The following is a 72089-nucleotide window of genomic DNA, read 5'->3' on the forward strand; positions in this document are numbered from 1 at the left end:
GTATTTCACATAGTCATCACCTCAGTGCTAAACCCCTTCATCTGCACAATTAAGAATATGGAGGTAAAAATCACCAGGAGGAGGTTATGGGGCAAGAAAGTGAATTCAGGGGTGAAAAACAAATGAAAACATGAAAAAAATGAGCAAGAACAGCATGACCAAATGTGCGTTCTAATTTTGGTCAACTAGAAGGAATAGTGCAAAAGTTAACCTATTCATATTATTTGTTGTATTTTAGATGAGTCCTTCTATAGGTGTCTGTAATTTGGAGAATGTTGAAAATTGAGCTACTTTCCCTCTTTTCTTCAGTGCCTCCTAGTGCAAAATGCAGACTGCAGGGTGGGATCACCTGGACTGGAAACTCACCCAGTCATCTTCTACCTGTGGCACCTTGGGTTCACTCATTTCACCTCTTGGTGCTGGCAGGCTGTGGTACGTGGAAAGATGGTGGCACTCAGAGATTCAAGTTGATGTGTTGCTTTTTCCCTCCCTCTCAATGTCAGCATGTGGGAGTCCCAGGAAAGCTTTTCCACCTAATTTGCTACCTGGGCATCTCTGGTAGGAAGGCAATTGCTCCATCTCAGCCTGAGGGAGATAGCTTATGCAGCAAATCAATTTTAATAGTACCAATTGGAGTACATTATGTGTTACTGAACTAGATAGGGATACACAATGAATGTATTTAGAAGTTTTGAAAAGGTATAACACTGTAGGTGTGTGTGTTTTATAATGGACAAGAAACCAACTGTTCAGAAACATACCACTTTACTATGAACTCTCATTTTCACCTGAGCACAGAGAGCTTGATTTAGTCAAATCTAGATTTTTTCCAACCCAGTAACTTCCATTTTAAAACAGTTCAATCCATGGTGGAAACACATTCTCTTGTGTCACCCAGCCTTTTTTTCTAAAGGGTCATTTTATATTCATGGAAGCTTAAGCATCCTGCCTTCTGTGGTTGATGAGAAGGGTGCACCTGCTCCTTGCTTTCCTTTGGTTACAGTCTAGCTCTTTGCTCTAGATGCCACTCATTGCACCCACTCCTCAGCACAAACCACGTACAGTGTTCCACTGAGAAGTGTGAGAGACAGGAGGTGTCAGCACAGCTTCCACTATGTTCTGTGGTGTCTGTGAGTTGAGGAGATGTAGTTATATGCCTATTCCTTGCCTAGCACGGATTCTCCAGTGCAGTTCTCCATTCACTTTTCTTTTGGCTCAGCCCCAAAACTTGACTCTATTCCCCTCCTCATATAATACCCGATCTATGAGCAAATCTTAGCTCAACTTCAAAATAGACCCCATCTAGAAGAGTCCTCATTCCAGAGAAGGTGGGATAAGTATAAGCCACACCTTCTCTCCCACAGAGATGCAGCTATAAGCCCTAGATAGAGTGCATGGAGAAACCAGCCAAGGACTTTGAAAAGTAAACAATAGTGGGCATATTGGGGGAGGAGATCATATCTGAAGTTTCTCACTTTTCCCCTCTGTGTCACTTGGTCTGGACTCAGACACTGTGCCAGAGTGGAAGTGCACACCAGGTATGTGCAGAAGAGATGCCCTGTCTTGCTGGTCAGACAAGTGGGTCAGAGAGTGGCTCCCTTACTTTTTATTTCCCCTCTCTGTTCTAACCTGTCCCAGACAATCCCATCACAGTGATGACGATGGTGGCTGGGCAGGTGCCCCACACTCTCAGGCAGGGGCGCCTTTCTATTTGACCAGAGGACCTGTGACCTCAAGAGCATGGGACAAATCCCAGTTACTTTTATTCTCTCTGTGTCCCCCTGAATCTTGGCTGCTGACACGGACTCAGCTGTGGGAAGTGTGCAGCACAGTGAGACAACCAAAGCCAAGCTTCTACAGGCAGAAAGCCTCAGGGAAGTAAAGAAGAGGAGGGCACTCAAGAGAGTTACCCCATAAAGTTGTGTGTGAATTCCAGGGCTTGCCTCTGAGCTGCACAGGTGTGGATCTGAACTTAAACAGCATCTCCAAGTCTTTGAGAATGGCATTACAGGTTAAGCTATCACTCAAGTCTACTGGCTGCTGGGTGGTGCACATGTGGGACAGATCTGAGTAGCACTGGATTTGACCTTTGAACTCACATTGGAATCACAGCCCACAGAAGGTGGGTTGGAAATTGCAACCTGAAACCAATAAGATCAATTGCCTGCTAAAATTAAAAATTCAGAATTCTCCTTAATTAAAAAAAAGCTCAGAGTATCACAATATAATATTAAAGAAAAAGCTGAAAATGTCTAAAATTGATGAAAGATATAAACTTACCAGTTTAAGAAGCTCAGCAAATCTCAAACTGAATGAACTTAAAAATACCCAACCCAGACACATTATGATATCAAGAAGCAAAGGTTTTGTAGCCTTTCCAGGGCCCTTTATATCTTTTTTAGTCAAATCTCTCTCTTCCAGCATCAACACTATAGGACTCCTGATGACACTTTGCTTTGCTTTATCCTCTTACACATTTACCATGAAAGTACACATCCCTACATTGGTCTATTTTAAAATTTTAAATAGATGCATATAGTATGGAATCTTTTGTGAGTGTGTTCTTTGGCTCAATACCATGTTTGTGAGATTTGTTCATGTTGTGTTGTACCTGTGGTTCACTTATTTTCATTGCCGTGTTAGTCTGTTGTGTGCATTTACCATAATGCTTTATTTGTTCTATTGATGATGGATATTTAGGTCATTACCAGTTTTGTGCTATTACAAATAGCTCCATTAACCCTCTCAGTGATGTGTCTTTTAGATTTATAGTGAGGAGAAGAGTTTCAGGGTCACTGGTTACATGAGTATTTGACATTAGTGATAACCTCCAGTAGTTTTTTAATATATACTTAGAAAATTATTACATGTTTCCACTGGCAGCACATGAAAAATAGTGTTCCTGCAGACTGACAACAAAGGCATACGCGGTACAGGCAGTCCTTTCAATCAGCCATGCAGGGGGAGCACCACACTAGTATTTTATTGTGGTTCTAATTACATTTCCCAGATTATTAAAAAGGTGAGTCTGTCCACCCTGGCCACTGGATAGCTTCTTCGCTGAAGTGCTGGTCAAATCTCATGTGGAAGTCTGTCCTTGTCTTAGTGATTTGTAGGAGACTTTTAAACATTCTATCTCAGTCCTAGTTTCCCGAGAAGCAGAAGCTAAGGTAGAGTAGATGTGTAAGAGAATTATCAGGGAGTCGGGGTGAGGGAAGGTGGGAAGAACCACTGGAAATGACGCAGATGTGACTCCTGTGAGTGAGAGAGGGAGAGAAGGAAGGTTGTAGAGTACAATGTAGTTCTAAGACAGTTTGTTCAAGACTCAGAAGTTTTGAGTTAAAATCAAAATCCATCAATAGACGAGTGGATATAAAAGTGGTGGAACATACCATATTTTTCCATGTATAACGTGCACCCACATTTTGGACCCAAACTTTCAGGAAAAAATCTTTTGTTTTAATTTTTATTTCAATTATTTATTTCCTTAATTTAGAAACAAAACTGAATATAGTATTCCAAGGTATTATTCTGCATACAGATATTGTCATTGCTTTCTAGAGTTACACTTCTGACTCATAAGCCTAAACAAAATTAAAAACATTGATATGCATATGGAATTAGTACTGCCCATGTATAATGCATATCCTCATTTCCCCACCCAAAATTTGGGCAAAAAAGTGCACATTATACATGGCAAAATATGGCATATACAATGGTATATTAGTTGGCCATAAAAAAGAATGAAATCTTACTATTTGTGACAGCATGGATGGGTGTAGAGGGTATTATGCTAAGTAAAATAAGTCAGATAGATAAAGACAAATACCGTATGATTTCACTTATATATGGAGTCTAAAGAGTAAAATAAACAAACAACACAGAAGCAGACTCAGAGATACAGAGGACAGACTGATGGTTGCCAGAGAGAAGAGGTGTTGGCGGACTGGGTGAAAAAGGTGAGGGGATTGAGAGTTACAGAATAGTTATGGGGATGCAAAGTACAGCACAGGGAGCACAGTCAATCATATTACAGTAACTGTGTGTAGTGCCAGGGGGATACTTGACATACTGGGAGAACCACTTTGTGAAGTATATGGTTGTCTAACCAGTATGCTCTACATCTGCTACAAAATAATATTGTATACAAACTATGATTGAAACAAAATAAAAACAAATAAAGGGTAGAGATGGGAGGTTGGGGAATAGAGTTTTGAGGAAAGTAAAGAACATTTTAAATGGTCCTTGAGGAGAATTGGAAAAACTTGTTAATCAAAGAAATACAGTAAGATTGCTGGACAATGTTGATGGGCCTTTTGAAGTTGGTGAAACAAATTGATAGCAGACTGAGTCCTCCCTCTTTTGTGGCCTTTCCTTGGAAGTTTCAGGGAACAGGTTTGGAGAAGGCTTAGAATAGGAGGCATCGGTACTGGAGAATTACTGTGCGCATGTGCTGTACACAGGCAAGAACAGTGAAAATGCAAATGGTTACCAGTATTACGGAGAAAAATTTGCTCATTTGTCGAGAACTATTAAACACATATATCTCTGTCAGTACTTAGCATGCAGATATATTAATATATTCCATATTTTTACCTTCATAATTATTTTTCTTATGCCCCTGCTTTGTTTTGGAGGCAGTTCTGCCCCTTTTGGAATGTCGGCTGCATGCTGCCCGGGACCCTGTCTGTCTTAGTCACTGTGCTACTCCTGGCATTTAGCAAAGTGCCTGAAAAAGTACTCACTGAATGATTGAAGTGGTGGAATTACAACTGCAGTTCTGGTCTTTCTGACTTAGCCTCCCTGATCTCTCAGCACATCGCACACAGAGGTGTGGATAAAGGGGAGCGATTCTTATCTCACAGCTCTATGGGGGAGATGAAAGAGATGATGTACGTGAAAAGGCCTAGGAGCCGTGCTTAGAACACTGAAGATGCTCAATAAATGCTGCTGACTTTTGTTTTTGTCCAGTGAGCAATTTGCCTAACGATGTTGACCCTCTCATATCAGTTCCTGAAATATCACAATTCCCTTTTTCTTCTGCCAGTGGACTATCTCTCTAGACACTAGAAGGACAATGGGCACTTCTAGGAGGCAGAATACAGAGGTCACTCCTTGTGAGACCAAAATTGTATTCAAAGGGACTAATTAAATAGTGGCATCCACATGGTTCCAGCCTTTGAAGGAAGCGAAAGCTAGTTCTAACGCCACCTCAGCCAGCGATCCTGGGAGGGGAGCGTTGGTCTCCCTTGGAGAGACAAGAAGCGTGTACACCTGAGATCCCAATGTTATCCCTCTCACCTTATAAATAACCTCTTTCAGGGGAAGGAGAAAGATTTCTCTGAGACCGTGCTGGTCAGTCTTAGGCGAAAGCAGAGCTAAGAAGCCAGCTACTTCCTCTGAGAGACCTTCCTCCCTGATGGCAGCAGCAGCGTGGTTTTGAGTCATCAAAGACAAAGTAGAGAAGGGAAGGTGGGGGCTATATATGTCTCCACGTGTCTTTGGACCGGCTGCATCTAAACTCTGCAAGTCGTCAATCCACCATCTTTCAAATGGAGACAATCAGAAGAGATGATTTTAAATGTCACAGGGTTCTTCAGCAAATAAGGGGGAAATGGCTGATGAAACGAATTCCCAGCTGCTTGTAAATGAATGACTCTCTTTTGAGTTTTCACTTACTACCGTCCTAAGAAACTTTCAGCTCAGATGAGTTTGTGTAATTGGTAGCAATTGCCTAAGCTCTGCTTTGTCTCATGTAAAACACAATTTGAATTTCATTCAGGACTTTAGTCATGTGAAACAGTAAAATTTATTCATTATGCTTGGAGCTGGCCTAGATAATCAGTTAAGAAGTTTTTCAGCCTTACTATTTTATGATGTTAGGATGTAGAAAAAAACCCCCAAAACAACAAAACTCCAAATTGGGATACCTGTTGATGTCCTCAGATCCAGTCAATGTAAGTTTTCTATAATCTATTTTAAGAATTAAATGAAAGAAAAATGCAACTCAAATAAAAAGGCAGTGGGATAATTTTACCAATATTCTCATTACTTTTCGTGAAATAATTTTGTTTCTCATGGATAACTCACACAGGAGACTTTATTCTTTTCTAGTTTTTAACACATAATTTATTTTGTACTCTTACAAATTTAAATCACAGCAATGAACCAGCTTAATGTTTTTCTTTTTGGGCATATAAATTTATTATTTGTCTAAACTGTATACTATGATTTCTACTCTTGTATACTGCATGGGGATCAACATGAGGGTATTTTTCATATTTGTAATAAAATTATACCCATATCAATACCTGCTTAGTCTTGAGTGCATACACTTAGGTCCTTGGTTCCATAAGCCACGTGAAGAATTTGCTGCCCACGGTGTTGCCGATGATAATATCAGAGATGCCATTGGTGAAAAGTTTCTCCCATCCAGGCTGGGCACTAACACTTGACATGCACTGGTTTCATTTACTTTTCTCTGCAGCCTCAGGGTACAGCAGTGTTCTCAGCTTCATTTTATAGGTAATAAGGTTGAGTCTTTGCATAGTTATCCATGATTATACAGTCAATCAACGACAGGGAACAGAGTCAAACCCAGGTGAGTTTAAGCAACAGGATAGTACAGCAAAGCCCACAGACTCTGGCTAGCATGCCTGCTAGCCCTGTCCCTTATTAGCTGAATAGGCTTCTGTAAGTTGCTAAATGTGTGCCTGACTTTCTTCCTCTGTTCCATGAAGATAGAGACAGTAGTCTACCTTGTGAAGGTGAGGTGCGGGTTAAACTAACTGATGTGTGCAAGGCAGTTACGACAGTGCTTGGCAAAGATGAAGTTCTACACAGACATTTGCTCTTTTTACTGCTGTCTGCGCTGTCGGCCATGAAGTTCTGTTCTGAAAAGGTTCCCATCAGACTTGTCACTCACAGAAGCTGTATTTGCCTTCTTGCAACAAAACATGATGAGAGAAAAAGCGGTGAGCTTTCTGATTCATACAGAAATCTTCCTGCTGTGTTTCTTATACCTGGGTGTCTCTTTCTTCCTCTGACACTTAATGCTTTTCCTTTAGTTCTCATCAGACTGAACATCAGATCTTAGAAAGTTGAGAGATTTAGCTACCTTAAGAAGGTCTGTGTTTTCAGGACAATAATAGGTTGGTGTGAGTGAGATGACAGTTTTTTGTTTAATCCACACAAAGATAGCCACAGGCATTTCCTTAATGTTATTAGGAGAAGAAAGGATGAATAGGAATATTCTGCCATCTGAGATTCTAACATACGGCAGGTTAAGACAGGACATCTGTTCTTCCTGCCCCTGTAGCTTCCTTTATGCAGTGAATACACAGATAATCATTGGATAGAATCTTTCACTGATGCTCACCAAACTTTCTGTTTTTAATCTTTGCCTCTTCTCTCTAGAGTGCCGAGGGATGACCAGTAGCTTTCACCAGAAGAATTTTATCAAGTCCAAGGAAAGTAAACACAAAATAGCAAAATATATAAAAACAAGGGGCAGGAATAATTCAAGCTGACTTCCAAGACATGAGCGTGCCCAGGCCTGGGCACGGAGTGGGAGTAAATGGGTAGGGAGAAATGGAGAAGTTGGGAAGTCTCCAGCTGCAGCTTAGCCAGTTTCTTCCCATCCTGCTTTCCTTGGTTTAACATCAGTTTGTGTTATTATCAGAAACATCTGCAACAGAAAGTGTAGCAAGCCTCACTGCACAGTCTGAGAAAGATTTCATGTATAGACTGTACACATAGAGGTTTCAGGAGACCTGAAATATTCATGATTTTCTCAAGGACCATTGTGTCTATGTGGAACCATGCTGAAAATTGTCAGAGAGGGACTCCAGTTGAATTAGAAAACCAATATCTGCCAAGTGTTCAATTTCAGTAGTAACAAAATAAATTAAACTTTAGATAATTCAGGTATTATTCTCATGCAGGACTTAACTTTGAGATCTAGTGCCCAGTGATGCTCAAGTGAGCAGATAGACATGTGCGGACCTCTCGTGATTAACACACTAAATTCGTACAAGAATTTTGGAACAGAAGGAGTGAAGTGGCACAAAGGAAAGTGGGTGTAGATAAAAGAAACCTTGCGCCATTTTCTTTTGGGAATTCTGCTATGATTATGTTTCACTCTTGACTTCATAGGCAATGCTGCACCTGCCGTCTCAGTGTCCTTGGACTATGGAAACATCACACAACATTACAGAATTTTTCATGCTGGGACTGTCACAGAACCCAGAAATACAGAGAGTTCTTTTTGTGGTCTTTTTGATCATCTATGTGGTCACCATTTGTGGCAATGTGCTCATTGTGGTCACCATCACCTCCAGTCCCACCCTGGTTTCCCCCATGTATTTTTTCCTGGCCAACCTGTCCTTTATTGACACCTGTTATTCTTCCTCTATGGCCCCTAAGCTCATTGCCGACTCCTTGTATGAGGGGAGAACAATCTCTTATGAGGGTTGCATGGCTCAGCTCTTTGGAGCCCATTTTCTGGGAGGCGTTGAGATCATCCTGCTCACGGTGATGGCCTATGACCGCTACGTGGCCATCTGCAAGCCCTTGCACTACACAATTGTCATGACCAGGGATCTCTGTGTCCTGCTGGTGGGGGTGACTTGGCTGGGGGGCTTCCTGCATTCATTGGTTCAGCTCCTCCTGGTTCTCCAGTTGCCCTTCTGTGGGCCCAACATAATTAATCACTTTGTCTGTGACTTGTACCCCTTGCTGGAACTTGCTTGCACCAATACATATGTCACCGGCCTGCTGGTGGCTGCCAACAGTGGTGTGATCTGCCTGTTGAACTTCCTCATTCTGGCTGCCTCGTACATTGTCATCCTGTGCTCCTTGAGGTCCCACAGTAAAGAGGGGAGACGCAAAGCCCTCTCCACCTGTGGGGCCCACTTTACGGTTGTTGCCCTGTTCTTTGTGCCTTGTGTGTATACTTACATGCGTCCTTCATCTACTTTACCTATGGACAAAAACATGGCAGTATTTTATGGTATTCTGACACCTATGCTGAATCCACTCATTTATACCCTGAGAAATGAAGAGGTAAAAAATGCCATGAAAAAGCTGTTCACACAGTAAGATGTTGCAGGTGGATAATGACTGGTAAAGCAGAGACTAAAAATGACTGTATTGCTGTTAAGTGGAACGAATGAAAACTTCCTTTTTGTTACCAAATATCATTTTATTTCATCTTTTCTATCCGTCATTAAAGACGTTTATGGTTTACTTAGTCTTTTCACTTGAATTGCATAATTTGATTATAAAAACAACTATATGAAATGTATATGGCATGGATAAATATTATCCCTGTTTTATTTTTACTTTTTTTTAAGATTTTATTTATTTATTTTTAGAGAGGGAAGGGAGGGAGAAAGAGAGAGAGAGAAACATCAATGTGCGGTTGCTGGGGGCTGGGGCCTGCAACCCAGGCATGTGCCCTGACTGGGAATCGAACCTGCGACACTTTGGTTCACAGCTCGCACTCAATCTACTGAGCTATGCCAGCCAGAGCTTTACTTTTACTTTTTTAAAATTATTTTATTGTTGTTCAAGTACAGTTGTCTGCATTTACTCCCAACTAGTCCTCGTTCACCCCATCCATCCCCACCTCCCTCCCCTAATTCCACCCCCCTTGGTTTTGTCCATGTGTCTTTTATGGTTGTTCCTGAAACCCTTCTCCCTTCCCCCCATTATTCCCTCCCACCTCCCTCTGATTTCTGTCAGATTGTTTTTAATTTTAATGTCTCTGGTTATATTTTGCTTGCTTGTTTGTTTTGTTGATTAGGTTCCACTTAAAGGTTTTAGAAATGATAAAAATATCCCCTGATGTGGTTAACTAATTAACCAAGGTTCTAGCTTTGATGTGCCTAAACAAAAACTCAAAATCAGTTATTTGTGATTCATCATCCAAATCTTTAAATAGCAATCCATGTTAATATCATTTGAGTCTGCGGGATAATTGAATTGTATAAATGTGAGGCAAAATACAACGTAAGGCAAAGTACTTCATGCTTAGCTGTATATAGGAGTCTGTGTGCATCTAAGCCTGGCCTCTTTCTTTTTGTCACCCTTTGTGACATCAGCAGTATGGCTGCTACCCTGGAGCAGAGAGGGTACAATCTTGACTCTGGAGCAAGATCAACTTACGTTTGGTTCTTACTTCATGTGCTGACTCATGGCATGACCTTGAGTAAGTGACCAAACCTCTAAAAGCCTCTGATGCTCATCTTTAAAATAAACGAAGATAACAACACCTAAAGTGTTACTGTGAGAATTAAGTTAGATAATCTATGCAAAGTTCTTAATCAGATTTCTGGCACATATATCCCCAACACATTTTATCTTAAAATATATGTACCTCAACCTTTTCCTAACCTTTTATAAGGAAATTGCTTTTGTTTGCTTTCCTATCTCTACTAAGTTTGAAACATGCTTTGCTTAGAACAGAGTGGTTTATTTTTGGGCCAATGATGCGAAGGGGACTTTCATTCTCCCTCTTTCTATTTCAAACTCCAAAGGATTCTAGTGTCCTGGAATCTGAAACATCCACCCATGTTCATCCTGTTCCTCTTCTGCTTTTACCAACTCTTATCACATCCCTCCTGGGGCTTCACCCTTAAGATTGCAGGTTCCCATAATTTGTAATAAACTTATCCTTTGTTTGACAGATGATCTGTAAATCACCATCATATCCACTTTTTACACGATGAAAAAAGCAAATGACATTAATATGAAAAGCAATTTCTCTACTGTAAGTACTCAAAATGAGTCGTCAATAACCAATAAATTTGGATCTTTGGGAAATAATGGTTTTACCCCCAAATTCTGTATCTAACAAAAACAACAGTTGCAGAATTCCTGGGCAAAATAAACATTGTCTTATTTCACTTCGCCACATTTTGAAGTCTAATTAATGGTAGCTACATGTACCTGAGGCCTTGAGTCCTATACCTATTGATATCCGCTGTTAGATAATAACTGAGCCAATTTTCCAATCAACTAAGAAATGTGAAATTGTGGTGAGACTTACTTAAAAACAGTTCATCTGTTTGTCAGCTTGCTATGGTTTTATCATGAGATTTTCCAGAAATGCATGCTGACTTCAGTTGAGATTTGAAAAACACCTGTATTTTCAGTACAGTTAAAACATCAGCTGGCCTAAAGGACTGATCCCTTGGTTTTGTTGTCAGAATCATGATTAACAGTAGCCCAACCAACTTATAAATGAATCAAGGACAGAAAGAAATTAGGCTAAAAAATTTGCTGCCTCAAAACATGCAAAATATAAGTGCTTAGGTCGTGACTTGATTCACAGAAGATGCTCAGCGAACTTTACAATCACCATCATCTTAGTTTCACATTACCCTGCTTCATTCCATCTTTCTTGGGAATTACAATAGATCTTAAAAAAGAAAATTTTTTTAAAGATTTTATTTATTTATTTTTAGAGAAGGAAGGGAGGGAGACAGAGAGAGAGAGAAACGTCAATGTGCGGTTGCTGGGGGTCATGGCCTGCAACCCAGGAATGTACCCTGGCTGGGAATCGAACGTGGGACACTTTGGTTCCCAGCCCGAGCTCAATCCACTGAGCTACGCCAGCCAGGGCGAAAAATTTGATTTTTAAACATACCACTGCTCATATACATTTATAAGATGTTCACTCATAGGAAACTTTGGCAAAACATGTATTTTTCAAAGGCCTTCACATAGAGTGAAATCTGACTTGATATAGAGTCCTGAGAATGTGAGGCATGGCAGCATTACATAATATTTGATCTCTGTGTGAGGACTCTCCTGAAAACAAGTTTCTGGGCTCTTCCCCAGGAATCACAAACTCTGTCCAGAGATAGTTCTTTTGGCCTCTGGCGCTGGGCTCTCCCTTACCAGCACTGGACAGGATTCGCCATTCGTGAGAGCTTTTGAAACAAGTTCTGCTCAGATCTCAAATCACTCTAAGCAGCTCCCCATATATAACTGCAGAGATATTTAAGGGAATTTTTATCTCATAATAGGGAGTTGATGATAGGCTAGCTCTTAATGTCCAGGTGCCTGCTCATTGTCCACATTATGAATCCTTGCTGAGAGAGTAACTCATTGTTTTGCTGGCCCTACTTGTAAATGGATGGCATTTAGGACATGTTTTAAAGTGAAGTGAGGCTGAGGCAGATGTTTGACCCTCCTGTAATCACAGTTAGTGAATGACAGTAGCAGTGACCTTAGACTTCTCTGTCAGGAACTACAGTTCCCAGCATACCCTGTGCTCTGGTGGTATCTCTGCAGGCTGTAGGAGTATCTGCACAATTTTCATTATGCTTCAGCTGACTCTTTTAATTTAAATTATTACTCTACTGAATGCATAAATTCAGTGATTGTCTATACATGTGACATTTTTATGTTGATTGGCAGTTCCCTTTTGATGGATAATTTGTAAATGCAAGAAGTTTCTAATTGTAAGAAATCTTAGCCATCATTTAACCAAATAACAATGTTTCATGAAAGAGAAACTATTGAAGGTTTTAGAAAGCAAGGGGGGAAATCCACTTAAACTCAAAACATTATTTGGACTTTAAGACCATGATCTTTTCTATTAGTCACACTTGTTCTTAAAATATGAATGGATTTTGTTGTTACTTCTCTATTCATGTGAATTGTCACCGAAGCTTACATTTTGGCTTCAGAGCTTCCTCATGGCATTTTTTGCCTCTGAGTGTCTGAGGGTGTAGATTAAAGGGTTCAACATGGGTGTTACCGTAGTATAAAACACAGCCAGAACTTTATCAATAGGAAAAATGATTATTGGCCGAAGGTACACAAATATACAGGGTACAAAGAATAAGACAACTACAGTAACATGGGAGGTGCAGGTGGAGAGAGCCTTCTGTTGTCCTTCCATTGTTCTTTCATGCTGTGCATTCTTAGGGAGCAAAGGATGAGGACATAAGAGATGAGAACAGAAAAAATGAACATACACCTCAGTCCACTGTTGGCAGTAACAAAAAGTCCCAAAGATGCGAGTGTCAGAGCAGGAGAGTTTTAGCAGAGGGAGAAGATCACAGACGAAATAGTCAGTGACATTGGGGCCACAGAAAGGCAGCCAGATGATAAAAAGAATTTGAATCAGAGCATGCAGAAATCCCTGGGCCCAGGCCATGGCCACCAGGAGGACACACACGTGCCTGTTCATTGTGGTTGGTAGTGCAGGGGCTTGCAGATGGTCACGTAGCGCTCACAGGCCATCACCCGGAGGGGGATGATCTCAACTCCTCCACAGAAATGTTCAGCAAAGAGCTGAGTCATGCACCCACTGAAGGAGATAGTTTTCTTTTCAGTGAGTAAGTCAAATACCATTTTGGGGGCCACGGTAGAAGAGTAGCAGCCATCTATGAAAGACAAGAAAGAAAGAACAAAATACACGGGGGAGTTCAAGGCTTGGCTGGCGGTGACTGTCACTACAATGGGTAGGTTGCTGGACGCAGAGAGAAAGTAGATGATTGTAAACACAGCCAACAAGAGTTTTTTCATGTGTGGGTTCTGTGTCTGGCCAAGCAGGGCGAATTCTCTCACGTTGTTCCTTCGCTCCACGAATCCACTTTAGCATTTGAATACTTGATTTATCTGTGAATAGCACAGGGGTTGCAATTGTGGCAGATAAATTTTGATCAAGCACATAATTTCTGTTAGGGCTGTTTTCTATAAGACTGATGGAAACCTCAGGCAGATAAACCCAAGTTAAATTTGGGTCATATTATTAGTTACATAATGAACACATAACACTCTCTATCAGCCCACCCCTCTGCTACCTCCTTTCCCGTACTCATTCATACAAGAGTATACATAACACAGCTTTATGATTCGACATTCCAGATATCTTTCCTGTAATTGTATATGAATGAATATTCTGCCAGCAATTGCCACAGTGTTTTACCCCAAAGAAAAGCAGGGATAAAGAGAGGACCCATAGTGAGCAGAGGCTTGAATTCAAGCCTATTCTCACAGGCCTCTCACCTAGTCACTTGTGCTGATGAGGCTAAACCTCAGAGTTCATTATTCCTATTATTTTTAATTTGTTTCAGGGTGAATATAAAACATCAAGTGAATTCAATTTGAAATTAGGAATGATGTAGTCACATTCCAGAAAAACTGAAGTGAGTGGATGTTTGAGGGTCCAGCAAGGTATACCAGGCAGTTAGACTGTGAGCTTATACTACATTTAAACACTGTTGTCTAAGGGCAGCATCACACCGGAAGGAAGAAGAGCTTCCTGCAGGGGATGAAGCAGGCAGCATGAGGCAGTGCGGAATCCCCAGATTTATTTGAAACGTTAGAATTCACTACTTGGAGAATTTGTGTCACGTTTAGGTCTCAGGGTCATTTTGCGAATCAAAACTCTGTCTAAGGAAGGTTAGAAAAATGCTTGGGATCTCTTTACCAAACAGGTACATTGAAAGCAAGGAGGAGGCAATTTGTTGGACAGAGTGTCTTCTTTATAGTCAGAAAGACTAGTTTTTTTTTTCATTTTTTTTCACTGAGTAGTAGCCATATGATGTTGTGTACTGATCTTAGTCTACTGTGCCTAAACTTTCTCATATTTGAGATAGGAAAAATAACAAATGGCATAGAAGATCTAAAGAACATAATTATCACACAGGCCAAAGTTTTACCCTAAAGGCAAAACATATAGCTTTCCACACACTCCAAATTCTTGCTAAAAGAATAGAAATAAAAAACTCACATATTATTATTCTTGAAATATTTGATTGTTATAATACCAAGAAAGAGTTAAGAAAGAGGAGAAACAAAGGGGGAATAAATCAACTAATTATTCAACTTAAAAAATTAGAAAAACAACCAATTATACTAAGAAAAAAGGTTGAATACAGATGTCAGTACATCAGGCAATAGAAAAATATAGAACTTGATAAATAAATTCAAAAGTTTTTTAGTACTTAAAAAGTACAAATAAAATTGAGCACAGATATCTCAAGAAGAAGCAAATATAATCAAATTGCAGAAGGTCATTATTTAAAAATGATATTCAAAAGAACATTATGCATAGTTCATAAGATATTTTTCAATAATTGGATAGGAAGTTTTCAAATAAAGTGTCTCCTCCTAATGCCATCACCAAAAAAGAAAAAAAAAGCAAAGAGAAAGAGAGAAAAGAAAAAAATTACCCAAGCAGTACGTATTAAAGTCTTCAAATAAAACATAGATCTATTCAAAAACAGAAAAACATAGAAGTAAATATACATCTAAACTCTGGATGGGGAAAGAGCACTTTAAGTGAAGTACAGTGGTATAAACACAGGACAAAATTAATGGGTTCAGCCAAAGAAAAATATGGGATACACTGGAAAAATACTTGCAACAACTATAAGAGATTGCCATTGTCATAAAAATAGTTTTTACGAAAAGGTCTACTCACACCATGATTAAAATAGGGGAAAATAATAAAAAGATAATTGTCAGACAAAACATGAGACATCTAGAAGACATTAGATGGGAGCAAGGGGACAAGGGAGAGCCAGCTAAGCTGGGTTAGCAGCTCTCTCTATTTAGGAAGTGATTCTAGAGTCTGGCACCTAAAGCACAAAGTGTTTTAATTGTGGGAGTGTGGGTGCATGAGCCAGACAGAGTCTATCAAACAGTCTCAATAATACCTGCCTCACAGTTATAGGGAAGATTGTGCACATAACACGTGAAAACCCCTAAGTCCGTGCAGAACTCCTATTCTACTGTTAATGCCCTGAGGATAGACACATGGAGGCTAGAGAAACTGTTCTTTCATAATAAAAATCTGAATCAAGCTGAAGAGTAAGAGTTTTGCTGGCTCTTCTTTGTCTATATTATGTTGGGCAAATTCCTCAGCCTCTTTGCACCTGAATTCCCACATCCACAAAAAGGGGGTGATACTGGTACCTATCACAGGACTGCTGTGGGGGTTCTATGAGATAAAGCATGTAAGGCGCTAAGATTAGTTCCTGGCATAGAGTAAAGGGCTCACTGTATGTTGTCATTTTCTGTTCTAGGAAATCAGAACTCATGGTGTGAACAGTTCAGGATTTTGGCAAGAATTGTCTCAATTCATCTATCTAATTATCTATTAATCATCTAATCTATCACCTATCTATCCACCCATTTATCTTATCTTCTTTACTTTTATAGTTGGTAAAATCTGGGCAAATACAGAAATTAGGAAAGAAGAAAGACCAAGTTTTAAAGTACTAAATACTGATTCATAAGTCATTATAATTCTGAAATGTTTCTCCGGGTGTTTGATCTTCTTTTTACTAAAAAAACCTGACAGTGAAGTTGAAAATCCATGAGAAGTTGTAAGAGATAAAGGAAATGTGAATGCAATGAGAACAAATAAATAATGTCACTCTGCCAAGTGTGGTGTTTTATCTAATTCTCACATAATCCACATGAGGGAGGAATTAATAATTCTGTTTTATGTTTAAGGAGATTGATGCTCACAGTGAGCATCATTTGGTCAAGGTCAAAAAAGCTAATATTTGGGAGAGTTCTGATTTAAATGCCAACTGATCTACTTTCTAAGCCAGAGTTCTGACAATTACATTATTGTAGAGCCTTAGACCAGGGGTGTCAAATGCATTTTCACCAGGGGCCGCATCGGCCTTGTGGTTACCTTCAAAGGGCTGAATGCAATTTTAGGACTGTGTAAATATAACTACTCCTTAAGAGTTAAGTGAGAGCTTGGTGCTGCTGCAGTGTAGAAACAAGGTGCTGGGCCTGGATAAAATGAGGTAGAGGGCTGGATTTGTACCGAGGCCCTTGTGTTTGCCACCTGTGCCTTAGACACTGATTCCGTGATGTGCCACATGCACTGTGGGTGGTGAGGGAGGAGATGCTGTTTCAGACTGGCTGCGTATAGTTTAGAGACTCTGGTTCTTCCACCAGCAACAGGCAGGGCACACCCCTCAGACAGATGCCATGTGCAGCAGTGACCATGTAGGAGGGCCATTTCAATAGTCAAAAAGGAAATCCTGAGGAAAATTAGAAAATACTTTGAAATGAATAAAAGTGAAGACACAACATACCATAGCCTATGGGGTACATATGAATCAGTGCTTTGTATGGTTTTTATAGCTATAAATGCCTATGTCAATAAGAGAAGAAAGATCTCAAACCAATAATCTAACCTTTCTTATGAAGATACTGGGGGGAAAAAAGCAAAATAAAACCACAGCAAATAGAAGTAAGTAAATAACAATGATTCAGACAGAAATATAAGAATTAAAGAATAAAGAATAGAAAACTGAAAAACCCAAAAATGGGTTTTTTGAAAAGATCACCAAAATGATAAAACTTTAGCTAGATTGACTAAAAAAAGAGATGGAAGATTCCAACTATTAATATCAGGAATGAAAGTGGGGACATTACTAGAACCTTACAGAAATAAAAAGGATTACAAAGGCATTCAGGAACAATTTACATAACATAGATGAAATAGACAAATTCATAGTAATACACAAACTACTGAAACTGATACAATAAAATAGATAGTCTGAATATACTTATAATGAGTTAAGAGATTGAATTAGTAGTGTCCATTAAAAAAAAAAAACAACTTCCCACACACACACAAAAAGAACAAAGCAAAAGGCCCAGATGGCTTCACTTGAGTGTGAATTTTACCATACTTCTAAGGAAGAATTAACACCAGTCCTTCATAAACTCTTCCAAAAAATAGACAAGAAAGGAGTACTTTCCAAATCATTGTATAAGACCAATATTGTCCTGATATCAAAATGAGACAAAGATATCACAAGAAAACTGCAACTAACTCTTATGGATATAGATACAAAAATACTTAATAAAATACTAGCAAACTGAATCCAATAGCCTATAAAAAGGATTATACATCTAGTGGGATTTACCCTAGGAATTCAAGGTTGGTTTAATATATAAAAATCAATCAATGTAATACACCATATGAGTAGGTTAAATGACATAATGCTCAGTAATGGTAGCTACTATTATTACTACTTTTCCCAGTGCTCTATCTACTGACTAACCACACACTGAAATATAACAGCTGCTTGAGCTCTTAGGATATGTTATTTAAACCACAGCCTCTCCTAAGTCTGTAGGGTACTTGCTTTACTATGTGTTTGCAAGGTGGAAGAATGTACACAGCTATTCAAATCTCCTTTGTCCTAGGACATTATGTGTGAAGAGCATCTGAGGAAATCTGTTCAGTTAGGTAAGGCTTCTTTCACTGGATGGCCAGTGGAATTCCTACACTGCCCCCCAAAATCAACAAAAGAGATAAAAATTACTTTTATATTTTCATGCCATACAAGTCGGCACTAGGATTGTAGCCTTCAGTTAGCCTTCAACTCTACATATCATTCTGCCTGAAAATATGCCCAGTTGCAACATTCCTACAGAGTATGGCCTGGAATGTGTATAGTACAGTTGAGAGACTGACTCAGTACCTGAACCTCCTCTGTCGACCTCAGCCAGTGAGGAAATTGCCTCAGGGGCATGCAACCAGAAGGAAACCAGTTGTTGTTTACACAGCATGGAGAGTCCTCCAGGTCCCAGTTCATGACACCCAAGGGCCTATAGGAAGGGTGCCTTATCACATGATCTTCTAGACCAGGAATATAGGCTGTTACTACATAAGTTTAAATGCAGAAAAAGGACCCAGTTGGGTGATGGTGTGTTGTTGATAGAGGAATCCTCCCAAATACCTGTGTCTAAGGCAAGATCTTTTTTTATTGTTGTTCAGTTACAGTTGTCCCCATTTCTCCCCTGCCTTGTTACTCTTCCCTGCCCTACCCACCCACCATCCCACATTCAATCCCTCCCTTCTGCCTCCCCCACCCCCACCATTGTCTTTGTCCTTGGGTCATTTTTACATGTTCTTTGATTTGACTCTTCCCTAAGGCAAGATATTTAAAAAAAAGAGATAATTAATTCCTGGGAGGGCCAAGCCTTAGATAAAAAGATAGGTCCTTTAATGCAGTCAGCATCCTATCTGTGTGTTAAAAAAGAAGGTGCTTTCTTCTTTTAAAAGCAGAATAAGAAGGGTTGGTTATTAGGTGATAGAAATATTTGTGTCTCTTGTCTGTGACTATAAAGCTAGGTGCTGAAGATCCGAAGTTCCCCTTAGTACCTGAGGACTTAGGGTTTCAAATTCAACATCTCATTTTTTCCTTTGACTTGAATTTTTAAGGCATTTGTGCTTTAAAAATGCTTGATGAATCCATTTGGATAAATTTGTGTCCTTTTTGTATTGTTTGCTTCCTGTAATATTGTCCAGTCAGTAGGGGCTTGAAAATATCCATTACGTAGCATTATGTTTGCATAGCTACATCTGTAGTTATTTCTTATTTCTAAATACATTGGGCATTCTCTTAGACTACCGAGGCAACCATGGTAAGTTAACCAGAATTGCTTATTTTTAATCCAGTTTTTACATTTGTTTTCTAGCAAGAGGTTTATAATTAAAATCATTGGTGCATTACTTTCTGATGTTTGATGGGGACCACTTTCAGATGTTTTAGGATATTTTGCAGAAATATTTGCTATTCTCACTGTACATGACTATATCTATATAATCAGGAACAGATTTACAGCCTATGGATCCCTGAATGAATTTCCAGGTTTGGGTGTATGAGACCCTGTAGTAGTGCAGCAGAGTAGAGCTTTTGGGTCACTGAAGGTTTCCTCCAGGGGTAGGACATTGGTGGATGACTTGGATAGTCGGAGACTGGCGAATGTACAATCACTCATTTCCTTGAAACAGTGCTCTGACTTTGATAATTTATAGGCATGAAAGGGCGGAAACCCAATTTGTGGTGATAGGAGGAAATATGGGAAACAAATGAGAATAAAGAAGAAAAATTTGAGGTGAAGCTGAAACAGGGAGTGTGACATTCACTGTGGTCAAGACATGTTAGCATGGTATTCCATCGTGTAAATGTACCATAGTTTTTTGATGCCCTCATTTACTGATGGGAACTTAGGTTGCTTCTAGCACTTGGTTTGTGTCAGTTGTGATGCTCTGAACATTGGGGGGCATAAGTTCTTCAGAATTGGTGTTTCATGATTCTTAGGGTATACTCCCAGCAGTGGAATAGCTGGGTCAAAGAAAGTTCCATATTTAGTTTTCTGAGGAAATTCCATACTGTTTTCCAAAGTGGCTGCACCAGTCTGCATGCCCACCAACAGTGCACTAGGGTTCCTTTTTATCCACACCCTCTCCAACACTTGTTGTTTGTTGCTTTGTTTATGATGGCCATTCTCACTGGTATGAAGTGGTATCTCATTGTGGTTTTAATTAGCATCTCTGTGATGGGTAGTGATGCTTTCATATATTTCTGGGTCCTTTGTATGTCCTCCCTGGAGAAGTGTCTGTTCATGGCCTTTGCTCATGTTTTAATTGGGTCTTTTGTCTTCCTGGAGTGGAGTAGTGTGAGTTCTTTCTATATTCTGGAGACCAAACCCTTGTCTGAAGTATCATTTGCAAATATGTTTTCCCAGATGGCTGGTTCTCTTTTCATTTTAATGATGTTTTCTTTAGCCATACAGAAGCTTTTTATTTTGATGAAGTTCTATTTGTTTATTCTTTCCTGCATGTCACTTGGTCTAGGGGACATGTCAGTGAAAATATTGCCACATGGAATATCTGAGATTTTCCTGCCTATGTTCTGCTCTAGAACATTTATGGTGTCATGACTGATATTTAAGTCTTTTATGCACCTTGAATTTATTTTTGTGCATGGTAGTAAGTTGGTGATTGAGTTTCAGTTTTTTGCATGTAGCTGTCCAGCTTCCCGAACACCATTTGTTGAGGAGGCTATTTTTACTCCATTTTATGTTTCTGTCCCATGACTTTATGTCTTTTATGCCCCATGTCAAATATTAATCAAGCATAGAGACTTGGATTTATCTCTGGGCTTTCTATTCTGTTCCATTGGCCTATGTGACTGTTCTTACATGATGGAATACTACACAGCAGAAAGGAAGAAGGAGCTCCTACCCTTTGTGACAGCACAGATGGATCTGGAGAGCATTATGCTGAGTGAAATAAGCCAGGAGGTGAAAGGTAAATACCGTATGATCTCACCTATAAGTGGAACCTAATCAACAAAACAAACAAGCAAGCAAAATATAATCAGACACATTGAAATTCAGAAGAAATTGACAATAACCTGAGGGGAGGTGGGAGGGGATAATGGAGAGTAAAGGGAGAAAGGTTTCCAAGAATATCTATGAAGGATACATGGACAAAACCAAAGGAGGGTAAGATCAAGGGTGGGAAGTGAGCATGGCCAGGGAGGAGGGAAACGGAGACAACTGTATTTGAATAACCATAAAACTGTGAAAAAGGAAATAAAAAGAAGAAATGATAAAAAAAGACATGTTAGCCTAGGACAGAGGAGAAGGACAACATTTGCATTCTGTTTCTCAAAGGAAATCTTTGGGCCTAGAACTGAGATCTGTAAGAAGATGCATTAAAAGACAAGATCTGTGAGGAAATGAAGTACCTTCCGCTGTGGTTGGGCATGTATATTAAACTCCAGGCTCACAGACGCGTTTTATTCTGATTCTATTCAAACTTTCTTGGATTTGTTCTAAACAGGTAAGACCTTGTTTCTGCTACATGGATTGTAGTCCCAACAATATAACAGAATTTCTGCATCCCTGAATTCAGACCCTTTTAGAGAGTCAAGGCAAGTATTGCTAAAGATAAGAGATGAAAGTCAGTATTATTTGCCACCATAGCGTGATTTTTCCTTGTATACAGCTTGTGTTAAGGCATCATAAGAAAGGCAAGATGTGGCGGTGGGAAGAAATTGGTGTGTTGGGCATTAGAAGATTTGTATTGTTGTTGTGATCTGATATAATGAATTAGCTGTGTTTCCTTGGACTTTACTTCTCTGGGCCTTGGTCTCCTTATCTTTAAAGAGTGTATTAGTTGATGAAATGCAATGTTCTGAAGGATTTCCAAGGTACCACAACTCTAGGGTCTTGCCCAGTGGATCCTCAAACTCATTAACATTTGACAGGCTAGCAAAAGTACTGCCATGGATTTCATGTGGTCACAGAGATGGTGTTAGGTATCAAGCACCTTGTCCAAGTTCTGACATTGCTGATTCCCAGAGGTAAACTGGCTCCATACTGGAGACGCCTTAATGTTAAAAAACTAGAGACAGACATCCTGGATTTGAGTATAGGTTCCTCTGTTTTCTCTTATCATTATGACTTTGGGCAAGTCATTTATCTTCTCCTACCCGCAGTTTGCTTTTCTTTAAAATACAGATAACAGTGTACCAATCACAAAGCACTGTTGTGAAGATTAAGTGAAATAATGCATGTAAAGTACTTAGTATAGTGCCTAGTACAGAGTAAGCACTCCACAAAAACTATCACTATGGGAACTACATGGTGTGAAAATAAATCTCTGCATGTTATGAAGAAGGGTGAAAGCAGAGTTATAATAAAACTTTGCATTTCAAAGCATTTGAACATGTGAAATTTAAACAATAATGGAAGTTTCTCTGGTTGGAAGTCTGTCTGCTTAGGTCTTTGCTTTTTCAATTTGTGGGCTGTTTTATGAAAGACCTAGGTCATTCAGCTAGATCAACATTTTCTGTGCTTCTCATTTTTTTTCTTTTAAAAAAATTGGTATTAGAGAAAATGAGTGGTAATAAGCACACTGATGGCCTTTGAACCAGGGCAGAAAAAGAACTGATTCTGTGCCTTGAGTCTCTCAATTAACAGAAGGCATTAAAGACATCAATTTTGACATAGAACCAAGCTGTTTCTCTGTGATGTGGGACAAAAGGAGGCAGATGAAAACTGTAGCAGGGAAGTGTTTTAAAATATGTCCTAAGTACATCAAGGTTTGCAAGAAACTGAAGTAATAAATGCAATAATGATGATGAATGAGTCAAGCTTGTGTCTGTTTTCAATAATGAAATTTAACCTTTGGCACATGTCTTCCAGAAGTAATAAAAACATATCAGTAGTCAGTTGTTGGTTTTTTCAAGGGCTCTTCCCTTCAGAGAAGAGTTGGCGATTAGAAGTGCACTCAACTTTCTTCTCTAGGGTACCAGTCCCTGGAAGGATTCTTTGAGGCAGTGGATTATCCAGAGGGGAGGCTGCTATCCCGAGGTTTAGACTCTAAGACTAGCTTCTTATTGAAGCACTTGTGGGATCATCTGAAAAAGGGTTCCTTCCCATATAATATATAGAGAATAAAGGCATCTGAGGTCCAGCAAAAAGTGAGAATAAATAATGGCAAAATTTAGTTTTAAATACTGTTTGAAAGTTTAATCAAATGATATGTGTATTCTTCATCAAGTAAATGGAAATAGACTGCATTAACCTTATCTGGTTGATTACTTAGACTTGGCATATTGAATTTCAGCATCAATGATTTAAGTTACTTTTTTCTTCTTTCTTCTTTTTAAAGGTAAAGCATTTCTTCCTGGAGTTTTTATCACACATACGATATCGATGGAGAATAAAAGGAATGTGACTGAATTCATTTTAATAGGTCTTACACAGAACCCCCAAATGCAGAAAGTAGTGTTTCTGTTATTTTTGGTTGTATACCTGGTAACACTCTCAGGCAACCTGCTCATTGTGGTTACCATTACTACCAGCCAGACTCTGAACTCTCCCATGTACTTCTTCCTGACCCACCTTTCCTGGATAGACATAATCTCTTCTTCTTCTTCAGCTCCTAAGATGATCATGGACTCCCTTCATGAGAAGAAGGTAATCTCTTTCAATGGTTGTATGGCTCAGGTCTATGCAGAACACATTTTTGGTGGTACTGAGATCATTCTGCTGACAGTGATGGCCTATGACCGCTTTGTTGCCATTTGCAAACCTCTTCACTATGCCACCATCATGAGCCACAGGCTGTGTGGTCTCCTGTTGGGAGTGTCCTGGGCTGGAGGATTTCTCCATTCGACCATTCAGATCCTCTTCACAGTATGGCTGCCCTTCTGTGGCCCCAATATAATTGATCATTTCATGTGTGACCTCTACCCTTTGTTGAAACTCGTCTGCATGGACACTCGCTCTCTTGGTCTCTTTGTTGCTGCCAACAGTGGGTTCATCAGCTTATTAAACTTCCTCCTTTTGATGGTGTCCTATGTGGTGATCTTGCATTCCCTAAAGAACTATAGCTTGCAGGGGAGGCGCAAAGCCCTCTCCACCTGTGTCTCTCACATCACTGTGGTCATCTTACTTTTTGTGCCCTGCATATTTGTGTACTTGCGTCCAGTAACCACCCTGCCTGTTGATAAACATGTTGCTGTCTTTTATACGATGGTGGGCCCTATGTTAAATCCCTTAATCTATACCCTCAGAAATGCTGAGGTAAAAAATGCTATGAGGAAGCTCTGGAGGTTAAAGGTGACTTCAGAAAAAGATTAAATATAATCATTGAATATTATAAATAGAAGTATTAGAGGGAATCCAGTCAAGCCTCTTAGATGTATGGACAAAGCCATTGACTCAAAGAGGAAGTTGGGTAGTACTTGGAGACAGCCATTTAAGCACAGAGCCAAAAATTAGATTGGAATCCAGAGTTACTGTCTCCCAACTGTCTCTCATCACCATAATGTACTGCTTCTTAACAAATAAATAATGATATATTACCTGGAACTTTGAAGTATCTTTAGAAGCTAAAAGATATGGATCTAGATTACTGGATTGGTGTTAACATAATCTTATTATATACCCTTGAGATGTTGGTTCCCACTGGGATTTCTTTTGGGAAAGGTGTAGTCACTGACCAGTGGGTAGGGAAGTACCATGGGGTGCCTTAGGCAAGAACTATCTCATGATACCTAGACAGAGACTGATAGGCAAGAAAAGGACTGGCAATCTGGGAGTGACCCACTGGGGTGCTGGTGGGATGAGGGTGGTGAACAAGGAACTGTGGTCTACATGGGCAAGCAGGAAACAACTCTGTGGGGGTACAGGTGGACCAAGGCTCTAGTCATTCATTGGCTGCTGCTGAGTCCTGGGATGGTAAGCGTGTGAGCTATTGGCAGCCCAAGCACACAGCAGCAGGTCACAAGAAAGCACTGGCCCAATGAAAGAGCCTGGATCTGGACATAGCAGTGTTCACTGAACTGTGCTTCCTTACTGGCACCATCAGAGCTCAAGTCTCCATTCTCTCCCATCCAGATCACCACAGTAACCTCCTAATGTGTGCTCCTGTTGGCTGTCTTGTCCTCTTCAATCCATTTCCCATACTGTAACTAGAGTTATTGTTCTAAAACTAAAGTGTATGTATATCACTCACTGTGGGAAACAGTATGGAGTTGCCTCAGAAAACCAAAAACAGAACTGCTGTTTGACCCAGGGATTTCATTTCTGGGAATACATACTAAGAAGTCAGAAACACCAATTAGAAAGAATATATGTACCTCATAACAGTGTTATTTACAATAGCGAAGGTCTGGAAAGAGCCTAATTGCCCATCAGTAGATGAATGGATTAAGAAAATGTGGTACATTTACACAATGGAATACTACTACTCAACCATAAAAAAGAAGGAAACATTATCCTTTGCAACAGCATGGATGGACCTGGAGATCATTATGCTAAGTGAAATAAGCCAGTCAGAGAAAGACAAATACTATATGATTTCACTCATATATGGAACCTAATGAACAAAAGAAGCTGATGAACAAAATAAAACCAGAGACATGGATTGATGGAAAGGACTACAGATTTCAGAGGGGAGGGATTGGGAGGAGCTGGAAGAAATTAGCCAAAGAACATATATGCATAGCCCATGAACACAGACAACAATGTTGTGAAAGAAGACTGGGTGGGAGCTGGGTGGTGGGGGCAAAGGGGAGAAATCGGGGACATCCGTAATAGTGTCAACAATAAAAAAGGACCTTTGGTCAAGATGGAGGCATAGGTAAACACAACTTGCCTCCTTGCACAACCACAGCTAAATTATAACTAAACTACAGAACAACTATCACTCAGAACCATCATAAAATTGAGTTTCATGGAAATCTGACAACTAAGGAATTAAAAAACGTCACAATCATCCAGAGAGGTAGGAGGAGTGGTGGGATGGAGATGTGGAGATGTGGAGACATGGAACGGGCTGGTCCCACATCCATGTGTGGTGGATAAAAATTGAGAGATATATCTAGGGAGTTAAGGATCCTACCCCTACACTGGACCACCTGACCCAGTGTTCAGGAGTCAGGAAGATAACATCCATAACTTCTGGCTGTAAAAGTCAGTAGGGGTTGGGTTGGTGGAAGAAACTGTGGGATTCTTAGCAATCTCCTTTTGAAGGGCTCCACATACAAACGGACTGAAACTCATCCCTTTGGGCTCCAGCAAGAGGGCAGCAGCTTGAGGGCACTATTGTCATACAGGGAGGAACTGAAGCATCAGGGCAAGAACTGGGGGACATCTTTCTCCCAGACAGAACTGTAGGAATAGCCATTGTTCTTTTTCTGAGGCCTTCTTCCATCCCCTACCCACAGAGCCACAGTGTGGTGGCACTATATCCAAGACTCCATCAACCTGGATCATACAGTTTGCCCCACCCTGCCTCATCCAACTTAGGGGCCCACCCAAGCTGTTATCAGTGGCTTTTCCATATGAATAGGTTGGCTTGGTGCAGGCTTCAGACCTTCCTAAATCCAGTCAAACAAGCAACAGCTGAGCCCAGCCCCTGTGCCTCTTGCTAAGTGACCCCAGGCCTGGGACTAGCAGCAGTCACCTGCAGATCACTTTATAGCTTATGCCAGGAGTCCCCAGACAAAACACAGATGGTGACTCACCGTGGCCTGTGCCACCTGAGAAACCCCAGAGCTTGTGCACCCACTGGATAATTACAGACCACATCAGAGCACCACTACTCAACCACCTCCAAAAGCCATGGAGGGAGGTGATTGGTGACCAGTGGTCACAGCCAGTCCTACCAGATGACTGGCCTGGGTAAATCCCTCCCACTGACCTGCTGACAGCAATCAGGACTCAAGTATAAGAGGAAGGAGTACATAGACCACAGAGAGGGTACACCTCAAGTACCCTGCTTGGGTGATAGGAGAGTCTGTGCCACTGGACCCTACAGGACACCTATTATGTTAGGCCACACTACCTAGACAGGGAAACAATGCAGCTCTACCTAAAACATAGAAACAAACACAGAGAAGCTGCCAAAATGAGGAGACAAAGAAATATGGCCCAAATAAAACAACAGATCAAAATTCCAGAAAAAGAATTAAATAAAGTGGACATAAGCAATGTATCAGATGTAGGGTTCAAGACACTGGTTATAAGGATGCTCAAGGAACTCATGGGTATTTCCACAGGATAAAAATGATCCAATCAGAAATGAAGGATACACTAACTGCAATAAAGAACAATTTACAGGGAATTAACAGTAGATGGAGAAGTCCAGAATTAAATGAATGATTTAGAACATAAGAAAGGAAAAGACATGTAATCAGAATAGTAAGAAAAAAAGAGAATCTAATAAAACAACGATAGTGTAGAGGAGCCCCCAGGACAACTATAAGCATTCCAACACTCATATCATTGGGGTGCTAGAAGGAGAGGAGAAAGAGCAAGAAATTTAAACCTATTTGAGAAAACATAATAAAAGAGAACTCCCCTAATTTGGTGAAGGGAATAGACATACAAGTCCAGGAAGTACAGAGAGTCCCAATTAAGACTGACACAAAGAGGACCACACCAAGATACATTATAATTAAAATACCAAAGGTTAAAGATAAAGAGACAATCTTAAATGCAGCAAGAGAAAAGCAGATAGTTACCTCCAAAGGAGTTTTCATTTGACTGTCTGCTGATTTCTCAAAGGAAACTTTGCAGGCTAGAAGGGGATTGGCAAGAAGTATTCAAAGTGATGTAAAGCAAGAACCTTCAACCAAGATTACTCCAGCCACCAAAGCTATCATTTAGAATAAAAGAGCAGATAAAGTGCTTCCCAGATAAAGCTAAAGGAGTTCATTATCACCACACCATTATTATATGCCATATTAAAGGGATTTATTTAATAAAAAGATCAAAACTATAAAATAGCAAAAATACATATCTATCAGCAATGGAATCTGAAAGGCAATCTAAGCAAACAAACAGAACAAAAACAGAAGCATAGATATGGAGAACATTCTGATGGTTTCCAGTTGGGTGGGAGGTTTGGGAAAATGGAGGAAAAGGTGAAGGGATGAAGAAGTACAAATTGGTAGTTATAGAATGGGCAGGGGGGTGTTAAGAGCAAGTATTGGAAATGGAGTTGCCAAAGAAGTATATGCAGGACCCATGGACATGAAGAAAGTGGGGGTGGGGGAATTGCCAAAAGGAGTGTTGGGTGCTGAGTGGAGGGGGGAAAGGGGTAAAAATTGGGACAACTATAACAGCTTAATGAATACCATATAATAAGAAACATTAAAATGACTTTCAATGCTTTCTCCACAGTACTTAGCATTGAGATTTAACACGATCATAAAACTCTTCTTGGTCTCTGTTATTATCTCTCCAGCTTCATGTCTTGCTCTTTTCCCTTTTACAAACTCAATATCCAGCATGGTGCCCAGCACCCAATGGGAGGCTCAATCAATAATTGTTTAATGAGAGGGTGAATTAATTACCACAGCTACACTGATTTGGTTAGGTTTCCTGCACACTCTTTTTCACCTTCTGGCCTTTGTTATGTATTCTACCTCCTAGGACACTGTCCTCCAACCTCATGTGTATTTACTCTGCTCAACAACTTCTTTGCATTTATTAAGTTCTGTTTTTGATGCTTTTTCATTAGAAACCTTTTCCTGACCCAGCAGGTCTTTGTAGGGTGTCCCTCCAGTGTAGTTTCATAGTACCCTGTGCCTCCATTATTTTATTACTGGTAACACTGTGCCATAATTTTGTGCTCCTTCCTGGGAAACTGTAAGTGTTCCTAAACTGTATGAAGACAGGAATTGGGTGTCTTTATTCATCACTGAAGCCACCACAACTATCAACATGCCTGATACATTACTTGGGCTTGAAAATATTTGTTGATTAATCAGTGAAATAAGAAATGGAAGTGATAGATTTATTCTAAAAGTGCTTGTGTGTAGATGGAGCCACCTATTTAAAACATAGCTTTTAACAATAAAATGTAACCAAAAAGCACTCTGATTTACAGAGAACTGTAACATAAGCTGCTCACATCCATAAGATAATAAAATGTGGTTGAGATCAGGGAGAATATCAAGGTAAACTAATTGATTATATGGTGAGAGCTGTAGTTTCAAACTTTTCTCATCCTCAGTGAAAGTAGGAGCAAAACCAAATTGTGGTTCCCCTAAGAGTTCTCACCAGAATTCTCCTTAGACTTACAACACATAAATGTAGGAAGGAATTCCCTGGCCTCCAATGTTACCTTTTTGCTCTTCATTTTATTGAATTTATTCATCTTCCTTTATACTTTCATTCATTTAATGTTTATCATGTACCAGACATTGAGCTACCTTATAGAGACTATTATTATATAGTAGGCAAACACTTAGCAGGATATGACTGTATATTTAATAAGTAGAAATTCCTGTATTACATCAAAATGTTCAGCAAAGAAACATGAATAGAGGACTCATGGGGATGGACAATGGGGTGTTTGGAGTGTGGATTGAGTGTGGGAGTGGCGGGGCAGGGTAGGGCTGAACAATGGGAAAAAGGTGGGACAACTGTAACTGAACAACAATAAATAAAAAATGTTCTTTTATTGGAATCATTACTCTTTCTTATGAACTATCAGCATACAATGAGTGACAGAGCAATAGAAAATTGTTTTAAAACTTCCAAGGAGATTTGGAAACATGATGTAATCTCCATTTTACCCATCAGAGTTTAAATTGCTGATGCTTTCATAGCCCTAAGGTAGTTTTATATTACAATATAACAGACAACATATTACAATCGATTGTGATGTATAAAAACAAGGGCAGTTATTAATAAAAAATATTAGATTTTTAGTTATAGGTAAAAAACTAATATATACATTGTATCTAGCACAGTCCCTGACTCAATAAAATTCCTATCATTATTGCCTGGCAGTTAATAGTAGTTAAGGGCATGATCTGGGAGACTGGTCAGTTTTACTTATTGCCTTTTTGATATATCTGTTTTGATACCTTTGGCTTTTCTGTCAATTTCCTCACCTGCAAAGTGATGATAACAGCAGTGCCTACCTTCTTGGATTGTTACAGAGATTATTGGTCAATAGCAATAAAATTTTATTATTTCTTTAATTTGTTGTTAGAAGGAAGACCTGTGACCCATACACATAGTTGAAGCTAGCAAAACTAATCCCTGATGTGGAAGTATGTTTGAATATGCAAAGAATGGTCCTAGGTTATGTTTTTCTCTCTTGCATCCATTTCTTTTATTTATTTATTTAATATATTTTATTGATTATGTTATTACAGTTGTCCCATGATTCCCCTTCATTTCCTTCCACCCTGCCCACCCTCTTCCACCCATGGAGCTGGATACAATGAGGTAGAGGGCTGGATTCAGACAGAGGACCTTGTGTTTGACACCTTGCCTTGGACACTGATTCCATGATGTGCCCCATGCATTGTGGGTGGTGGGGGAGGAGATGCTGATTCAGACTGGCTGTGTGTAATATAGAGACTCTGGTTCTTCCACCAGCAACAGGAAGGAGACACCCCTCAGACAGATGCCAAGTGCAGCAGTGACCATGTAGGAGGGCCATTTCAATAGTCAAAAAGGAAATCATGAGGAAAATTAGAAAATACTTTGAAATGAATAAAAGTGAAGACACAACATACCATAGCCTATGGGGTACATATAAATCAGTGCTTTGTGTGGTTTTTATAGCTATAAATGCCTATGTCAATAAGAGAAGAAAGATCTCAAACCAATAATCTAACCTTTCTTATGAAGATACTGGGGGAAAAAAGCAGAATAAAACCACAGCAAATAGAAGTAAGTAAATAACAATGATTCAGACAGAAATATAAGAATTAAAGAATAAAGAATAGAAAACTGAAAAACCCAAAAATGGGTTTTTTGAAGAGATCACTAAAGTGATAAAACTTTAGCTAGATTGACTAAAAAAAGAGACGGAGGATTCCAACTATTAATATCAGGAATGAAAGTGGGGACATTACTACAACCTTACAGAAATAAGTAAGTAATATAGAAACTACTGAAACTGATACAAATGAAATAGATAGTCTGAATATACTTATAATGAGTCAAGAGATTGAATTAGTAGTGTCAATTAAAAAAAAAAACAACTTCCCACACACACACACAAAGAACAAAGCAAAAGGCCCAGATGGCTTCATTGGATGTGAATTTTACCATACTTCTAAGGAAGAATTAACACCAATCCTTCATAAACTCTTCCAAAAAACAGACAAGAAAGGAGTACTTTCCAAATCCTTGTATAAGACCAATATTGTCCTGATATCAAAATGAGACAAAGACATCACAAGAAAAGAAAACTGCAACCAACTCTTATGAATATAGATACAAAAATACTTAAAATACTAGCAAACTGAATCCAATAGCCTATAAAAAGGATTATACATCAAGTGGGATTTACCCTAGGAATTCAAGGTTGGTTTAATATATAAAAATCAATCAATCAATGTAATATACCGTATGAGTAGGTTAAATGACATAATGCTCAGTAATGGTAGCTACTATTATTACTACTTTTCCCAGTGCTCTATCTACTGACTAACCACACACTGAAATACAACAGCTGCTTGAGCTCTTAGGATATGTTAGTTAAACCACAGCCTCTCCTAAGGCTGTAGAGTACTTGCTTTCCTATGTGTTTGCAAGGTGGAAGAATGTACACAGCTATTCAAATCTCCTTTGTCCTAGGACATTATGTGTGAAGAGCATCTGAGGAAATCTGTTCAGTTAGGCAAGGCTTCTTTCACTGGACAGCCAGTGGAATTCCTACACTGCCCCCAAAAGTCAACAAAAGAGATAAAAATTACTTTTATATTTTCATGCCATACAAGTCGGCACTAGGATTGTAGCCTTCAGTTAGCCTTCAACTCTACATATCATTCTGCCTAAAAATATGTCCAGTTGCAACATTCCTACAGAGTATGGCCTGGAATGTGTATAGTACTGTTGAGAGACTGACTCAGTACCTGAACCTCCTCTGTTGACCTCAGCCAGTGAGGAAATTGCCTCAGGGGCATGCAACCAGAAGGACACCAGTTGTTGTTTACACAGCCTGAAGAGTCCTCCAGGCCCCAGTTCATGACACCCAAGGGCTTATAAGAAGGGTGCTTTATCACATAATCTTCTAGACCAGGAATATAGGCTGTTACTACATAAGTTTAAATGCAGGAAAAGGATCATGCAATTGGGTGATGGTGTGTTGTTCAAAGAAGAATCCTCCCAAATACCTGTGTCTAAGGCAAGATCTTTTTTTTATTGTTGTTCAGTTACAGTTGTCCCCATTTCCCCCCTGCCTTGTTACTCTTCCCTGCCCTACCCACCCACCACCCCACATTCAATCCCTCCCCCCCTCCCTCCCATTGTCTTTGTCCTTGGGTCATTTTTACATGTTCTTTGATTTGACTCTTCCCTAAGGTAAGATCTTTAAAAAACAGAGATAATTAATTCCTGGGAGGGCCAGCCATAGATGAAAAGATAGGTCCTTTAATGCTGTCAGCATCCTATCTGTGTTCTAAGAAAGAAGGTGCTTTCTTATTTTAAAAGCAGAATAAGAAGGGTTGGTTATTAGGTGATAGAAATATTTGTGTCTCTTGTCTGTGATTATAGAGCTAGGTGCTGAAGATCCGAAGTTCCCCTTAGTACCTGAGGACTTAGAGTTTCAAATTCAACATCTCATTTTTTCCTTTGACTTGAGTTTTTAAGGCATTTGTGCTTTAAAAATGCTTGATGAATCCATTTGGATAAATTTGTGTCCTTTTTGCATTGTTTGCTTCCTGTAATATTGTCCAGTCAGTAGGGGCCTGAAAAATATCCATTACACAGCATTATGTTTGCATAGCTACATCTGTAGTTATTTCTTATTTCTAAATACATTGGGCATTCTCTTTGACTACCGAGGCAACCATGGTAAGCTAACCAGAATTGCTTATTTTTAATTCATTTTTTTACATTTCTGTTTTCTAGCAAGAGGTTTATAATTAAAATCATTGATGCATTACTTTCTGATGTTTGATGGGGATCACTTTCAGATGTTTTAGGATATTTTGCAGAAATATTTCCTATTCTCACTGTACATGACTATATCTATATAATCAGGAACAGATTTACTGTCTATGGATCCATGAATGAATTTCTAGGTTTGGGAGTATGAGACCCTGTAGTAGTACAGGAGAGTAGAGCTTTTGGGTCACTGAAGGTTTTTTCCAGGGGTAGGACATTGGTGGATGACTTGGATAGTTGGAGGCTGGCGAATGTACAGTCACTCATTTCCTTGAAACAGTGCTCTGACTTTGATAATTTATAGGCATGAAAGGGGGGAAACACAATTTGTGTTGATAGGAGGAAATATGAGAAACAAATGAGAATAAGGAAGAAAAATTTGAGGCGAAGGTGAGCAGGGAGAGTGACATTCACTGTGGTCAAGACATGTTAGCATGGTATTCCATCATGTAAATGTACCATAGTTTTTCATCCCCTCATTTAGTGATGGGCACTTAGGTTGCTTCTAGCACTTGGTTATTGTCAATTGTGGTGCTCTGAACATTGGGGTGCATAAGTTCTTCTGAATTGGTGTTTCATGATTCTTAGGGTATACTCCCAGCAGTGGAATAGCTGGGTCAAAAGAAAGTTCCATTTTTAGTTTTCTGAGGAAATTCCATACTGTTTTCCAAAGTGGCTGCACCAGTCTGCATGCCCACCAGCTGTGCCCTAGGGTTCCTTTTTATCCACACCCTCTCCAACACTTGTTGTTTGTTGCTTTGTTTATGATGGCCATTCTCACTGGTGTGAAGTGGTATCTCATTGTGGTTTTAATTAGCATCTCTGTGATGGGTAGTGATGCTGAGCATCTTTTCATATATTTCTGGGTCTTTTGTATGTCCTCCCTGGAGAAGTGTCTGTTCATGTCCTTTGCTCATGTTTTAATTGGGTCTTTTGTCTTCCTGGAGTTGAGTAGTGTGAGTTCTTTCTATATTCTGGAGACCAAACCCTTGTCTGAAGTATCATTTGCAAATATGTTTTCCCATGTGGCTGGTTCTCTTTTCATTTTAATGCTGTTTTCTTTAGCCATACAGAAGCTTTTTATTTTGATGAAGTCCTATTTGTTTATTCTTTCCTGTATGTCACTTGGTCTAGGGGACATGTCAGTGAAAATATTGCCACATGGAATATCTGAGATTTTCCTGCCTATGTTCTGCTCTAGAACATTTATGGTGTCATGACTGATATTTAAGTCTTTTATGCACCTTGAATTTATTTTTGTGCATGGCGTAAGTTGGTGATTGAGTTTCATTTTTTTGCATGTAGCTGTCCAGCTCTCCCAACACCATTTGTTGAGGAGGCTATTTTTACTCCATTTTATGTTTCTGTCCCATGACTTTATGTCTTTTATGCCCCATGTCAAATATTAATCAAGCATAGAGACTTGGATTTATCTCTGGGCTTTCTATTCTGTTCCATTGGCCTATGTGACTGTTCTTACATGATGGAATACTACACAGCAGAAAGGATGAAGGAGCTCCTACCCTTTGTGACATCACAGATGGATCTGGAGAGCATTATGCTGAGTGAAATAAGCCAGGAGGTGAAAGGTAAATACCATATGATCTCACCTATAAGTGGAACCTAATCAACAAAACAAACAAGCAAGCAAAATATAATCAGACACATTGAAATTCAGAAGAAATTGACAATAACCTGAGGGGAGGTGGGAGGGGATAATGGAGAATAAAGGGAGAAAGGTTTCCAAGAATATCTATGAAGGATACATGGACAAAACCAAAGGAGGGTAAGATCAAGGGTGGGAAGTGAGCATGGCCAGGGAGGAGGGAAATGGAGACAACTGTATTTGAATAACCATAAAACTGTGAAAAAGGAAATAAAAAAAAGAAATGATAAAAAAAGACATGTTAGCCTAGGACAGAGGAGAAGGACAACATTTGCATTCTGTTTCTCAAAGGAAATCTTTGGCCCTAGAACTGAGATCTGTAAGAAGAATGAATTAAAAGACAAGATCTGTGAGGAAATGAAGTACCTTCCACTGTGGTTGGGGATGTATATTAAACTCCAGGCTCAGGGACGCTTTTTACTCTGATTCTATTCAAACTTTCTTGGATCTGTTCTAAACAGGTAAGACCTTATTTCTGCTACATGGATTGCAGTCCCAACAATATAACAGAATTTCTGCATCCCTGAATTCAGACCCTTTTAGAGACTCAAGGCAAGTATTGCTAAAGATAAGAGATGAAAGTCAGTATTATTTGCCACCATAGCGTGATTTTTCCTTGTATACAGCTTGTGTTAAGGCATCATAAGAAAGGCAAGATGTGGCGGTGGGAAGAAATTGGTCTGTTGGGCTTTAGAAGACTTGTTGTTGTGATCTGATATAATGAATTAGCTGTGTTTCCTTGGACTTTACATCTCTGGGCCTTGGTCTCCTTATCTTTAAAGAGTGTATTAGTTGATGAAATGCAACGTTCTGTAGGATTTCCAAGGTACCGCAACTCTAGGGTCTTGCCCAGTGGATCCTCAAACTCATTAACATTTGACAGGCTAGCAAAAGTACTGCCATGGATTTCATGTGGTCACAGAGATGGTGTTAGGTATCAAGCACCTTGTCCAAGTTCTGACATTGCTGATTCCCAGAGGTAAACTGGCTCCATACTGGAGACCTCTTAATGTTAAAGAGCTAAAGACAGACATCCTGGATTTGAGTATAGGTTCCTCTGTTTTCTCTTATCATTATGACTTTGGGCAAGTCATTTATCTTCTCCTACCCACAGTTTGCTTTTCTTTAAAATACAGATAACAGTGTACCAATCACAAAGCACTGTTGTGAAGATTAAGTGAAATAATGCATGTAAAGTACTTAGTATAGTGCCTAGTACAGAGTAAACACTCCACAAAAACTATCACTATGGGAACTACATGGTGTGAAAATAAGTCTCTGCATGTTATGAAGAAGGGTGAAAGCAGAGTTATAATAAAACTTTGCATTTCAAAGTATTTGAACATCTGAAATTTAAACAATAATGGAGGTTTCTCTGGTTGGAAGTTTGTCTGCTTAGGTCTTTGCCTTTTCAATTTGTGGGCTGTTTTATGAAAGACCTAGGTCATTCAGCTAGATCAACATTTTCTGTGCTTCTCATTTTAAAAAAATTGGTATTAGAAAATATGAGTGGTAATAGGCACACGATGGCCTTTGGACCAGGGCAGAAAAAGAACTGATTCTGTGCCTTGAGTCTCTCAATTAACAGAAGGCATTAAAGACATCAATTTTGACATAGGACCAAGCTGTTTCTCTGTGATGTGGGACAAAAGGAGGCAAATGAAAACTGTAGCGGGATAGTGTTTTAAAATATGTCCTAAGCACATCAAGGTTTGCAAGAAACTGAAGTAATAAATGAAATAATGATGATGAAAGAGTCAAGCTTGTGTCTGTTTTCAATCATGAAATTTCACCTTTGGCACAGGTCTTCCAGAAGTAATAAAAGCATATTAGTAGTCAGTTGTTGGTTCTCTCAATGGCTCTTCCCTTCGGAGAAGAGTTGGTGATTAGAAGTGCACTCAACTTTTGTCTCTAGCGTACCAGTCCCTGGAAGGATTCTTTGCTGCAGTGGATTATCCAGAAGGGAGGCTGCTATCCCGAGGCTTAGACTTTAAGGCTAGCTTCTTACTGAAGAACTTGTGGGATCATCAGAAAAAGGTTTCCTTCCCATATAATATATAGAGAATAAAAGAATCTGAGGTCCAGCAAAAAGGGAGAATAAATAATGGCAAAATTTAGCTTTAAATACTATTTGGAAGTTTAACCAAATGATATGTGTATCCTTCATCAAGTAAATGGAAATAGACTTTGCATTAACCTTATCTGGTTGATTACTTAGACTTGGCATATTGAATACCAGCATCAATGATTTAAGTTCCTTTTTTCTTCTTGTTTTTTTAAAGGTAAAACATTTCTTCCTGGAGTTTTTATCACACATACGATATCAATGGAGAATAAAAGGAATGTGACTGAATTCATTTTAATAGGTCTTACACAGAACCCCCAAATGCAGAAAGTAGTGTTTCTGTTATTTTTGGTTGTATACCTGGTAACACTTTCAGGCAACCTGCTCATTGTGATTACCATTACTTCCAGCCAGGCTCTGAACTCCCCCATGTATTTTTTCCTGACCCACCTTTCCTGGATAGACATAATCTATTCTTCTTCTTCAGCTCCTAAAACGATTGTAGACTCCCTTCATGAGAAGAAGGTAATCTCTTTCAATGGTTGTATGGCTCAAGTGTATGCAGAACACATTTTTGGTGGTACTGAGATCATTCTGCTGACAGTGATGGCTTATGACCGCTATGTTGCCATTTGCAAACCTCTTCACTATGCCACCATCATGAGCCACAGGCTGTGCATTGTCCTGTTGGGAGTGTCCTGGGCTGGAGGATTTCTCCATGCGACCATTCAGATCCCCTTCACAGTATGGCTGCCCTTCTGTGGCCCCAATATACTTGATCATTTCATGTGTGACTTGTACCCTTTGTTGAAACTCGTCTGCATGGACACTCACTCCCTTGGTCTCTTTGTTGCTGCCAACAGTGGGCTCATCTGCTTATTAAACTTCCTCCTTTTGATGGTGTCCTATGTGGTGATCTTGCACTCCCTAAAGAACTATAGCTTGCAGGGGAGGCGCAAAGCCCTCTCCACCTGTGTCTCTCACATCACTATAGTCATCTTATTTTTTGTGCCCTGCATATTTGTGTACCTGCGTCCAGTAACCACACTGCCTATTGATAAAGCTGTTGCTGTCTTTTATACGATGGTGGTCCCTATGTTAAATCCCTTAATCTACACCCTCAGAAATGCTGAGGTAAAAAATGCTATGAGGAAGCTCTGGAGGTCAAAGGTGACTTCAGAAAAGGATTAAACAGAATCATTGAGTATTACAAATGAAAGTAATGAAGGGAATCCAGTTCAAGCCTCTTAAATCTATGGACAAAGCCATTGACTCACAGAAGAAGTTGGGTAGTACTTGGAGACAGCCATGTAAGCACAAAGCCAAAAGTTAGACTGGAATCCAGACTTACTGTCCCCCAACTGTCTCTCGTCACCATAATGTACTGCTTCTTAACAAATAAATAATGATATATTACCTGGAACTTTGAAGTATCTTTAGAAGCTAAAAGGTATGGATCTAGAATACTGGATTGGTGTTAACATAATCTCATTATATACCATTGAGATGTCGGTTCCCACTGGGATTCCAATCTCTTGGGAAAGGTGTAGTCACTGCCCAGTGGGTGGGGAGGTTTCATGGGGTTCCTTGGGCAAGAACTATCTCATGATACCTACATAGAGACTGATAGGCAAGAAAGGGACTGGCAAGCTGGGAGTGACCCACTGGGGTGCTGGTGGGATGAGGGTGGTGAGCAAGGAACTGTGGTCTGCATGGGCAAGCAGGAAACAACTCTGTGGGGTACAGGTGGACCAGTGTTCTAGTCATTCATTGGCTGCTGCTGATTCCTGGGATGGTAAGGCTGTGAGCTATTGGCAGCCCAAGCACACACATCAGCGAGTCACAAGGAAGCACTGGCTCAGTGAAAGAGCCTGGATCTGCACATAGCAGTGTTCACTGAACTGTGCTTCCTTACTGGCACCATCAGAGCTCAAGTCTCCATTCTGTCCAATCCAGATCACCACAGTAACCTCCTAACTGTGCTCCTGTTGGCTGTCTTGTCCTCTTCAATCCATTTCCCATACTGTAACTAGAGTTATTGTTCTAAAACTAAAATGTATGTATATCACTCTCTGTTGAAAACAGTATGGAGTTGCCTCAAAAAACTAAAAGTAGAACTGCTGTTTGACCCAGGGATTTCACTTCTGACATCCTAGGAAGTCAGAAACACCAATTACAAAGAATATATGCACCTCTATGTTCATAACAGTGTTATTTACAATAGCCAAGATCTGGAAAGAGTCTAAGTGCCCATGAGTAGATGAATGGATTAAGAAAATGTGGTACATTTACACAATGGAATACTACTACTCAACCATAAAAAAGAAGGAAACATTACCCTTTGCAACAGCATGGATGGACCTGGAGATCATTATGCCAAGTGAAAGAAGCCAATCAGAGAAAGACAAATACTATATGATTTCACTCATATGTGGAACCTAATGAACAAAATAAGCTGATGAACAAAATACAACCAGAGACATGGATAGATGGAAAGGACTACAGATTTCAGAGGGGAGGGATTGGGAGGAGCTGGAAGAAATTAGCCAAAGAACATATATGCATATATGTATAGCCCATGAACACAGACAACAATGTTCTGAACACTGGGTGGGAGTTGGGTGGTGGGAGCCAAAGGGGAGAAATAGGGGACATCTGTAGTAGTGTAAACAATAAAAAGGAACTTTTGGTCAAGATGGAGGCATATGTAAACACAACTGGCCTCCTTGCAAAACCACAGCAAAATTATAACTAAACTACAGAACAACTATCGCTCAGAACCATCATAAAATTGAGTTTCATGGAAATCTGACAACTAAGGAATTAAAAAAGTCACAATCATCCAGAGAGGTAGGAGGAGTGGTGGGGTGGAGATGTGGAGATGTGGAGACATGGAACGGGCTGGTCCCACATCCATGTGTGGTGGATAAAAATTGAGAGATATATCTAGGGAGTGAAGGATCCCACCCTTACACTGGACCACCTGACCCAGTGTTCAGGAGTCAGGAAAATAACACTGATAACTTCTGGCTGTAAAAATCAGTAGGGGTTGGGTTGGTGGAAGAAACTGTGGGATTCTTAGCAATCTCCTTTTGAAGGGCTCCACATACAAACGGACTGAGACTCATTCCCTATGGGGTCCAGCAAGAGGGCAGCAGCTTGAGGGCACTATTGGCATACAGGGAGGAACTGAAGCATCAGGGCAAGAGCTAGGGGACAGCTTTCTCCCAGATAGAACTGTAGGAGTGGCCATTGTTCTGTTTCTGAGGACTTCCACTCCCTGCCCACAGAGCCACAGTGTGGTGGCACTATATCCAAGACTCCATCAACCTGGTTCATACAGTTTGCCCCACCCTGCCTCATCCAACTTAGGGGCCCACCCAAGCTGTTAACAGTGGCTTTTCCATATGAATGGGTTGGCTTAGTGCAGGCTTCAGACCTTCCTAAATCCAATCAAACAAGCAACAGCTGGGCCCAGCCCCTGTGCCTCTTGCTAAGTGACCCCAGGCCTGGGACTAGCAGTAGTCACCTGCAGATCACTTTATAGCTTATGCCAAGAGGCCCCAGACATAACACAGATGGTGACTGACCTTGGCCTGCACCACCTGAGAAACCCCAGAGCCTGTGCACCCAGTGGACAATTACAGACCACATCAGAACACCACTACTGAACCATCTCCAAAAGCCATGGAGGGAGGTGATTGGTGGCCAGTGGTCATAGCCAGTCCTACCACATGACCTGGGTCAATCCCTCCCACTGACCTGCTGACAGAAATCAGGACTCAATTATAAGAGGAAGGAGTACATAGTCCACACAGAGGGTACACCTCAAGTACCCAGCTTGGGTGATAGGAGAGTCTGTGCCACTGGACCCTACAGGACACCTATTATGTTAGGCCACACTACCTAAACAGGGAAACAATGCAGCTCTACCTAAAACATAGAAACAAACACAGAGAAGCTGCCAAAATGAGGAGACAAAAAATATGGCCCAAATAAAAGAACAGATCAAAATTTCAGAAAAAGAATTAAATAAAGTGGACATAAGCAATGTATCAGATGTAGGGTTCAAGACACTGGTTATAAGGATTCTCAAGGAGATCAGTGAGTATTTCAATAGCTTAAAAATGGTCCAATCAGAAATGAAGGGTACACTAACTAAAATAAAGAACAATTTACAGGGAATCAACAGTAGAGTGGAGAAGCCCAGAATTAAATCAATGATTTAGAACATATGGAAGCAAAAGACATGTAATCAGAATAGTAAGAAAAAAAGAGAATCTAATAAAAGAAGGATAGTGTAAGGAGCCCTGGGACAACTACAAGCATTCCAACATTCACATAATAGGGGTCCCAGAAGGAGAAGAGAAAGAGCAAGAAATTTAAACCTATTTGAGAAAAAACAATAAAAGAGAACTCCCCTAATTTGGTGAAGGAAATAGACATACAAGTCCAGGAAGCACAGAGAGTCCCAAATAAGAGGGACACACAGAGGACCACACCAAGACACATTATAATTTAAACACCAAAGGTAAAGATAAAGAGAGAATCTTAAATGCAGCAAGAGAAAAGCAGATAGTTACCTCCAAAGGAGTTTCCATATGACTGTCAGCTGATTTCTCAAAGGAAACTTTGCAGGCTAGAAGGGGATTGGCAAGAAGTATTCAAAGTGATGTAAAGCAAGAACCTTCAACCAAGATTACTCCAGCCACCAAAGCTATGATTTAGAATAGAAGGGCAGATAAAGTGCTTCCCAGATAAAGCTAAAGGAGTTCATTATCACCAAACCATTATTATATGGAATATTAAAGGGACTTATTTAAGAAAAAGAAGATCAAAACTATAAAATGGCAAAAATACATATCTATCAGCAATGGAATCAGAAAGGCAATCTAAGCAAACAAACAAAACAGAAACAGAATCATAGATATGGAGAACATTCTGATGGTTGCCAGTTGGGCGGGAGGTTTGGGGAAATGAGGGAAAAGGTGAAGGGATTAAGAAGTACAAATTGGTGCCCATGAGTAAATAAGTGGATCAAAAAACCATCGTACATTCACACAATGGAATTCTATGCAGCAGAAAGAAAGAAGGAGCTCCTACTCTTTGCAACTGCATGGATGGAACTGGAAAGCATTATGCTGAGTGAAATAAGCCAGGCGGTGAAAGACAAATACCATATGTTGTTACCTTTAACAGGAACCTAAACAACAAGACAAACAAACAAGCAAAATGTAATCAAAGACACTGGAATAGAGAAGAGGCTGACAATCACCAAAGCAGAGCAGGGAGGGAATTTCAGTGGAAAAGGGGACTGGTTTACAGGAACAAGTATAAAGGACACATGGACAAAAATTACGTGGGGGTGGAAATGGGAGGGAGGTGGGGAGCACTGGGGAGTGGGCTGGAAAGGGAGTAAAAGACAGAAAACTGTACTGGAACAACAATTAAAATAAAAAATGTAAGAAAAAAGAAATACATAACGAAAACCAGAAGAAAACAAAAAGAAAAAAAAATAGAAGTACAAATTGGTAGTTGTAGAATAGGCAAGGAAATATTAAGAGCAAGTGTTGGAAATGGCGTTGCCAAAGCATTATATGCAGGACCCATGGGCATGAACAAAGTGGGGGGAATTGCCAAAAGGAGTGTTAGGGGCTGAGTGGAGGGGGCAAAGGGGTAAAAATTGGGACAAGCATAACAGCTTAATGAATACCATATAGTAAAAAACATTAAAATGACTTTCAATGCTTTCTCCACAGTACTTAGCATTGAGCTTTAAAATGATCATAAAACTCTTCTTGTTCTCTGTTATTATCTCTCCAGCTTCATGTCTTGCTCTTTTCCCTTTTACAAACTCAATACCCAGCATGGTGCCCAGCACCCATTGGGAGGCTCAATCAATAATTGTTTAATGAGAGGGTGAATTAATTACCACAGCTACACTGATTTGGTTAGGTTCCCTGCACACTCTTTTTCACCTTCTGGCCTTTGTTATGTATTCTACCTCCTAGGACACTGTCCTCCAACCTCATGTGTATTCACTCTGCTGAACAACTTCTTTGCATTTATTAAGTTCTGTTTTTGATGCTTTTTTTCAGTAGAAACCTTTTACTGACCCAGCAGGTCTTTGTAGGGTGTCCCTCCAATGTAGGTTCATAGTACCCTGTGCCTCCATTATTTTATTACTGGTAACACTGTGTCATAATTTTGTGCTCCTTCCTGGGAAACTGTAAGTGTTCCTACACTGTATGAAGACAGGAATTGGGTCTCTTTATTCATCACTGAAGCCACCACAACTATCAACATGCCTGATACATTACTTGGGCTTGAAAATATTTGTTGATTAATGAATGAAAGAAGAAATGAAGGCAATAAATTCTAAAAATGCTTTGTGTGTAGATGGAGCCACCTATTTAAAAAATAGCTTTTAATAATAAAATATAACCAAAAAGCACACTGATTTACAGAGAACTGTAACATAAGCTGCTCACATCCATAAGATAATAAAATGTGGTTGAGATCAGGGAGTATCAAGGTAAACTAATTGATTATATGGTGAGAGCTGTAGTTTCAAACTTTTCTCGTCCTCAGTGAAAGTAGGAGCAAAACCAAATTGTGGTTCCCCTAAGAGTTCTCACCAAAATTCTCCTTAGACTTACAACAGATAAATGTAGGAAGGGATTCCCTGGCCTCCGATGTTACCTTTTTGCTCTTCATTTTATTGAATTTATTTGTCTTCCTTTATACTTTCATTCATTTAATGTTTATCATGTACCAGACATTGAGCTACCTTATAGAAACTATTATTATATAGCAGGCAAACCCTTAGCAGGGTATGAATGTATATTTAATAAGTAGAAATTCCTGTATTACATCAAAATATTCAGCAAAGAAATGTGAATAGAGGACTCATGGGGATGGACAATGGGGGGATTGAGTGTGGGAGTGGGGGGGCAGGGTAGGGCTGAACAATGGGAAAAAGGTGGGACAACTGTAACTGAACAGCAATACATAAAAAATGTTCTTTTATTGGAATCACTACTTTTTCTTATGGACTCTCAGCATACAATGAGTGACAGAGCAATAGAAAATTGTTTTAAAACTTCCAAGGAGATTTGGAAACATGGTATAATCTTCATTTCCTGCCCATCAGAGGTTAAATTGCTGATGTTTTCATAGCCCTAAAGTAGTTTTATATTACAATATAGCAGGCAACATATGGCAATCAATTGTGATGTATAAACACAAGGACAGTTATTAATGAAAAAATATTAGATTTTTAGTTATAGATAAAAAACTAATATATACATTGTATCTAGCACAGTCCCTGACTCAATAAAATTCCTATCATTATTGCCTGGCAGTTAATAGTAGTTAAGGGCATGATCTGGGAGACTGGTCAGTTTTACTTATTGGCTTTTTGATATATCTGTTTTGATACCTTTGGCTTTTCTGTCAATTTCCTCACCTGCAAAGTGATGATAACAGCAGTGCCTACCTTCTTGGATTGTTACAGAGATTATTGGTCAATAGCAATAAAATTTCATTATTTCTTTAATTTGTTGTTAGAAGGAAGGCCTGTGACCCATACACATAGTTGAAGCTAGCAAAACTAATCCCTGAGGTGGAAGTATGTTTAAATATGCCAAGAATGATCCTAGGTTATGTTTTTCCCTCTTGCATTCATTTTTGCTTCTCTCTGTAGAATCTATGATTTATTGCAATTATTTTTTTATTCCATAAGTATTTATTGCTGAGATCATCCAAAATATCCTTTGATCCTTACCTCACTTGAATCACTGTTGGGCTCCTGAACATTTATTTGTCACCTGAAATAATTTCCTAATGGCATCCTGCATCTGGGAATTGCTCAAAGTATAGATTAAATGATTTAACATGGGTTTTATGATAGTGTAGCATATAGCAACTGCTTTATCAATTGATAGTGTAGCTGCAGCTCTCATATATACAAATATACAGGGCACAAAAAATAAGATGACCACTGTGATATGGGAGACACAGGTGGAGAGGGCTTTGCAAATCGCCTCTAAGCTGTGTTTTTTAGGAATGCAGAATGACCACATAGGAGACCATCAGGAGGAGGAAGTTTAACAGACAGATGAATGCATTGTTGGCAGCAGCAAAGAGCCCTAGAGTGTGGGTATCAGTGCAGGCAAGATTCAGCAAAGAGTTCAGATCACACATATAATGTGATCTATGACATTAGAGCCACAGAAGGGCAATCTGAAGGTGAAGAGAATCTGTACAGTTGCATGAAGAAAGCCTCCCACCCATACTACTCTCACTAGCAGGCCACTTACCTGCTGGCTCATGTTGGTTGTATAGTGCAGGGGCTTGCAGATGGCCACACAATGATCATAAGCCATCACGGTAAGCAGAATGCCCTCAGTACCTCCAAAAAATGTTCCCCAAAGATTTGAGTCATGCATCCATTGAACAGGGTGGTCTTCTTTTCATGAAGTGAATCTACAATAAGTTTGGAGGTATTGAAAGGAGAATAGCAGACATCAATAAAGGAGAGATAGGCAAGGAAAAATTACATGGGAGACCCTGGGGTTCGGCTGGCATTGATGGTGACCACGATGAGCACATTTCCTACCACAGTGTTGGCATAGATGAAAAAACACAACAAATATGACTTTCTGCATCTTTGGATTCTCTGTGAGCCCCAGTAGAACAAACTCAGTCACATTCCTCCTGTTCTCCATGTATTGATCCTTTGATCCTTACCTCACTTGAATCACTGAGAGGTAATTTTCAGGTTAATTACATTACCTGAAAAGAAAATTATTTTTCTTAAAGAAAAGTTTAATTCATTAAACTTTCTATTCTAGTATAGAATAAATTCTTGGTTTCTATTAAGTTGTGAATTCTTCTTAACACTCTGTATGTATGTATGTGTGTGTGTGGGAAAGAGAATTTTTGAGTTCTTGAAGATTACTCAAATTGCCTCCCAGGCTCTGTGTTTGTTAGGATTATAGACATGAGGAACTTCTGTAAAGACACAGGCAAGAGACCAGGTGTACACACTCAATCATCCCAGATAAGCAAGGGTCTAATTAGAAGTAGTAGATTGCACACATAGGGGCAGCCGAGCCTGAAAAGGAGGTAGTCAATGGATGTAAAGTCTATAAAAGCTTCAGAATTTTTTCTTTAATTTCTAGGAAATGGGGAACTATGAAAGATTATTGAGAATATATGTGAATGGAAGGGTGAAGGGGAATGTGAAGAAGGGAGAATCTTAGATATTATTTAAGTAAAAGATCTGTGTGCATTTTGGATGCAATGGACTGAAGTTCAGTAAGGGTGTGAAGGTAGACTCAGGAATCTTGGGTGCATAATATTTATAGTAGTTGAATAAGGAATAACAGCACATTGGTGATAGGAATGTAAAGAGTGGAGCTAGTTAAAAGTAGTTATAATGCATGTTTCCTAAATTCAATGACTTTGTAAGAGCTAATAATATATACTTTTAAGTGATGGATTGCTATGTGCATAGTATAGTAGCAGATGCTTTACACACAAGATCCCTTTTAATATAATAACAACCTGTATGGTTGGTATAGTAGCATTCATTTTGCAGATGAAACAATCTCAGAGATTAAGGTAGATAATTATAATGATGATAATATTAACTAAAACATACTGAACACGTACTGTGATTTGTATTTTTTGCAGGCATTTGATTAAGTATCACTACAAACCTACAAAATGGTTACTACTGTGTTATATTTATTTTATGCACTAGGACATGAGCATAGAGAAGTTAAGGATTCTGTCAAGAACAAGTAGGTAATAAAGGGCAGAGTGATGACTGTCAGGATGGGTGGGGTAGGGCAAAATGGCATTTGGAGTACAATCAAAATGGCGGCTGGACTACAATCAATCATGGTGGCTGAACTACAACCCGGAAGAGATGGCTGACGTCAAACCAGGGTGTGAGGGAAACCACCAACAATATGTTGCCGCTTTGTTCACAAGGGACCAATCCTCAGTTCCCACGGAGAGCCAATCCAAAATAAAACCCTGGCATTTTCTCTGCTCATCTTGGCTTTTCTCAGCCTCCTGCTGTGCAGATGGGTGGGGGGGTTGGGGGGACATTGCCTAATTTTGTGGCTGATTAGCATTTATTCCTCGGAGGAGCCTAAGAAAACCTTTCAAAAACTAGGTCAGATTATAGTTGTTAATTGATTTCCAGTTAAATTCTTTAAAAGTACTTGTTAAAGTATTTAAAAATGTTTAAAAATACTTGTTAAATCTTAAAAAAATATTTTATTTATTTAATTTTAGAGAGAGGGCAAAGGAGAGAGAAAGAGAGGGAGAGAAACATTAATGTGTGGTTGCCCCTCGCTCACTCGATACTAGAGACCTATGTGCCCTGACTGGGAATCAAACCGGCGACCCTTTGCTTCGCAGTCTAGTGCTTAATCCACTGAGCTACACCATCCAGGGCCCCATTATATTCTTAGCTCATACCCTTTATTCTTATGTTATAATGAACAATGTTAAACTAGTAATATCTTTTTGATATGACCATAATCATTATAATTACCTTAATGCTACTTCAGAGGTAAGTTTATGTGGAGCAAATTCATTAGCACAAACATACACACACACCGCACAATGACAACTGGAATTTCCAAATGTTAAGAAAAATGTGGTACTGCTTTCACTGAACAACTCTTTTATCTTGGCCTCTCCCTTAGCCCCAAATATTTTCACCTCTAACCCCTTCCAAAATATGGATCCCCAGACTCTTCTTTAAAATATCAAAAATCATGATGATCCCAGTGGTTATGTGTAATGGTTTGAGAGCCAGAAAGACCAGATTAGAATCATGTTGCAGGTTCTTTTATCTGTGGAACATTATTTTGGCACCTCACATCCCTTCTTCCTCACCTATAAAGTGAGTACACCAATGTCCACCTCACAGGTTGTTTTGAGAATTACCTGAGATTGAATTGGGGCATGCATGGAATATTACTGTATCTGAAAAGTGTTGAAAAACTGTATATGAAAGGTAATAATCTTTAATAAGCATTAGTAGTATTGCAACAGTACTATTAGTACTATTTAGATGATCTTAAGGATGTTTGAGGGTGTTCAGAAACAATCCCAGATTCAAACTGACAGTTTCTTGTAATAAGTCACTTTCAATATGAATATATGTCACATTTGGGAAAAGCCTATCAAGATAATTTACTCTCCAATTAATCTTTGTTAAGAAACTGTATATATTGATCCTGTGAAAAATTTTTGGGGGTGTATCAATTATACCTCAATCAACTTCATAAATAAAGGAAGTCTAAATTTTTTCCACCTGGATTAAAGCATCAAAACTTTCTAACAGAAAGTGTGTTCAAACCCTTTTTTCTGGTTTTGAATTTAGAATGGGTTCACTTGAAATACTATAAAAAAGTAACCTGAAACAAATGGCTTTGGCCCTGCAGGGCAAGAGACTGTTGAAGAAGCACAGGTGGTTCACCCTGCCCCTGATGAATCTTGCTTGGGGGAAGCAAGCACCACAAACATTTTCTCCTTGCCTTGTATAGATATTTAAAGAGGTTTCCACAACCTTCAGGCACCTTGTCTTGTAGCTATTTCTTTCTCTCCCAGGAATTAATTATCTTCTTTGATGGAAAGCCTTTTGTCTTAAAAGTAGGTATTCTGGAGAGACATGCTGAAAACACTCATTCTTCTGTGGGGAATTGTATTCTCTGCACTTGGAAGCTAAGTACAAATGGGACCCTCCTGTATCTGAACCCCTGTTGTTAAGAAAGCTAAATGCCATGTGAATAACTGGCATAACTCCAGTTTGTGGGCCTTAGATGAAGTGCCTCTGTTGACTTATGCCACAGAAGACTTTCTATTTTCTTTTCAAAAACATTTTTCAAGTATTTTTCTTTTACCATTTAGTCCCCTTATATCCCCTTCTCCCAACAATCACCACACTGATGTCATGTCCATGAGTCCTTTTTCCTTTTTGCTCAACCCCTCCCCTTTTCCCCCTCCCCCCTCAGTGGTCATCTTGCTCTCTATCTACAAGTTCATCTCTATTTTGCTTGTCAGTTCAGTTTGTTCATTAGATTCCACATATGAAGTGATGTCATATAGTATTTGTCTTTCTCTGATTGGCTTTCTTTTTTCTTTTTTAAAGATTGTTGTTCAAGTACAGTTGTCTCCATTTTTGCCCCACCATGGCTCCCCACTCCACCCATCCCCACCTCCCACCCTTGAACCTACCTTTGGCTTTGTCCATGTGTCTTTTATACATGTTCCTTGATGGCCCTTCCTCTATTTTTCCCCATTACCTCTCTCCCTCCCCTGCTCTGGTTAATGTCAGTTTGTTCTTTATTTCAATGTCTCTGGTTATATTTTTCTTGCTTGTTTGTTTTATTGATTAGATTCCACTTATACGTGAGATCATATAATATTTGTCTTTTACTGCCTGGATTATTTCACTTAGCATAATGCTCTCCAGATCCATCCATGCTGTCACAAAGCATAGGATCTCCTTTCTTTCTGCTGTGTAGTATTCCATTATGTAAATGTACCATAGGTTTTTATCCACTCATTTACTGGTGGGCACTTAGGTTGCTTCCTGCATTGGCTATTGTAAATTGTGCTGCTATGAACTTTGGGGGGCATAGATTCTTTTGAATTGGTGTTTCAGGATTCTTAGGGTATAATCCCAGCACTGGAATTGCTGGGTCAAAAGGAAGTTCCATTTTTAGGTTTATTTTTTATTTTATTTCATTTCATTTTATTTTATTTTATTTTATTTATTTTATTTTATATTCCATACTGTTTTCCATAGTGGCTGCACCAGTCTGCATTCTCACCAACAGTGCACTAGGGTTCCCTTTTCTCCACAACCTCTCCAGCACTTGTTTGGTGTATGATGGCCATTCTGACCGGTGTGAAGTGGTTTTAATTTACATCTCTCTGATGTCTAGTGATGCTGAGCATCCTTTCATATCTCTCTGGGCCCTCTGTATGTCCTCCTTGGGGAAGTGTTTGTTCAAGTCCTTTGCCCATTTTTTAATTTTTTTTTGTCTTCCTGGAGTGGAGTTGTGTGAGTTCTTCATATATTCTGGAGATTGAGCCCTTGTCTGAGGTATCATTTGCAAATACATTTTTTCATACAGTTGATTCCCTTTTCATTTTACTTCTGTTCTCTTTAGTCATGCGGAAGCTTCTTATTTTGATGAGATTCCATTTGTTTATTCTTTCCTTTATGTCCTTTGCTCTAGGGGACATATTGGTGAAAATATTGCCACATGGAATATCTAAGATTTTCCTGCCTATATTCTCCTCTAGGACTTTTATGGTGTTGTGACTTATATTTAAGTATTTTATTCACCTTGAATTTATTTTTGTGTATGGTGTAATTTGGTGATCTAGTTTCATTTCTTTGCATGTAGCTGTTCAGATCTTCCAACACTGTTTGTTGAATGTAAGAAATTACTACGAACAACTATATGTCAAGAAATTTGAAAACCTAGGGGAAATGGACAAATTTCTAGGAAAATATAATCTCCCAAAACGGAAGGAAGAAGAAGCAGAAAGCCTGAACAGACCTATAACAGCTAGTGAAATTGAAGCTGTAATGAAAACATTCCCAGCACACGAAAGCCCTGGAGTGGATGGTTTCACAGGAGAACTTTACAAAACATTTAATAAATAGTTAACCCCTATTTTTCTCAGACTATTCAAAAAAATCTAAGAAGAAGGAAGGCTCCCAAACTCTTTTTACAAAGCCAGCATCAACCTAATTCCAAAACCAGATAAAAACACAACAATGAAAGAAAACTACAGGCCAATATCACTGATAAATATAGACGCTAAAATCCTCAACGAAATATTGGCAAACCTCATCTAGCAATACATTAAAAAGATCATACAACATGGTCAAGTGGGGTTCATCCCAGGGATGCAAGAATGGTACAATATTCACAATCAATAAATGCAATACATCATATAAACAAAAGGAAAGACAAAAATCACATGATTATATCATTAGATGTGGAAAAAGCATTGGATAAGGTACAGTACTAATTTCTGATAAAAACACTCAGCAAAGTGGGAGTAGATGGAGTATACCTCAGCATAATAAAGGCCATATATGAGAAACCTACAGCCAATATCATGTACAATAAGCTTTCCTGGTAAGATCAGGAACAAAACAAGGATGTCCACTTTCACCACTTCTATTCAACATACTATTGGAAGTCCTACCCACAGCAATCAAACAAGAAAAAGAAATAAAAGGCATCCAAATTGGTTCTAACACTTGGCTATTGTAAATTGTGCTGCTATGAACATTGGGGTGCATAGGTTCTTTTGGACTGGTGTTTTAGGCTTCTTAGGATATAATCCTAGCAGTGGCATAGCTGGGTCAAACGGCAGATCCATTTTTAGTTTTTTGAGAAAATTCCATACTGTTTTTCATAGTGGTTGTACCAGTCTGCAATTCCACCAACAGTGCACTAGGGTCCCTTTTTCTCCACAACCTCTCCAAGACTTGTTGTTTGTTGCTTTGTTTATGATGGCCATTCTGACTGGTGTGAAGTGGATCAAAAATCTATGATACATTTACACAATGGGATTCTATGCAGCAGAAAGAAAGAAGGAGCTCCTACCCTTTGCGACAGCATGGATAGAACTGGAAAGCATTATGCTAAGCAGAATAAGCCAGGCGGTGAAAGACAAATACCATATGATCTCACCTTTAACAGGAACCTAAACAACAAAACAAACAAGGAAAATATAACCAAAGACTGAAATAGAGAACAGGCTGACAGTGTTCAGAGGGGAAGGAATTTCAGGGGAATTTCAGGGGAAAAGGGGAAGGGTTTACAGGAACAAGTATAAAGGACACATGGACAAAAACTAGGGGGTTGGAAATGGGAGGGAGGTTGGGAGGGCTGTGTGGGTGGGCTGGGATGTGAGTAAAAAATAGAAAATTGTACTTCAACAACAATTAAAATAAAATAAAAAGGCATCCAAATTGGGAAGGAGGAAGTAAAACTGTCATTGTTTGCAGATGACATGATAGTGTACATAGAAAATCCTATAGACTTCACCAAAAAACTACTCTGTCTAATAAGTGAAGTTGGCAAAGAGCAGGATACAAAGTCAATATTCAGAAATCAAAGGCATTTTTGTACACTAACAAAGAAATATCAGAAACAGAAATCAGGGAAAAAATCCCATTTGATATAGCAATAAGAAAAATAAAATACCTAGGCATAAACCTAACCAAGGAGGTAAAAGACTGTACTCAGAAAACTGCACAACACTGAAGAAAGAAATTAAGGAGGACATAAACAAATGGAAGCAAGTACCATGTTCATGGATCAGAAGAATTAACATCATCAAAATGTCCATACTACCCAAAACAATTTATAGATTCAATGAAATCCCTATTAAAATACCAATGACATATTTCATAGATATAGAACAAACATTTAAAATATATATGGAATCTGACTGGCTTTCTTATTAATATTAAACCTTTATTGGAAAATTACCATTGATTGCTTGAAACCTAGATTAGTAAGGTCATAAAATTAATGGCAGTAGTTTTAAAGTTATTGACTCTAAAAGCTGTTCCCCTCCCTCCCCCCTCCCAGATTTACTGAATGATTATGCACAAATAAAGTTGTGTATAGCTTAAGGTATATACCTTAATATTTTGATATAAGTATACATTATGAAATGATCACCACAATGAAACTATGTGACATGTTTTTCACATGTCATTGCTATTTTTTTTGCAGTGGTAACACTTAAAATCTATCCTCTTAGCAAATTTCAAATATGCAAAAGTGTTGATAAATATAATCACATTTCTGTACAATAGATTCCTAGAAATTACTCATCTTGCATAACTGAAACTTTGTTTCCCTGACCCACATCTTATTCTTTTCTTTCCATCCTCTGGCAACCACTATTCTATTCTCTGCTTCTATAAGTTAGATAATATTAGATTCCACATATAAGTAAGATCATGCAGTGTTTCTCTTTCTCTGCTTTATTTCACTTAACACAATGTCTTTAGCTTCATCTAAGTTGTCACAAATGGAAAGTTTCTTTCTTCTAAAAGAGTATATAATATTTCATTGTATATATGTACTACATCCATATATATGTACTACAGCCATTCATCTATTAATGGTTATATAGGTGGTTTCCATAATGGGTATTGTGAATAATGTTGCAGTGAACATGAATGAAGATTCTCTTTGAGATACTGATTTCAGTTCCTCTAGGTATATACCCAGAAGTGGAATTAATGGAAAAAAAGTAGCTCTATTTTAAAGTTTTTGAAGAATCTCCATACTATTTTCTGCAATGGTTGTGCCAATTTACATTCCCTTCAACAGTACACCGGGTTCCCTTTTTTCCACATCTTTACCAATGCTTGTTATTTTTTTAGTATTTACTTTTATTACAAATGTGAGTTGATACTTCATTGTGGTTTTGATTTGCATTTCCCTGACAATTAGTGATGGTGAACACCTTTTTATATGATGTTGACCATTTTTATGTCTTGATTTAAGAAGTGTCTATTCAGGTGTTTTGCCCATTTTTTAATCAGGCTATTGAGCTGTACAAGTTTCTTATATATTTTAGTATTAATCCAATTATCAGATACATGGTTAGTAAATATTTTTCACATTTGTTGGTAGCCTTTTTACTCTTGGTGGTTTTCTTTGCTGTCCAGAAGATATTTAATTCGAAGCAATCCCATTTGTTTACTTTTGATTTTCATGTTACATCTAAAAGAGACAATTGCCCAGATGACTTTGGCTATTCAAATTCTTTTGTTTCACATGAATTTTTATACAAAAGCTGTTGTTCACTTTTCTCAGAGTGTTATTGAAGTAGCCAGAAACATTAGAAGGTCCCAGATTATGGTTATCTCTGGCACTTATGGGCTGGTCAGTATGGAATAATGTCAGGCAGAGTTAAAAATGTGGGGATATAATAAAAAAACACAAGGAAAAAGTTCCAGTTAGTTCATCTCCTTGTCACTTGAAATTGTTAGCTGTTTTCCTTTGAGTCATTCTAGGAAGATGTCCTGATAAATTATTGTGATTTTAATTTTTACTTTGCTGATGCTAATGATGTTGGACATTTTGTTTTTCATGTTCTTGTTAACCATTTGTATATCTTATTTTGTGATATTTCTGTTCATGGCCTTTGTATATTTTAAAACTAGGGTTTAAAAATTTTATACATATGTGTCTTTTGCCTGGTTTTGTAATCAGGGAATAATGGCTTCATAGATTGAGTTAGGAAGTATTCCCTCTGTTTCCATTTTATTTATTTATTTAAAAAATGTTTGTTTATTATTGTTCAAGTACAGTTGTATCTACTTTTCCCCCATCACTCCCCCTCCAACCCAGCCACTATTTTATTTTATTTTATTTTATTTATCTTTAGAAGGAAAGGGAAGGAGAGAGGGAGAGAAATATCAATGTATGGTTGCCTCTCATGCGTCCCCTGCTGGGAACTGGCCTGCAACCCAGGCATGTGCCCTGACTGGGAATTGAACCATGATCCCTTGTTTCACAGGCCCGTGCTCAATCCACTGAGCTACACCAGCCAGGCCAGCCACCATTTTAAAAGAGTTTTAAAAGGATTATGATTAATTCTTCTTTAAATGTTTGGTAGAATTTACCAGTAAATTTCATCTGGTCCTGTTCTGTTTCTTGTTGAAAGGTATCTTTTAATTACTTATTCAATCTTTGTGCTTGTTTTAGGTTTGGTCACATTTTCTATTTTTTCATGTTGATTTGATAGTTTATATGTTTCCAGAAACTTTTTCATGTCATTTAGCTTATCTATCTGCTGGTTTGAAATTATCATAGTATTTTCTTTGAAAATCTCTGTAAATTTGCTGGTAGTCTTCTCATTTTCATTCCTGATTTTAATAAATTGAGTCATCTGTGTTGTTTCTTGATTACTTTTCCTAATATTTGTCAAGTTTTTCAAATCACCAAGCTTTTGGTTTGGTTGGTTCTATTTATTTCTATTCTCAATTACATTTTCTACTCTAATAGTTATTTTCTTCCTTCCACTTGCTTTTAGTTTAATGTTTTCTTCTCTTTCTTATTTTTTAAGGTAAGATTTTTTTTTGCAACATAGGCATTCACAGATATAAATTTCCCTCTGAGCACTGTTTTTTTGCATTCCCTTAGTTTTGGTGTGTTGTATTGTTATTTCCATTTGTTGTGAGATACTTCCAATTTCCTTTGTGGTTTTTCTTTGACACATTTGTTGTTTAAGAGTGTGTTGCTTAATTTCTGCATATTTGTGAATTTTTCAGTTTTCCTTCTGCTATTATTTTCTAATTTCATTCCTTTGTGGTGGGAAAAGATATCTTGGATGATTCAATCATTTAAAATTTATTGAACTTTGTTTAGTGACCTAACCTGTAGCTGAGCCTGAAGAATTTCTCATGTTCACTTGAGAAGAATGTGTATTCCAGAGTGAATGGGTCATACATATTTAAGGTCTAGTTGGTTTATAGTGTTGTTTACATCCCCTATTTCCTTATGGGTCTTATTTCTAGTTATTTTATACATTATTAAAAGTTGGATATTGAGATCTATAACTGTTATTGTAGAACTGCCTATTCTTCCTTTAATTTGTCATTTTTCAGTGTGTTTATAATTATGTCTATCTTTTATGGATTGATATTTTTATCATTATATATGGTCTTGCTTTTTCTCTTTTAACAATTTTTGTCTAAAAGTAATTTTTTTTTGTCTGATAACATAGTCACTGCATTTCCCTAGTTACTGTTTGCATGTAGTCTTTAAATTATGTAGGAAAGAAAATGTTATAAACCAGAAACTCCAACATCAGCTGTGAAGCACCACCAGGAAGGGTGCCTGAGCCCAAAAGAATGCACCCCAGGCACAGCTGCAGGCTTCCGCACTGGAGGCCTGCGGAGCACGCAGCTCCAGGGAGAGAGAGGGACTGTTCAGTTATTCTGCGAGGGAAAATAATTCATGAGTGTCTGAGAAGGCAGATTTCTTTTGTCGCCTGAAAATAGATTCTCAATGTCTTAGTGGAAATTTCATCTGAAAGTTGGGGTGTTGTGTTTATTTTTAAGTTAGTAAAAATATGACTGTTTACTGAATATTGTTTTAACTGTTTGTCTATTTAATCCTTAAAACAATGACATGTGTTATTAGTCCCATTTTGAAGCTGAGAAAAAGTGACGCTGAGAAAGATTAAGTAACTTATTTCAAGGTAAGGAAGCATATACATGGCACAGCTTAAATTAGAGTGGATTTGTGTTTATACAATGTCTATATGCTTTAACTAAGCTGTTACTCATGTTAGTCAGTCAATTATAACAGGGTTTTTTCAGTTGCTTGATGCATTGTGACTCATCTGCTCAAGTAATTTCTAGGTAGTTGATAGTGACAATGAAAGTGTGTAGTGTACTTGAATATATATTTGGAAAAGCACAATGGATTAGGGTTACCTCATAACAGGGTGGAATCACAAATGCACCAGGTGTGCTCACACAGGTACCTTATGCACAATTCACCAAGAGATGCAGCACAGCTCAATTCCCAAATTTGTTAATCTTCCCACACCCTCTCTTACTTATCTACCCTAGACTTTGGGTAATTTTTTTTTTGGCTTCAGCTTCATTACTTCCTTAAGAATACCTTCCCTGACCATTCTATCTCCACCCCTGTTTATATTAATAAGACATATAGCTCTTTCTTTTTTTATAGTGCTTGCCAATTTCTCTTTTGTAAATAATTGAATGCTTGTAACACAAGAGCAGGGACACTATCTGGGCTATAGAGGCAGATTTGTGTTTAAATTTCAGTCCTGCCATTACTCACTCCTGATCCTGGGTAATTTACCTAAACTCACAGTGCCTCAGTTTCCTCATTTGTAAAATGGGAATTATAATAGTACCCATCACAAAGGGTACTATTATTATATCATGTGTTTAACAAAGGGCCTGGCCTATGTCACTCAATAGTTATTTTTATTTTTATCATTGAACAACACTGTCCAGTACTCTTAGATGTTCAATGAACATTTATCGGAAAACCAAAGAAATGAAGAATCCAGGTTTTGGCTGTAGTCTGATGATTATCCTAGTCTTGTAGATGAATTCTAACCCTTGTCAAAATGTGAAGGGAGAGGTAGTTGGTTGCCATCTTGGCAGACTTTTTAAATTAATTACTCTTCCCTGGAGGAAATAGCACAGAGGTGAGTTGCCCACGTGAGTAAAACTTGTCTTTATGTTGTGAGAATTAAAGGAGTTGAGGAGTGGGACAGAATTTCTTGGCAGAGTGAACCACAAATGCAATGTCTCTCCCTGACCTCTTCTGTAGCTAGATGTGAGCTTCTACACAAATGACAGGAGAAGGCAGGGTGAGTCCCAAGGACCAAACTCTAAGGCCCTGCTCTGAAAAAAAGGCTTGAAGAATTGTCTTCAAGAGGTTTCTTATCCAAGAGACCTTTAATCAGCTGCTGATCATTTGGTAATTGGATTTGCTTTTCTAACTTTAAAAATGGTGATCATATTCTTAGCTTAGGTCTTGGCTGTACCAAGGCTATCAGACCAATTTCTACATAAATATTTAAAATATATAGATTTCTGTGAGTCCTATAGAAACAGAAATGTGCTAGAGTTACTGAAATCTTCCCCCTTTCTCCAAAACCAGGTTTCTTTTAAATAAGACATGCAAGTGTCTATCTGGGATTCTTCTTAGTTGAGCAATCAGGCCAGGAGAAGTCCTAGACAAACAGGATGTGGTTAGCATTGGTATATAGAAGAAGCACAATTTTCTTCTTTTTGATTTTGCTTCAGTATTTTCATTTCTGGAAACGCTTTGAATTTTTTTTACAGTAAATTTATATAACCATGACTCTGGACTAAAGAAAATCCCAATGGATTTTAAGTATTTTTGAATCGGCAAAGAGTCAACTCATAAGACAGTAGTTTGTAATCAGCAATATTGAGTTGGGCCAGAATAACTTTTTTTCCAGACAAATTTGTAAAAACAATCTGTGGGTTATTTATTTGTTTGTATTTTTCTCTGTTATTTATCCTAACAGCCATAATCAACAATGAGTTTGATAGAAAGTTTGGATTTCAAGTGCAACACTTGTTGGAAATATTATGACACACCTACTTAAAATTTTTTTCTTAGACAACTAAGTCATTTTTCTCTTCCCCCCTTTTTTTCTCTTTGGCTTACCTTTTTTCTCTCTTCCCCCTCCTCTCTCCTTCTCTCTTTTTATATCCCCTTTCTCACTCTTAACAATTGCTTTATAATATCTAATACTGGCCAGTGTTGTAGATATAAAAATAAATAAATCATAAAACTAGTGAGGCACAACATTCTACAGAGCATTGATTTGAATAATGAACTGGTTTAAATTAAGTTTCCTGTTTCCTGAAAAACTCTACCCTCAGTCATGGACTTAAGTTTGGAAGGAGTAAGTTTTTCATGCATTGGAATATGTCTTTAGCAAATTAGTTAATAAAATGTATAGACAATAAATCCCACAAAACAAAAAGTAAATAATAATTCAATCTTTATGTTTAATATTTTTAAATAGCTTGCTTAATTTTAAAAAACCTGACAGCCTTTTTGACACTTATTCTTGCTTCCCATGTCCTCCTTTTCTCCTCACTTTGTTAGAGTCACTTTTCAGAATCTTTGCCTTCAGAGGAAGTTTTGAAACTTTTCTTAAGGGTACTTGCATGAGAACAGTAAAATCATAACAACAACAATAGAGTTAAGTTTAAAATGATTTAATTATCACAGCAGTCCTAAATGTAGCATATTTTCCCCTCCTCTTAATAGGTGAAAAATTGACACACAAAGCGATAAATTAATGTTATGGTTAATAAGGGGTAGATCCCAGACCCCCAAAGGAAGTCTTTGGATTTTATGTCTGTTTCTCTTTCTTTGCTCTTTAATGCATTTCTACTTTTCCATTACTCTTTTATGTTCTCTTTCACAGTTTATTCTCTTTTGCCTCCTTTTCCCTTCTTTTCCTCTCACTAAATGTGTGATGAGTGACTATTATTATTATTATTATTGTTTTGGCCAGCACTGAAGATACAAAAATGAATAAGATGAGATGAGTGTGGGACAAGGTGTCGAGTGCTGTAACAGACCATCACCACAGTCTCTGAGATTGGAAGGAGGTAGCATTGCCACTTTTTGGTCTTGAGGAAGCAGAGAAGCTTCCAGACAGGCAAAGGAGGGGAGCGTGTGGCTCATGTGAGAATATTTATGTGTTTTTGAGTCTTTTCGTATGACTTAGATTCATAGAACAAATTGCATTTTTCACTGGTAAATATATCCAGCAATTTTGGAGTAAAATATATGAATCTTTGGGTATTTGTGAATGTGCCACATATGTGTCCACATCATCGATTGGCTCTTAAAATTTGAGGCATAGTTTTTGGTCTTCCTCTTTTTCTTAGGTAAGTCCCTTTAACATTACATATAATAAGGGCTTGGTGATGATGAACTCCTTTAACTTGACCTTATCTGGGAAGCACTTCATCTGCCCTTCCATTCTAAGTGACTGCTTTGTTGGAACCGTAATAGCATAATCAATGAAATGTATTTTTTAAAAATTTGAGGCATATTTTGCTTGTTTGTTTGTTTTGTTGTTTAGGTTCCTGTTAAAGGTGAGAGACACTGAAATAGAGAACAGGCTGACAATGACCAGAGCAGAGAGGGGAGGGAATTTCAGGGGAAAAGGGGAAGGGTTTATAGGAACAAGTATAAAGGACACAGGGACAAAATGTAGGGGGGGGGTGGAAATGGGAGGGAGGTGGGGAGCACTGGTGGGGTGGGCTGGGAAGGGAGTGAAAGACAGAAAACTGTACTTGAACAACAATTAAACTAAAGAAGTTTTTTTCTAGCTAAAAAAAATTTGAGGCATAGTATTTTTCTCTTCTTATTTTAAAAGTTATACATTTTATTATAGAAAATCATAAACAAACTAGATATTATAAAGAACAAAATAAATAGCACCTATATTGTTATCTATGTTAATAGATATGGATATAAAAATAAATTAATCATGGACAAAGATGATCGGGGGGAAATTGAATGTGGGAGGTGGAGGTGGGGAAGACAGGGGACAGTAATGGGGGGGAATGGGGACAACTATAATTGGACAACAATAAAGAAAGATTCAGAGTTCTTTATGTTACAGGACATTCATATTCATTTTGAAATTCCCAACAACTTGAAAGGTAATATTTTTATGAAAGACAGATGAATCAGATTTCCTTTAAACACAACCAGTGTTGGTCATGTAGAAAGCCTGATGTCCAGTGATGGTGCGTGTGTTAAACTGCTCTCTGTGTCCACAGAGGACACGGAGAAGCTCCACAGCCCAGAACATGAATTGAATGGCTTTCTTGTTAAAAAGGTAAAATTTAGGGGAGAATGGGAAGGGTTTACAGGAACAAATTTAAAGGACACATGGACAAAAACTAAGGGGAGGGTGGTAATGGAAGGGGAGGGTTGGGTGGGTGGGCTGGAATGGGAGTAAAAGGGAGAAAACTGTATTTGAACAATGATTAAAATAAAAAAAATCAGAGAAAAAAAGGTAACTCAGGAAGTGCATTTATATGTATGATTCCGAACTGGGCTTTGGTGGTGTGAAATTCAGTCTTTTAAAAATTCTATGTAATTCTCATACTCAGCCATGTCCTTTTGATTACTAAAATGTGTGGGGTTAATTCAATTGTGTAACAGTCTTAGGGATATTTTCATATGATAAAGATCCATGATAAAGTTACCTTTTTAACATCAGTATTCTTTTTTAATGTTAATTTCTCAATTACAGTTTACATTCAGTATTATTCTGTATTAGTTTCAGATGTACAGCAAAATGGTTAGAAAATCATGCATTTCAGTATTCTTGGAAAGTAGTTTTAAGTATAAATATTTGGGAATATTTTAATGGATATTTCTAAATCTCAACAGATTCAATTTATACATTCGCTAAGCATTGTTTATCAGTTATTAAAAATGAGAGGAGACTGTAGCATCTACAGAACTTGATTGACATTCAAAAATCCAAGGTAATACTGAAGGAAAGAAGCTCTTCAGTTTGTATTTTTCTGTGTGCAGGTGAGTTTCAGCGTCTTATACTTTTTTGCCACTTCTATTGATTCTTCCTTTATTTGCTTGTTTATGTGATTTACCCTGTTTGCTATTGTTTTGTTCTTTCATTTGTTAATTACTTACTGTTCTTTGTCTATTTTACATATTAACTCTATATGTCGTCTAAAATATCAATCTTTTTCCCAAGCTACTTTTGTATTAACTTTATGGTACCTATTCTTAAATCTTTAAAACTATTTGATATTGTCTACTTGGGATTTCAGTGATAAGAAGATTCTCCTACCTCTAGAGTGTAGAAAGTCATATCTTTAATTACTGGAAAGTACACATAAAGTAAATCTTGCTTTAGTTTTTCATTAAAGCTTTAATCAGTTTTTATTTTTGTATCAAGTATAAGCTATATGTATACTTTCATTAGCTTTCAGATGGAAACCCCCTTATTTTATAATGCCTTCTTTCCCCGCATACACCCCTAATACTTACCTCTCCACTAGTCTGTAAGATTGCTGAGGCTAGGGACCATGTTTTAATCAACTTTAAATTCTTATAATCTCAGAAATTACTGCAACATAATATGTCATGATGCCTCTTTGTTGAATGAATAGACAAATTATCTTACGATTTCAGGAAGTCATGAGTAATAATTATATTTGCAGGTAATTTTGTCTTGAACTCTGCAATAAGACATACAGAAAAGACCTATGGAACAAAGGACCAATGTGACCGAGTTTGTCCTCTTGGGGCTCACTCAGAGCCTTCAGGGTCAGAAAATATTGTTTGTTGTGTTTTTGTTCATCTACATGGTGACACTGGCGGGCAACCTTCTCATTGTTGTGACTGTCGTGGTCAGCTCAGCCCTGGGTGCCCCAATGTACTTCTTTCTTGGCTACTTGTCACTTATAGATGCTGTTTATTCTACAATAGTTACCCCAAATATGATTATAGACTTCCTCCATGAGAAGAAAACCATTTCCTTCCAAGCTTGCCTGAGCCAGCTTTTCTTGGAGCACTTATTTGGTGGTGCTGAGATTTTACTCCTTGTGGTCATGGCCTATGACCGCTATGTGGCCATCTGCAAACCCTTGCATTATTTGACCATCATGAATCAACGAGCGTGTGTTCTGCTGCTGCTGTTGGCCTGGCTCGGAGGTTTCTTACATGCTGTAGTTCAACTCCTCTTTGTTTACAACCTGCCCTTCTGTGGCCCCAATGTCATTGACCACTTCATGTGTGACATGTTCCCCTTATTAAGACTTGCCTGCACTGACACTTACATTATTGGCCTCACTATGGTTGCCAATGATGGGGGCATCTGTGTGGTCATCTTTGTGCTGTTACTCATCTCCTACGGGGCCATTCTGTACTCCCTGAGGAATCGTAGTCAGGAAGGGAGGCGCAAAGCCTTATCTACCTGTGGCTCCCACATTACTGTGGTGGTCCTCTTCTTTGTCCCTTGTATTTTTATATATGTGAGGCCTTCTTCTACCCTACCCATTGATAAATCCTTGACTGTGTTCTATACTATTATCACCCCTATGTTAAACCCCTTAATCTATACCCTGAGAAATTCAGAAATGAAAAGTGCCATAAAGAAACTATGGGCCAGAAAAAGAAAATGAAGCAGCAGATTTATGTGTCACTGATTTTTAATGAAGAATTGATCCTTCCAGGAAAACCATGTGTAGTTATTTAACTATAGTAAATTCTTCCTCAGGTTTAATAACTTGGACATGATGAAAAACATTTATTAGGTGAATATTTTCAATGGTTAAAAATATTTTTAAGATTTTCATAATTTCTTAGGAAATTATATGTTCAATTTTTATGTATAAAATATCTGTTAAGACCGTAGCTTTACATTCTATGTGATGAGTTTGTTGGAATTAATACTGAAAATTTATTTCAGTTAATGGGAGATTTTTTTGATGTTTTCTCTTACATAGTGTAATCTTTTTCAGAATTAATACTGCTTATTACAGATTTAAGAAAATAAAACAAGAAATAAGACATAAGAACTTGGTTCACTTCTCCCAGTACAAAGATAACCCATATTAATATTTGAAGTATGGATATTATTTTTGTATCTACAAAATATTTTAAATGTATATATTTTTATATTGCTTAGCATGTGAAGGTTGAAGAAGAATGATGCTTCAGAGTTCTAACATTAATATAGGGGGGCTAAGTATTATACAGTGTCCAGCAGAAGTAACGCCTGCTTGAGTGTGGTTGGTAGGGTAATAATATAGAAGTAATAATTTATAGTTTTAATTTGAACATTTCACCTACAATGTTGTATGGTGTGCTTGAGTGTGATATTGTTATATTACAGAATGATATGTTTGTGATTTTGTAAATAAAAGATTTTGTAATAAAAAGGAGCATTATTGTGCTAGACCCTGTATAGGAAAGTAATCTGAATGAACAAGGTACATATGTAGAAAAATAACTCAATCTTACATATTTTCCTGATTAGAAAATGTTATTATGTACTCATGTGGATTATATTTTCATGAAGAGGATCCATTAATTTTTCCAGATAATTTAGACTATCTGATAACTCCTCCACATTTTCAATATCTCATCTCCTTTTTTGCTTGCAGTGTTTCATTGTCTTCTACAGGGACCCAGGCTCTGCCTTATATACAATATATAATTTGAATAATCCTTAATCCATGAGCCTCAAATATGCAATACAGAACTTGACCAGATATTTTGGGTGATAACATTGTTAAGAAAGATGCTGACAATATGTTACTCCTACCCTTTTAGTTATGGAATGTATGTTATTAGGTAATAAAGAGATCAGAATGTATTGTCTTATTGGACAGAGACCTCAATCATAACATCCTCTGTATGAACCAGGCTGGAAACTAAATTTATTTGTCTCTGAGATGGTAGGAAAGAAGTGGTTGAAGAAACTCATGATTCTGCCTCTGCATTTAGTCTAGATTTATATAAGGAGCTAAGGTGAGGAGGCAACGGGTCCTTTTCTAGGGTAAATCACATTGTATTGAAGCCTCATATCTTGAGTTGTACCCCGGTTTTTATTACATGGAGGTATCTTATATCATCTTAAATTCTTCCCAAACATAACGCTATCATCAAATAAGGTCTCACATTTAAGTGGAACCTAATCAACAAAACAAAGAAGCAAGCAAAATATAACCGGAGACATTGAAATTAAGAACAATCTGACAGTAACCAGAGTGAGGGAAGGGGATAATTGGGAGGAAAGGGGAGAAGGATTTTAAGGAACAAATAATATGGACACATGGGCAAAACCAAAAATGGGTGGAATCAGGGGAGGGAGGTGGGGTTGGCTGGGTTGGGGGGGGAGAAGTGAGGGGAAAGGCAGACAACTGTACTTGAACAATAATAAAATAAATGAATAAATAAATATATAAAAGATGAAAAAATAATACCAAGTGTTTGATTTTATCAGAATTCATGTAATTAATTCTTCCAGTTTTGCACATTTTTATACATTTAATGTATGTGTTCCACATCTACCCACAGCCACCCTGCCCAGTTCATGACAAATCTTTTTTTAATGTGGTTGTACTTGGAGGTCGGGCCTTTGGGAAGTGATTTGGTCATGAATGTGGAGTCCTTATGAATTGGATTCGTTTCCTTATTACTGAGACCCCAGAGAGCTCTCTTGTCCTTTATGCCAGGTGAGGACCCAGGGAAGATGGCTGTCTGTGACCTAGGAAGCAGGCCCTCCCCAGGCACTGCAGCTGCCAGCACCTTGACCTGGTCTCAGTTTCTAGAACTGTGAGAAATAACTTTGTTGTCTTCTACCTGGTCTATGGTATTCTGTTATGGTAGCTCAAAAGGATGAAGACAGGCATTTAGTTAAATTTTAGACTTGTATAGTTACTTCCTGTGATAAGATAAAAATCTTGATTAATTGTGTGCATTCAATGGTCTCTGTGAAGTCAGGGAAAGCTACTTCATTGTCTTTGTGCTCTCTGTTCCCTGAACAATGGCCGGGACATAGAATCCACTCCATTGACTTTATCACTTTTATTCTTGAAATCTCCATCAATTGGAATGACATTTTACTGATGAGTTTTGAAGAACTCTTTCTAGATTAAATTTATGTGCATATTTGATACAAATTTTTGTTCTTTTTTGATATTTGCTATGAATATTTCTTTAAGCACTTATGCTATAATTATGGGCGTTCTTACATAAATATGTTATATTTTAATATTCTTTCACTTTTTGATTTCTTCTATCACATCACTCTTGGAAAATTCCATTTTCTTCTTAAAAGGTTTTATCAATTATAACAGCTTTTTTAAAAAAATGCCTTTAAAAAATTTCTTAACCCATATAGAATTTATCTTATGATGAAAAAGGATCTAAATTTATTTCTCCCAAAAAGATAAAATAATTTGTTTTATGGTTCATTCCATTAATAATTAAAAATTTTCTATTTACTATGTCAAATTTTACACACCTACAAGGTTCAATGTTAGGGCTGTTTTTCCTGGTCCTCCCCATCTCCTTCTGTTAGTTCAGGGAAAACCTGACTGAATGATTCTTTTGGCATGGACTGAGGTCACTCTCTAGTGTTCAGGTGATTGCTGGGCATTTAAGGAGGGTCCAAGATGACTTTCTTCCTATGAATGGTGCCTAGCAGGGATGGCTAGGATAATAGGCTGTTGATCTGGGTCCTTCTTTTTTTTCCCCATGTAGATAAAGAACTATATAGACAAAGTCTCTCCAGTGACGTTGTCAACTTGTTAAATGGCAACTAAGGACTCTCAGAGGGAGGTGGCAGAAGCTGTCAGGCCAGTTAAGATCTCATTCCAGCCTGACATCAGCTTGAAGTCCAGGGTCTCAAGTTCGAAACCAGACTGCATAGCACATTATAGAAAACAACCAACCAAATGAAAAGGTGCCCCATAGAATGAGAGAAAATATTTGCAAATCATATATTTCACAAGGGGTTATTATCCAAATTAGATGAGGAACTTCTATAACTTAGTAGAAAAACCCCTAAATAACGTGGTTAAAAATAGACAAAAACCCGAATATCCATTAAAAAATATTTTTTGTTATTCTATTAGTCGACTCAATTTTTTTTCTTTTGCCCTCCTCTACCCTGCCCACTCCCCACCTCCTGCTACCACAGTCATTCCCCACCCTGTTATCCATGTCCGTGGGGCATTCATACATCTTGCTTACTAGTACCTTCCCCTTCTTTGCACCCTTATCCCCTCCCACCTGTCTTCTGTTCACCTTCAGTCTGTTCCATGTTTCCATGCCTCTAGTTCCATTTTGCTTGTTAGTTTATTTTGTTCATTGGGTTCCTTTATAGGTAAGATCATATGGTATTTGTCTTTCACTGCCAGGCTTATTTCACTTTGCATAATGCTCCCAGTTCCATCCAAGCTGTCAGGAAGGGTAGGAATGCCTTCTTTTTTTCTGGGTCAAAACTAACAACAACAACAACAACAACAACAACAACAACAACAACAACAGACAGTTCTGTTTTTAGGTTTTTAAGGACATTCCATAACGTTTTCCCCAGTGGCTACACCAGTCTGCATTCCCACCAACCGTGGACTAGGGTTCCCTTTTCTTGTTTGTTGATTTATTCATGATGGCCATTCTGACAGGTGTGAGTGATATCTCATTGTGGTTTTAACTTGCACCTCTGATGGCTAGTGGTGTTGTGCATCTTTGGTATGTCTATGTTCACAGCAGTGCTATGTATGAGGGCGTGGCAAAGTCACATTGCAGAATAGCACCAGGGATGAGAGATTGTATTTGTTTTGTGGAACATGTTGTTCCCATGTCCAAAACAGCATACTCTCAGTTTTATTCTGATTCAGTTGAATCTGTAGATCATTTTGAAGTGAATAACATCTTAACAATTTTGAATTTGCTAATTCCTGCACATGATCTATCTAATTATTTAGGTGTTTAAAAACTTAATTCTGAGATGATCTATAAGTTTAGTCTAGGGATGTTGCTCATCTTTTCCTAAATATTTATATTTTCAGATGCTTGTAAAAAGGTGCTTAAATTGTTGTTATATTCAAATGTTGTAGATGCTAGTATATAGAAGTGCAATTGAATACTTTTTTGGACCTTGAATTTTACAAACTTTCTAAGTTCACTTATCATTTCTAGTAATCTCTGAAGGTTCCTTAGTGTTTCCTATGACATAATCATGTCTACAGAGAAGGATGGTTCATTTCTTAGGAGATAGAGGAGTACTTAGCTTATCAATTTCTTTGAGTCATTTCAGCAGGTTGTGTTTTTCCTATACTTTACCCATTTCCTCTAAGTTACCAAATTCACTGAGTTAGCATTTTTCATAACTATAATTGCTTATCCTTTTAATTATATTTCTATTCATTAATTTTATTTTTGACTTCACATGGAAGATTTTGTTTTCATTCTATAGCCCACAGTAGCCTATAAGTGCCCTTGTAGTTTTGCTGAGATAAGGAGGGAAATGATTCCAGTCTCCTATAAACAGAATGAGCTGATTTTGAGGATCCTATGTTTATTTTATTTTTTCCACATTGTGTTTTCTTTTTTAAAAATTAAGATATTGGGGTGACACTGCTTAATTGGGGTGAAGATTATGTAGGTTTTAAGTGTACATTTCTATGATAGGTGTTCTGTATATATTGATTACTTTGTGTGCCCATTACTCATAGTCAACTCTTCTTTTTTTAAATATAGATTTTATTTATTTAGTTTTAGGGACAGGGAAGGGATAAAGAAAGAGAGGGAGAGCAACACTGATCAGTTGCCTCTCATACCTCTCCAACCAGGGGCCTGATCCTCAATGAAGTCATGTGCCCTGACTGAGAATAGAACTGGGGAACTTTCATTTTGTGGAATGACACTGAACCCATTGAGACACACTGATCAGGGCTAAAGTAAAATCCTTTGTTGCCATGTGTTTGGCCCCCTTTAACCTATATAAGGGAACTGTATGATGTTCAATGTGCTTTTATTTATGATATTAATAATTTGGCTTTTTCTCTCTTTTCTCTTATAGGTACCAACTTTTGGCTGTTTTACTTTTCTTTGCTTCTATTTTATTGATTTTTCAAAATCTTATCTTTATTATGTCCTCCCATAACATATTTCTGTATAAACTGTTTCCATTTTATTAGAGAGCTTTATTATGCTACATCACGCTCCTGGGAATAACCTTCTGACATCACTTCTGACCTAAAGGGTATTTGTGATGCCATTAAGTAGTGTCTCTATGAAAATCCAATGACCGCCAATAGTAGCCTTTCCAGTGAGCTGCATGTGATCGCTGCATTAGGGAATTACTGAATCACCAATTCAAGTTTTCAAAACAGGATGTTGAGATTAGGCTCCTGACAAAGTTCCCAGGCTTGAAGTATTCATATAGAAGACCCTTCTGAGAACACCTGAGCACTAGCATTATGGGGTTCCAATGGCATTGTATGAATAATTTCCCATTTAAGTCCCCTGGAGTCAGGGTTCTTTCTTTCTTGTTATATACTAGGATGTGAGAGAGATAGTAATGGATTAGGTAGGATTTGTAGAGTTCTCTAATGGTCATGGACCATGTTATTCCTATATATTTGCCAGATGGGTGTAGGCTTTGTATTTTGAATAGACTGAACTGTCATAGTTGACTAAACAACGTTTATCATAGCTCCCACATCCTCCCAAAATTCTTCCTTTAAAAACTCTTAAGATGTTTTATCAATGTAACAGAATAACTTATTTAGAGTATGTTCGTATCTAAATTTCCTTTCCAAACATGAAAATAGATATGGCTTAAAGAGAATTACTGTGCATTATTGCGTATTTTGAGGCAAGATCTGTATCAGTTAATATTTGTAGTGTATTGTGCTTATTGGAGCATATAAATTCAGCTTCCAGGCTATTGTAATCATGGTTGGATCTGGCAAAGATCTATCATTCAGATGAACAGAAAGCATTAGTAGTTCTTTTCATTCAGCTGGAAGGAATGTGGAGAATTGAACCCATGCATGTATCTGTTCTCCAGTTCTGAGTCCTAATTTAGTCCAGAGTAATCTTTTCATATCAGATAGTTCTTCTAAATAAAGGATATCTTCTCTATGTTTTGCCACTTAACCTGAAGAGAAGAACAGTGCTTCAATGTACCCTTTAAATCTTAGAAGTAATGTGTATAACACTTGGGGTTGCTAGATTTCATCCATTTCTTTGTTAAGCTGGAAACCATGAACTTTTAGTGGGTTTAGTATATAATTAAAATCTTCAGCTGGTTCAGATAGGTATTTAATGCCTCCTTTTCTAAGGCCCTTATGACAATGTATGTGGACCTGGAGATGCTCAGTGGAGCCCATAGTAAACCATCCTAGGGAAAGTACAGTGGAAGCCATCACAGACTTGATGTAGAGGCAGGCTGTTGTTGGAAAATAATTTCTTTTTTGTAGAAAGTTACTCACTTGATAGTAGGCTGAAAGTAAAGAACTGAAGTAATGGACTAGAAGTCGTTATGGTTCACGTGAAATGGATTCAGACCTTTAGAACTCCACAACTGTGATTACTTGTCCATTCAATAGTTGAAACATCAACTTCAACAAATCCCCCCAACCCCCATTTCTCTGCCTCTGAGCTCTGGGCCTCGACACCTAGCGGGGCGTCCAACCTTTTGGCATCTCTGGGCCACACTTGAAGAAGAATTGTCTTAGGCCATACATTAAATACACAAACACTAATGCAAACTAATGAACAAAAAAAAAGCTTTTAAGTATATTTATGATTTTGTGTCAGGCTGCATTCATAGCCATCCTGGGCCAAATGTGGCCATTGGGTGGCAGGTTGTACACCCCTGGCTGTAAGGACCTCTTTTTCTAGGGATATGGCTAATAAAGTCCCCAAGACTGGTTCTCCCTTAATTTGGGCTTAAATAATGTTTTCCTTACCTAAAAATTTCCTAAAATGAAACCTATAAATTTTTATTCACTTTATTTTTTTTCTCTTTAAATTACAGGGTTTTCATCTATTAGTTTGGGTGTTATTCTTTTTCTCTGAGAATTGTTCTAGGGGAGAAAGCTGTCATTATTTCATTTGAATTTGTCCCAAATATTCTAATAAACTAATCTATACTGACCTTACATTCTCTTTTCTTTAAAACAGAAGTGATATAAAAAGCCAGAGAGGCTGGGTCTGCCCATAAATGTGCAAGAATTATTTTTCTGATAAAAATACTTCAGAGATTTCTGAAACTCTACCTTCTGCCTAAGTTGAAATCTATCTTCAACTGGTATCTGATTCTTTAGATCTTTGCTTGTTATATTTTCCTTGGCATAGATATCTCTCATTGCTTGTAGAAACTTGTGTAAGGTGCCAATTTTCTGGGCCAAAGTTGGGGAGAGGAAGAGACATACATTTAATTAGGGAGAAGGTGTCTTTAGGGATATGCTGTTTGAGTGGCTGAAAGACTAAAGAGTTCTACTACCTGGGAGAATGCCCAGTCATTGGCTACTTGAGGAGTATAAATCCCAGCATTTGTCTTGTTAGCTACAGAGAGTAATGGTCAGAGACATGAATGCTATCCTAAGTCCTCATAGGAAAGTACTTTTTGTTTATCTTACCACAATTGACTGAGGAGAAGCACATTCAAATAACTACTTTCAGTGTTTTAAAATTTTGGGGTTTTTTGTTTTGGCAAAGAATGGATTTGGCCAAGTTAATTTCCACAAATTCGGCGGGTTTTTACATTGCCACAAGAACACAGCATCTTTGTTTTCCTTTGAAGAAATTTTCAGAGCAGGTGAGGTGTTCAAGTATTTTACAAGTAAATATTTATGTTTTATTTTTGTGTTTATATCCTAGATATGTGTGTTGGATACTGCAACCCTTGTCTGAAAGACTGAGGTGATGGGGAGTCTGTGTGGACACATGGGAAGTGTGGTTACATGAAGCTATTTCCACATCTACTGATCACTATACATTACTCAGTGTTCCATGGGCACACGTAGATACAGGAGGTACCCACAGTCACTGCTGATGAAAGAAGCACTGATTTTAAAGACTAAGGGAAAGACCTGAGGTGAGTTCTTAGAACAACCGAAATTCATACAATATGTTTAAATGTTGCTAATGTCTTAAATATACACATTTTCGTTGGAAGACATCTGAATTAAGAAAATTGAGCTAGGAAAATAAGGAAATGAACCAGAATATAGGTATGTGTTTGGTTTTTAGCATTAGATCCTGACAGGAGTTTCCTGGCTTTTTATTTTTTTTGTTAAATAACAAGGAGAAACATGGAATGCATTTGAAATAAATTAGTGGATTCATAGTCTTGATGCATGAGCATGGACCACGCATATTTTACATGGTAAGTTAACATTTCTAATTATTATAAGACCTGTAAATCAGAGAATTTATGATATATCATCTGTATATTGCCTTCTGTATTTACAACCCAAAGTCAGGTATTTTTCCATCACCAATGTATGACTGCCTTTTCCCTTTACTATCCTTCCCCTTTCCCTCTAGGGTAACCACCATACTGTTGTCTGTGCCTATGAGTTTTTGTTTGTTTTTATTTCTTGTTCGTGTGTTGCTTTCAGTTTTCTTTTCCACATGTGAGTGAAATCATATGGTCCTTGACTTTTTCCGTCTGACTTATTTCACTTAGTAGAATCTCACGGTCCATCCACATTTTTGCAATGGCAGGGTTTCATCTTTTCTCATGGCAGAGTAGTATTGTGAGTATCTACCCCATCTCTTTTTTTCAGCCACCTACTGAGGGACACTTTGGTTGTTTTCATGTCTTGGCCACTATGAAAAAGGTTGCAATGAACGTAGGGTGCATATATCTTATGTCACCCCCAAACTTAATTTAAAATACTGAGGGAATTTAAAAATGTAATGTAGCTAATATATTAAAATAGGGAGGAATAATTTCCTGTTGTATTCTAGAAGCTTGATATGA

At 38.2% G+C, this 72089-nt stretch overlaps 6 protein-coding genes and 1 pseudogene across 10 annotated transcripts in view; 5 read left to right on the forward strand and 2 right to left on the reverse strand.

Moving 5' to 3' along the window:
* The first annotated feature begins 8161 nt into the window (after positions 1-8161).
* Positions 8162-9150, forward strand: LOC114500359 (olfactory receptor 4C3). The gene has a single exon (XM_028517033.2). The coding sequence runs from the start codon at positions 8191-8193 to the stop codon at positions 9097-9099; it is 909 nt and encodes a 302-aa protein (XP_028372834.1). The 5' UTR covers positions 8162-8190; the 3' UTR covers positions 9100-9150.
* Positions 9151-12694: 3544 nt separating this feature from the next.
* LOC114499004 (olfactory receptor 4C5-like) lies at positions 12695-15450 on the reverse strand. Its single transcript, XM_028514967.1, is given in 5 exon segments — positions 12695-12913; positions 12916-13029; positions 13031-13212; positions 13215-13609; positions 15446-15450. Coding segments are annotated over 5 exon segments (915 nt in total).
* Positions 15451-18645: 3195 nt separating this feature from the next.
* On the forward strand, positions 18646-24767 carry LOC114500393 (olfactory receptor 4C12-like). Of its 2 annotated transcripts, none has more exons than XM_036027588.1 (2): positions 18646-19428; positions 23474-24767. In XM_036027588.1, the coding sequence occupies exon 2, from the start codon at positions 23518-23520 to the stop codon at positions 24445-24447; it is 930 nt and encodes a 309-aa protein (XP_035883481.1). In that variant the 5' UTR covers positions 18646-19428; positions 23474-23517; the 3' UTR covers positions 24448-24767. The 2 variants fall into 2 exon arrangements, with proteins under 2 accessions (XP_035883481.1, XP_028372872.1); XM_028517071.2 differs by lacking the exon at positions 18646-19428 and adding an exon at positions 21520-21637.
* Positions 24768-34779: 10012 nt separating this feature from the next.
* On the forward strand, positions 34780-38781 carry LOC114500156 (olfactory receptor 4C12-like). Its single transcript, XM_028516770.2, has 3 exons — positions 34780-34820; positions 35189-35358; positions 37180-38781. The coding sequence occupies exon 3, from the start codon at positions 37224-37226 to the stop codon at positions 38151-38153; it is 930 nt and encodes a 309-aa protein (XP_028372571.1). The 5' UTR covers positions 34780-34820; positions 35189-35358; positions 37180-37223; the 3' UTR covers positions 38154-38781.
* Positions 38782-44122: 5341 nt separating this feature from the next.
* LOC114499005 lies at positions 44123-45691 on the reverse strand (annotated as a pseudogene).
* A 16148-nt stretch (positions 45692-61839) lies between these two features.
* Positions 61840-62757, forward strand: LOC114499972 (olfactory receptor 4A15-like). Its single transcript, XM_028516523.1, has one exon. It carries the CDS (start codon positions 61840-61842, stop codon positions 62755-62757), a length of 918 nt encoding a protein of 305 aa, XP_028372324.1.
* Positions 62758-70625: 7868 nt separating this feature from the next.
* The window catches only part of LOC114500224 (olfactory receptor 4A5-like), a 6161-nt gene continuing 4697 nt past the window's right edge, over positions 70626-72089 (forward strand). For 3 of the 4 annotated variants that reach the window (XR_004903984.1, XR_004903986.1, XM_028516857.2), the window contains exon 1: positions 70989-71198. The gene's annotated coding sequence lies outside the window, so the exon portion shown is untranslated. Of the gene's footprint in view, positions 70920-70988; positions 71199-72089 lie in introns of those variants that run through there. The other variant, XR_004903985.1, reaches the window with a different exon arrangement.

This window comes from Phyllostomus discolor, chromosome 6, assembly GCF_004126475.2.
Source record: "Phyllostomus discolor isolate MPI-MPIP mPhyDis1 chromosome 6, mPhyDis1.pri.v3, whole genome shotgun sequence".
Taxonomy (NCBI): domain Eukaryota; kingdom Metazoa; phylum Chordata; class Mammalia; order Chiroptera; family Phyllostomidae; genus Phyllostomus; species Phyllostomus discolor.

Bases quoted from the DNA above. Each gene is read 5' to 3' on its own strand.
- LOC114500359 (XM_028517033.2), top strand. From the start codon at position 8,191: ATGGAAACATCACACAACATTACAGAATTTTTCATGCTGGGACTGTCA.
- LOC114500393 (XM_036027588.1), top strand. From the start codon at position 23,518: ATGGAGAATAAAAGGAATGTGACTGAATTCATTTTAATAGGTCTTACA.
- LOC114500156 (XM_028516770.2), top strand. From the start codon at position 37,224: ATGGAGAATAAAAGGAATGTGACTGAATTCATTTTAATAGGTCTTACA.
- LOC114499972 (XM_028516523.1), top strand. From the start codon at position 61,840: ATGGAACAAAGGACCAATGTGACCGAGTTTGTCCTCTTGGGGCTCACT.